General features: G+C 44.7%; 1 protein-coding gene across 2 annotated transcripts; it reads right to left on the reverse strand.

Moving 5' to 3' along the window:
• Nucleotides 1-31,878: 31,878 nt before the first annotated feature.
• LOC140471000 (Fc receptor-like protein 3) lies at nucleotides 31,879-58,301 on the reverse strand. 2 transcript variants are annotated; one of them, XM_072566909.1, is made up of 14 exons: nucleotides 58,188-58,301; nucleotides 55,609-55,732; nucleotides 54,138-54,167; nucleotides 50,350-50,592; nucleotides 46,861-47,127; nucleotides 46,260-46,538; nucleotides 45,047-45,331; nucleotides 43,408-43,710; nucleotides 42,058-42,159; nucleotides 41,257-41,287; nucleotides 38,381-38,472; nucleotides 35,590-35,646; nucleotides 34,469-34,534; nucleotides 31,879-31,909 (listed from the first exon to the last, which is right to left on the reverse strand). In XM_072566909.1, the coding sequence occupies exons 2-11, from the start codon at nucleotides 55,646-55,648 to the stop codon at nucleotides 38,409-38,411; spliced, it is 1,644 nt and encodes a 547-aa protein (XP_072423010.1). In that variant the 5' UTR covers nucleotides 55,649-55,732; nucleotides 58,188-58,301; the 3' UTR covers nucleotides 31,879-31,909; nucleotides 34,469-34,534; nucleotides 35,590-35,646; nucleotides 38,381-38,408. The 2 variants fall into 2 exon arrangements, with proteins under 2 accessions (XP_072423010.1, XP_072423011.1); XM_072566910.1 differs by lacking the exon at nucleotides 58,188-58,301 and adding an exon at nucleotides 55,903-55,970.
• Between the last annotated feature and the right edge of the window lie 13,788 nt (nucleotides 58,302-72,089).

Here is a 72,089-nt window from a genome sequence, read left to right on the forward strand (position 1 = left end):
TGAATCTCTCACAGTTAATTATAATGCTTTCTTAAGTAAGGCGACTGATATGATACACAGTACTGTTTTTGGTCTTCCTTTGGTGCCAAGCATGATTTCAGTGATAATCCTGGAGGTGATTGATAACATTCTATTATAGACAATAGACAATAGGTGCAGGAGTAGGCCATTCTGCCCTTCGAGCTAGCACCACCATTCATTATGATCATGGCTAGTCATCCTCAATGAGCATCCTGTTCCTGCCTTATCCCCATAATCCTTTATTCCACTATCCTGAAGAGCTCTATCCAACTCTTTCTCGAAAGTATCCAGAGACTTGCCCTCCACAGCCGCCTGGGACAGAGCATTCCATACTCCCATCACTCTCTGTGTGAAGAAGTTTCGCCTTAACTCAGTTCTAAGTGGCCTACCCCTTATTTTTAAACTGTGCCCTCTGTTTCGGGACTCACCCATCAGCGGAAACATGCTTCCTGCCTCCAGAGCGTCCAATCATAATCTTAACCGTTGTTAGATCTCTGTGTTTACTGGCACATTCACTGAACAGAGAGATGAATGCAAGCTCAGGGAGAGAGAGAGAGAGAGAAATGAAACAAGATCCAATCGAAACATGGGGAGAATAAACAGTTGGTATTTGGGTTATTCCCATCACGGTATCCCTCAAAAATAAAAAAAAATTGTGTTATAGGACGAGGCTGAATAGGCTCGAGCATAGGCGGCTGAGAGGTGAATTTATATAAGTGTATAGAGTCGTGAATAGCAGAAATAAGGTGAATCACCAAGGTCTTTTCCCGAGGGTATGGTTGTCCAAAACGACGGCATAGGTTTAAAGTGAAAGGGGAAAGATTTGAAAGGGACCTGAAAGGCAATTTTTTCACACAGAGTGTGGTGCGTGTGTATGGAAATAGCTGCCAGAGGAAGTGGTGGGGACTGGGACAATTGCAGCATTAAAAAGACTTTTGATCTGCACGTGGATAGGAAGGGTTTAGCGGGATATGGGCAAAATGCAGGCAAATGGCATTATGTCAGTTTGCGAAATTTGGTAGGCATGGACGGGTTGGGCTGAAGGGTCAGTTTCCGCACACCATGGCTCTATGATTCCAAAATTCAGGTGGCGTTGAAAGACAATTTGAAATTTGCTAAGTAAGAGAAAGTTGAAGTTTCACCCTCTTCCCTGTCCTTTGTCAGTAAATGCTCATAGACTTTGACCTGTGTCACCATTGTGCCTTTTGCTCTGTGATGACAACAGTTGATTGACGAGCTCGATTGTGTGGTACATTCCAGAACGCTTTGCCAAGACCGTGCCGACGGTGGAGCAGGCGGCTGAAGTATTCCAGGGGCTCCAGTTCACGCTGACGTGCACTGTCCAGGCGGCACGGCCCTCTGTCTCGTTTCACTACTCGTTTTACAGAGACAGCGCCGCCCTGTAGGCCGTGCCTGATCATGGCAGCGTGGACATCAACAACGCAGCGGCTGCAAACATTTCCGGGAATTACGCCTGTGAACTGATCGAGACAGTTTCCAGTCGGAGGAAGAGAAGCGACAGCATTCACATTTTCGTTAACCGTAACTATCTGTCCCTGTTGCAGAGTCCCCAGTGTAGGGTAAAGGCCCTTCAACCCACTGAATCAGAACCAACCTCCTGACTATTCTCTAATTCCCATTTCCTCAGCTTGGCATTGCAAGTGCGCATCTAAACACTCTTCTCTGTGATAACGGGTTCTGGCTCTCCCACAGTTACAAAAAATGTGTTCCAGATCGTCTGGGTGAAAATGCTTTTCTTCATGCCCCCACTCAACGGGGTGACTCAGTGGTTAGTATTACAGCCTCACTGCACCAAGGTCCTAGATTTGATTGCAGCCTCGCGTTGATGTCTGTGTGGAGTTTGCAAATTTTCCCTGCAGGTTTCCTCCCACAGTGCAAAGATGTGCAGGTCGGATGAATTGGCCATGCTATTGTGCCATAGTGTTGGGTGCATTAGTCAGAGGGAAATGGATTTGGGTGGGTTACTCTTCGGAGGTTTGGTGTGGACTGGTTGTGCCGAAGAGCTTGTTTCCACACTGTAACGAATCTCATCTAAACCTTTCCGCCCCTTACCCTCAGTCTATGTCCAACCCCCTCTGTCTATTTATCTCACCAAGGGGAAATGTTTTTCCTGTCAACTCTGTTTATGTGCCCTCATTATGCTATACATCTCAATCATGACTCTCACACTCTTGTCAAATAACTTCAGTCTGTCGAATCTCTCTCTATCACTGAAACTCTCCAACCTCCAAGGCAAGTCTTCCTCTGCACGCTCTCCCAGTGCTATCCCATCTCTCCTAGAATGGGAATTCCAGAGTCCAGTGCAATACTCTCTCTGCAATTGTACATATTCATTCCAAATGTGATCGTGGTTATCACCAAATCTGACCTCGAGCTAAAATGACGCTACCAGCCTTGAATGGCTTGAAGGATTGTTAGAAGTCTCCCGCACTGAGCGGGTGTCGGGATTTACTTGCTCTCGTTCTGCTCACTAAGTTTTCCCAAGCCCGGACACTCTACAGAAAGAAACAGAAACATGTCCTTCTGCTTTCCAGAGGCGTTCGCCATTCCTAAGTTGACCGTGCATCCCGAGGAACAAGTGTTTGATGGCCAATTGGTTAAATTGGTGTGCTTGGTTGAAGCAAATCCCTCTCAATCATCCTTGTAGTACAGCTTTTTAGAAATGGAGGTCCTCTCCAGTCTTCATCCGAACACAGCGATTACATCTCTGAGTCAGTTCGTCCAGCAGACTAGGGCACTTACCAATGTGAAGTCACGGACGGGAAGGTGTGGAAATGCAGTAATCAGCTCCCTTTGTCCAAAAGATGTGAGTACCATTTCTTATTGTTCCTTTCTTAACGGTTAAAGATTCACAATAGAGACAAATTCTCATCCTTCCCCACATCTCAGAGTCGTGCATTGCAGAGCTAGAGACAAGCAGCACAGAGTAATGGACGGACCATTTAGGACTGAGATGAGGAGAAACGTCTTCTCCCAGAGAGTGGAGAGCCTGTAGGATTAACTGTCCCAGAAAATTATGGATCAAATAAATGTCAACAGGCCATTCGGTCCGTCCAGCTTTCTGTGCCCATTCACAAGGATTGTGGCTGATTATCCACCTCAGTCTCCTGACCCCTTGCTCTCTTCCTTTGGGCCCTGATAACTCTATCCAACTCCTTTTTGAACAACATTCAATGTCTCAGCTCTGACCAATTTCTGTGACAGAGAATTCCATAGGCTTCCAACTCACTGGGTGATGGCATTTCTACCCGTCTGTGTCCTACTCCATCTCTTTTGGGCTGTGAGCCCGGATGTCTCTCGATTATCAATCATATCTTTCCTGCATTTGCCACGTCTAATTAGCAAGTTTTCAGATTACATAAAAATTGGTGATTTTGTCGATAGCAAGGAAGATAGCCAAATAATGTAGATCTGCCTGAAAGTTGTGAACAGAAATGGCAAATGCAGTTTAATCCGCACTAGTGGAAAGTGTAAAAATATATAGGTCCGCTGGGCCGGAAGGGATTTATCCTAGAATTCTCTTGAAAGCCAGTGAGGAGATTCCCAAGCCATTAGCTTTGATGCTTTTGTTGTCATTACCCACAGGAATAGCGCAGAAGACTGGACGATAGCAAATGTTGATCCCTTGTTCAAGAAGTGAATTAGAGACCACCCTGGTAATTATAGGTCCATGAGCCTTACCTCGGTGGTGGGTGAAGTGTTGGAAAGGTTTAGAAGAGACAGGGTTTATAATCATCTCGAGACGAATAAGCTGATTAGGGCTGGTCAACATGGTTTTGTTAAGGATAGGTCGTGCCTCACAAACCTTTCTGAGTACTTTGAGAATGTAACCAAATAGGTGAATGAGGGTAAAGTGGTTAATGTGGTGTATATGGATTTCAGTAAGGAGTTTGATAAGGTTCCCCACGGGAGGCTATTGCATAAGATACAAAGGCATGGGATTGAGAGTGATTTAGCGGTTTGGATCAGAAATCGTCAAGCTGCAAGAAGATAGAGGATGGTGGTTGATGGGAAATATTCATCCTGAAGTTCAGTTACTATTGCATACGGCAAGAATCTGTTTAGGGGTCACTACTGTTTGTCGTCGAAACAAAGACTTGGATGAGGGTATAGAAGGATGAGTTAATAAATTTGCAGATGATGCTAATGACGGTAGTGATGTAGATAGTGACGAAGAGTGTTACAGAGAGACATAGATAAGCTGCAGAGCTGGGCTGAGAGGTGGCCAATGGAGTTTAATGCAGAAGCTTGTGAGGTGATTCACTTTGGAAGGATTAGCATGAACGCAGAGTACTGGGCTTACCGTAAGGTTCTTGGCACTGTAGATGAGCAGAGAGATCTCGGTGTTCGTATCCATTGATCCATGAAAGTTGCCACACAGTTTGGTAGGGTCGCTAAGAAGACATATGGTGTGTTAGCTTGTATTGGTAGAGGGAAAGCGTTTCAGAATCATGAAGTCATGCTGCAATTCTCCAAATCTCAGGTGTGGCCACATTTGGAGTATTACGTACACTTCTGTCACCGCATTCGCGGAAGGGTGTAGAAGCTTTGGAAAGGGTTTAGAGAAGGTTTACTAGGATGTTGCCTGGTATGGAGGGAAGGTCTTATGAGGGAAGACTTGAAGTTGTGTTTGTCAGAGAGAAAATGGTTGAGAGGTAACTTAATTTCGACATATAAGATAATCAGAGGGTTAGATAGGTTGGACAGTGAAATCATTTTCACCTGTATAGCGATGGCTCACATACGGGGCATATCCTTAAATTGAGGATTATTAGATATAAGACAGATGTTTGAGGTAGTTTTGATATTCAGACATAGTAAGTGGAATGCATTGCCTGCAACAATAGTGCACTAGCCAATTTTAAGGGCATTTCAATGGACATTGGATAGGCATATGGGCGAGAATGGAATAGCGCAAGTTCAATGGGCTTCAAACTGATTCTACAGGTTGGTGCAACATTGAGGGCCAAAGGGCCTGTACTGCGCTGTAATTTTCTATGTTCTATGTTCGAGTGTAAGGTGATGCATTTTTGGGAAGTGAAATGTTACAGGAAAATATACAGTAAATGGCAGGATCCTTAAAAGCACTGATATACATAGGGATATTGGGATGCAAGTCAATTGTTCCCTGAAAGTGGAAACACAAACGGATAAGAAGTTTAAGAAGGCAGATTGCAAGTTTGTTGTCATCGGTCTGTCAATTAGTATAATATTTGGCAAAAAGTCATACTGAGCTGTATAAGACTTTAGTTCCAACACATTTCATGGATTGTTCTCCAAACAATCGGAAAGATGTGGAGGATTTCGAGAGGTTGCAAAACAGGTTTATCTGGATGTTGCCTAGACTGGAGTATGTGAGCTATGAGGAAAGTTTGGACAAACTTGATTTGTTTTCACGAGAGCATTGCAGAGTGTGAGGGGAGCCAGCTGGCATATATAAAATTATAAGTTGTAAGAATGCTCGCTGAGTTGGAAGGTCGGTTTTCAAACGATTCGTCACCATACTCAGTATCATCATCCGTGAGTCTCCAGTTAGGCACTGGTGTTATGTCTGCTTTCCCATTATGTGTTTTGTTTTCTTCGGTTGAGTGAACTTAGAACATTGAACATTATAGCGCGGTACAGGCTCTTTGGCCCTTGGTGTTGCACCAATCTGTGGAAACAATCTGAAGGCAATCGAACCTACACTGTTCCATTTTCAGCTATATGTCTATCCAATGACCATTTAAATGCCCTTAAATTTACCGAGTCTACTACCATTGCAGACAGGTCGTTCTGTGCCTCTACTGCTCTCTGAGTAAAGAACCTACCTCTGATATCTGTCCTATATCTAGTATCCCTCAATTTAAAGTTGGAAAAAGGCTCTCACTGTCCACCCTATCCAACCCACTGATTATCTTATAAGTCTGAAGTAAGTCACTGCTCAACCTTCTTCTCTTTAATGAAACAGCCTCACATCACTCAGCTTTTCCACTTAAGACCTTCCCTCCATACCAGGCAAAACCTAGTAAATCTCCTTTGAACATTTTCCAAATCTTCCACATTCTTCCTGTAATATGATAACCAGAATTGTATGCAATGCTCAAAGTCCGTCCCCACCAGAGTTTTGTACAGTTGCAGCATGACCTCATGGCTCTGAAACTCAATCCCTCTACAAACACACCATACACCTTCTTAACAACCTTATCAACCATGGTGAAAACTTTCATGGATCAATGTATATGGGCACTGAGATCTCTCTGCCCATCTGCACTTCCAAGAGTCTTACCATTAGTCCAAGACTCTTCACTTATGTTGCTCCTTACAAAATCAACAAATCTCTTTTCTAAATGGCTATGGCTGTTAATATTCTGTGATTGGACCTCCATTAGGGTGTTTGGTCTGACTCAGTAATGCTTATTTAATCTTGAGTAACACAGGAAACTCAGGGTGCAGTTCTCTGGCGTTGAGAAATCCAACCGACGTTGGTTACAACGAGCGATTATGTGCTTAGATCGGATTCCTCAGACAGGCGAACGCCTCGAGCAAACAAAAATTAACTGGATCACGTTTCCAGTATAGTTGTCTTTCGAGACGACTTGGCTAACTTGATGATCCCGAATGAAATGTTTGTCTATATATCTATTAAGATAAGATTATAGAACTATAAGCTATATGAGCAGAATTAGGCCGTTCAGCCTATCAATACAGCTCACCTCTCGACCATGTTCCTCAACCTCACTCCTGCCTTTTTCCCATTAACATTCATCTCCCTTACTAATCACGGTCTGTTGATCTCGGTCTACAAGGTATTTGTCTATGCTTCTCTCTCTCATCACCTCTCTATCTAATTCATTTAATCTATGGATCATTAGCCCATTATAATAAAACTTTCGGATTCATGCGTATTTTTTTGTGTGCACTTATTTTCTTTGTAGAAATCACCACTGTGGATCTGGTTTATTCAGAGGTCACCATCAAGAAGAGAACAAAGCCCAGTAAAGATCTCATTTCTTCAATACTACGATTGTGAGAAAGGGGATGAGGAAGGTTGGGGTTGGGATCATTGAAGCTCCAGCAATAACACGATTCCAGTTGCTGAGCAAACGTCTGTTTGTGTGACCAGTGCTGAACATGGACGTGCCAAAGTACTTTGAGAGACGGACTGTGAGGGAATGCAGCGTGTGCAAATCTAAAGAAATCACCAGCGTCAACGGAGTGGACAGTAAGCCAGCCAATCAGAAACAAGCCTCAATCTGATCTGTTCTGTTCCTTTATTCTCCTGCATATAGGGTAAAGGTAAACAATTTGGAGATGGTTTATATGTTGTCAGTGACCCATAACAATCACGCAGTGCGATTAGAGAGAGATATATCTATGTGTGTTGGGTGGGTGAGTTATGATGGTGGTTGCTTTGCAATTACTTTTTTTGCACATGTATATATATATATTCTCTGTGTGAGAATGGCAGAGGGACATGCACTTTATTCTTAGCTGAGGCCGATAGAGATCATTTCCACATCAAATTAAGAACTGTAGATGCTGCAGATCTGAAACAAATTCGGACATTTCTGGAGAAACTCAACAGGTCTGGCAGCGTCTGTGGAGATAAAGGGAGAGAGACTGAGCTAACTTTGCAGAACATAAATGCAGAAAGTGGTTGGAGAAACTCAGCAGATACTGCACCATCTGTGGAGAGAGAGAAAGAAAGTCCTCTTTTTTGTTATATAATGCTCAAGGCCGATTTGCCTCATACTGCCACTCAACGATTTGAGATAACTCAGAAAATAAAAGCATCGCTAGGCATATTGTTGCTCAGAAAGTTGAGCTTACAATTATCATGCTTGTCAACACACATAAGGGGCATTTGAACCGAAATTGGCCTTATCTTCAATGAAATCTGTCTCTCAGAACACATTCTAGTCACCGTTTCAGGGGATGAGCTGTAATAGTCATTTTCAGCCAGACCGTTATCCTGTTCTCTCCTTGGACAATGAGAGAGAGTGGTGGGCGTAAGCTGAGAGGTGGTTTAATTTGACTATCATTATGCCTCATGAGAGGGGATAGATTCAGAAGGAGAGCCCTTCAGGGTATTTTTCAGCTGGTGTGGGAATTGTACTCATGCTGACAAAGATTAGCGTATAATGCATTGCAAAAACGAACCATGCAGCCAGCTGAACCACACGGAACTAGCAGCTTACAGCAGTTAAAACTCAAATGTATTTAACGTGAATAGTTCAATCATGTCTTTTATGTTCAACAACTGGGCAAGTGACGCAAAGGCTGAGGACATTAAGATGGCCTGCCGCAGATGTTACACTAAACAGCATTGTAAAAGCTGATACACCATCTTAATGATCAGAAAACCAATTACAGGATTTAAAGGGAGCCAAGTTTTCTAAGTGCGATACTCTGAAGTGTCTGAATTGATTGAGAGGGACACAATGCAAAATGTTGCATTGATTTTTGTTTCTTTTTCACAAGTTGACAAAAGCACAGCTACACTTTTGCAAAATGCAGCTCCGTCTTCAGTGTTGATCAGCCACCAATGTGTCCAGATCCAATCGTTAATACCTGCAAAGAGATTTTTCTCATCTTAGTCTGTTTTATTTTCAGGCAACAGTATTGCTTTCTCCTCCAATGTGAAGAAGGTATATCACATTTTATGTCTATATAGACAACATATATTGCCACAGAAATTGTCGGTAGATTAATACCTTGCATCCACAGTGTAAGTGGTCAACTGTTGGTTATTGTAAGATTAATTGAAGGATACACCATAGAAATTAGGGGCCGGTGTAGGCCATTTAGCCCTTCCAATCTACTCTCCCCATTCAATCGGATCATCCAAATCTCTCTTCTCTTCCCCCATTTTCTCCTTTTAGCCCCCAAGAACTCTATCAAACTTCTCCCTGAACAATATTCCGTGTTGTGGACCTGTGGTAAAGAATTCCACAGGGTCCCACACTCTCTGTGTGAAGACATTATGCCCTATCTCGATCCTACTCTGTCTCCTTTCGACTGTGACCCCGTCCCCCCACCCCCGGTTCTGTATTCCCACCTGTTCATCGGGAACCTCCTCCCTGTGTTTACCCTGTTTAGTCCTCGAAACATTCTATAGGATTTCCCATCATTCTTCTAAACTACTGAGAATCTAATCCTAATTAATCCAGTCTCTCTCCATCCATCAGTCCTGTCATCCCAGGAATCACATTGGAAAATCTCCCCTGCAGTCCCTCCGTAGCTAGAATGTCATTCCTCAGATAAGGAGACCCCAAACTGCATCCACAGTCCAGCAGAATATCGTCTCACCCTGTGTCATTACAGAAAGACATCCCTGCTCCAGGACACGAATCCTGTCACTATGCAGGCCACCATTCCATTTACCTTCTTCCCCGCCCGCTGCTCCTGCAATGCTCACTTTCAGTGACTGGTGTATGAGGGACCTTTCCCAATCCATCACCACACAGTTAATAATTCACCGTCCTGTTTTTGCTCTCAACTGGATAATCTCACGCTGATCCACAATACACCGCATCTGCTGTACATTGGCCTACTGCCTCAACGTGTCGAAATCACACCAATGCATCTCTGCATCCTCTTTCACAGCTCCCCGTCCCTCTCAGATTTGTGTCTGTCTTTAAAAACAGACAAATACACAGCAATGGTTTCTCAATGGAATAGATCACTCTCTGTATTGCATTCCACTTCCAATTCTCCCGGGCAAGTGAGTTTCAAAATTGGGGCAAAACTGTTGGTGGTGTTTCAGTTCCCTTTCCTGCATTATGAAAACATTCCTGGTTTAGTAGTTGGCAGTCCGTTTTCATTTGCACCGTTTGGTAGCAGCAGTGTGGACTATCTTCAAGGTGCACTGTACAAAGTCACCAAAGATCACCAGACAGCACCTTCTAAATCCACAGCTACTTCCATCTAGAAGGACCAGGACAGCAAATGGGAACACCAACCCTTGCGAGTTCCCCTCTGACCCACTCACCATCTTTCAGAAATACATTGGCCGTTCCTTCAGTGTTGCTGGGTCTAACTGCTGCAATTCCCTCCCTAAGTGAATTGCGCGTATACCTACAACATGTGGAAGCACAGTGGCTCAGGAAGGCAGCTCACAGTCACATTCTGACAAGAGCACTTGGAGACAGGGCAACAAATGAAATTGGAATCTGTGGGCGGCAGAGTGGCACAGCGGTTAGCACTGCTGCCTCACAGCGCCAGAGACCCGCGTTCAATTCTCTGCCTCAGGTCTGTGTGGAGTTTGCACATTCTCCCCGTGGATTTCCTCCGGGTGTTCCGGTTTCCTCCCATAGTCCAAAAATGTGCAGGTTAGGTGACTTGTTCATGCTAAATTGCCTGTAGTGTTAGGTGTAGGGGAATGGGTCTGGGTGGGCTGTGCTGCGGCGGGTCGGTGTGGACTTGTTGGGCAGAAGGGCCTGTTTCCACACAGTAAGTAATCTGAAAAAAAAGCTGGGCCCAGGCAGCGATGCTGCCATCCCGTAAGTAAATGGAAACAAAATCAAAATCCCCTCCACCTACTCTGTTCCAAAGAAAACAAGATGAATTATCCAGCTTTTCTTCATTGCTGAAATTTTCCATCCCGGACAACATCTTGAGGAATCTCCTCTGCACTCCTTCACTGCAATCTCATTCTTCCGAAAGTGCAGAGATTGAAACTGCTCGCAATGGCCTCACCAAAACTCTGTCCCGCTCAAACATCGCCATTCCACTTCTGTAATCCAAATGGCACACCAGAGGAGCATTCAAGCCTGCCTTCCTGGCTCAGAGTTAGAGACCTTCCCACTGTGCCACCAGATTTCAAACTCGCAGACCCTGAACTGCTTGCTGGTGATTCCCATTTTCTCCTGATATTCCGTGCTACCTGTACCCCAACTGACCTCTCCTTCCCCTTCAGCTTCCTGCTCTCACTCGATTCCAATTTTGATATCAGTTAATTGCAGGATGCCAAGACTGACGCCGATGAGTATTGTATCACATACTCTGCATTGAACCTCAGCGAGCCCTTGCAGGAAGAAGATGGAACAGATGGAAACGTCTATGAGAGTACACCGCCCAAGTAAGAAGCAAGAAGACAGACTAGGAAGGAGGGGTGGGGTTCGTTCGACTCTATCGATCGTTTGGTGAAGTGTTATAATGCAACTCCTGCGTACAAAAAACCAACATGTGAACGTTATGATGGAAACTGTGTTTCACAAAGCATTTGACTCCAATCGTTTTCTTCCATGGAAGTTGTTTTCACGTCGCTGTGTCTGTCAATCTATTCTGAGCCTCACAGACCACTGAGTTTTACATTTGTCATTTATTTCGGTTGCCAGTGGTCTTTGTAAATTTAATGCCTGCCTTCCCTTTGTTCTCATGTACGGATCTGAGGATTGAGCTTTTTCAGTTGGCCCATGTTTAAGGGGAGGAATACTGTGAATGGACGATTAGGAATCTCTCCCATTTTGACTATCTTTGAACAGGAATCGTCAGACTGATCTAACAGGTGGGAAATACTACACCAGAATCCAAGCAGCTACAATGGCTACTGTTCAGGGTGAAAGTGTCCTGGGACGTGGGGCTTCAACTCGCAACTTCTGGCAGCACAGGCAGAACAGACACTGAGCGACAAGTCACTGACGATCCAGATAGAGGAGACACGGCTGACAGGGAGTCTCTACAGAAAAGACTAAATCTCCTAAAGATCCGACAACCTGCTGGAAGCCTCAGCCTGGCTTTCTGAGTTTCTGAACACCATTGTGGGAATGTATGGGCTTACTCATGCTGCAGATGTTTTGGAAACTCCACGATGATGGGGGTGGGCGTATCACACACCTCCAGAGCAGGAGATTTGAATTTTGAAAGGGGAAGCGATGGCCTGGTGCTATTATGGGTGGACTGTTAATCCAGAGACCCCAGTAATATTCTGGGGAACGGGGTGTGAATCACATCACGGCAAATGGTGGAATTTGATTCCAACAAAATTCTGGAATTAAGAGGCTGATGGTGACCATGAATCGATTATCAGTAAAACCCATCTGATTCACTGATGTCTTTTAAGAAAGGAAGCTGCTGTCAGGCCGACATGTGACTCCAGACCCACAGCAATATGGCTGGCATTTAACTGTCCTCTTGGCAACTAGGAATGGGCAATAAATACTGGCCTGTCCAGTGATGCCCTCCGCCCATGTGTAATAAAAATGTTGGTTTCTCAGTCCGGTGGTAGGGACACTACTATGGCACCACTTAAGGGATCGGACTGATGTAAATGAAGGCTTTGTTGAAGATGTTAATACTTTAACACCGCCCACGTGCGGATCTGATAACTGCAGCACATCAAGAAAGGAGCAGTGCACGTCTGATTACAAACTGGTAAACAACATCAGGGACAACGCCAGCGTGAGGGCCAAAGCTCCTACTCAATAGGTGCCATGTGTCTATAGAAAGAACAGCAGGATGAATTGTTAAAGATTAGAGCAATCACAGACTGTGATTGAGTTATCGGTTTTTAAACACCACAGTCCCTCATTCAGGCAAACGATGTAGGGTATTATTGGCAAGGATAGCATGTGTGTCTCTAATCATAGAAACACAGTCATATTGCATGGATGCAGACGTTTCAGTCCAACTCCTCCTCTGACCAGGCTCCCTAAACTGAACTACCCCCATTTGCCTGTTGTTACCCATATCTATTTAAACATTTCCCATCAATGTATCTGTCCAAATGTTTCTTAAATGTTGTAACTGTACCAGCCTCGATAATATTCTCTAGCTGTTCGTTCCATATATGCACCACCCAGGTCCCTTTTAAAACTTTCATCTCTCACCTTTAACATATGCCCTCAATTTTGGACTCCCCTTCCCCGGAGGTAAAGACCTTCGTTATTCATCTTATCATTGCACATCATGATTTTATAAACCTCGACAAGATCTACCCCTTAACCTCTGACATTCCAGGGAAAGAAAGCGCCAGCCTATCCAACCTCTCCTAATTACTCAATACCTCCAGTCTTAATAACATCCTTGTAGATCTTTCCTGCATCATTTCCAGTTTAATAATAGCCTTCTTACAGCAGGGCGACCAGAATTGCATGCAGTACTCCAAATGTGGTGTCATTAATTTCTGGTACAGCTTTATCATAACATCCCATTGTCCTCAGTGTTCGTTTAACAATCCATCGTTTTTGCATAATAGTCCACTTCCTGTTCTTCTTCCCAGATTGGATAACCTTATGTCGACTCACTTTAAACTGCATCTGCCAAGCATTGGCCCACTCACTCAACTTATCCAAATCACAACGAAGCACCTCTGCATCCCCTTTCACAGCTTCCCTCCCTCCAAATTCTGTGTTGAGATGGATAATGAAAGAAAAATACGATGGGCGTGGTATTTATTCAGCAGTGGGAAGTTTTATTCCTCCACAACCCTATATGATGGAACAGTGTTCCGAAAGCTGGTGCGCTTCCAATTAAACCTGTTGGACGATAACCTGCTGTTGTGTGATTTTTTAACTTTGCACACCCTATTCCAACACCGGCATCTCCAAATCATGACTATCCACGGATGGTGTACTTTGGGATGGGTCTAATCTATCACTGAGTTGCTGGAAATGTAATTTCTTGTGGGCTTTGCTTTTGTACACCATAATTCTATATTTGAAAATGAGCAAATTTCCAGTACATAACATCTTGATAGTTAATAAAAATTAAGTAGAGGTAAGCTACCGGAATCCTATTGATCTGATGTGAGATGATTATCAGAGAATGAAAATCGAAATAACTCTTTATGCAGTAATCAGAAGAAAAAATAAACGTAGCAATTGCTAGAAATGCTCAGCAGGTCTGGCAGCATCTGTGGAGAGAAATCAGAGTTAATGTTTCAGGTCATTTCACCTTTCCTCAGAACTGTGTGGATATGGGGGTTAGAATGAGGAGTTTTGGGGAAGAGGAAATGAGGGAGAGGGCTAGAGTGCCGTGGCAGGGGAAGCAGTGGAGGAGGGAAATACAGGAAGGGACTAGAGAGAGGGCCAGTGGAAACAGGGTAGGGGCATAGCGGGAGACCGGGGAAACGGGGAGGGGAATAGAGTGGGGCATGGGCAAATAAGGGAGGGGCTTAAAGTGGGGAGTAGGGATGACAGAGGGTTGGGATAATGGGGGCATGGTAAACGGGGCGGTGTTTAGAGTTAGAGGACAGAAAAACAAGGAAAGGGCACAGAGTGGGTACAGGGGAAACATAGGAGGGCGAATCGAGTGGAGAGGGTAGGGGAAACGGGATGGATATAGAGTGGGGTGTGGCGAGATTGAGAGGACATGGGCGGAGGCAATATTGAGGGGAAAAGGGGGTTAGAGTGGGAGTGCAGCGGAATAGAGTGGTGGGAATCGAAACGGAAGAGAAAGGGAAGGATGATAGAGTGGGGGAAGGGAAACAGGAGAAGAGGAAGGACGACAAAGTAGGGGAAGTGAAATTGAAAAGGAGGCAAGTGGGATGGAGTGGGGGAATGTCAAAGGGTTGGGGGAGAAGATCGTTTGACTTGCGGAGTCGTGTGTGAGTGTGTGTGTGTCTGTGTGTGTTTGTGTTTGTCGCTTTAACCTCCTTTTCTGTGGAGAGATATTACTGCCACAGAGAGAGAGTGCGCATGTGCGTGTGTGTGAGAGAGAGAGTGCATGCGAGAGAGGGATTATGTGTGAGAGAGAGGCAATGTGTGCATGTGTGTGAGAAAGACTACGTGTGTGTTGGTGACAGTGCGGATCAGCAAGAGAAAACTGTGTGTCTGTGAGAGTGTGTGTGTTTGTCTGTGTGTGTGAAAGAGGGGAAGTGCTTGTGTTCATGTGTGTGTTTCCGTGAGATAGAGCGTGTGTATGGAGAGAGCGTGTGTGTTTGTGTGAGTGAGATGGAATGAGTGTGTGAGAGAGAAGAAGTACGTATGCGTGTGTGAGAGAGGGAGTGCATGTTTGTGTGAGAGAAGGAGTGACTGCGAGACAGAGAGATGGCGTATGATAGAGCAAGTGTGTTTGTGTGTAAGAGTGTGTATGTGCGAGAGAGAGTGCGCATATGTGCAAGAGTGCATGTGTATGAGAGAGGAAGTGTATGTGAGAGAGAGTGCACGTGAGAGAGGCTGCTTGTTTGTGAGAGATAATGTATGCATATGCATGGGAGAGTGCGTGTGTGAGAGAGAGTGAGAGAGTGTGCACGTCAGAGAGGGAGAGCATGTGTGTGTGAGAGAGAGTGTGCATGTGTGAGACAGAGCGTGTTCATGGTAGTGTGTGTGAGAGAGGGTGAGTGTCAAAGAGGGTGCGTGTGTGTGACAGAGAGTGTGTATGCGAGAGAGTGTGCATGTGTGAGACAGTGCATGTTTGTGAGAGTGCGTGTCAGAGAGAGACAAAGCATGTGTGTGCAAAAGAGTGGATGTGTGTGAGAGAGGGGATGCATGTGCGTGTATGTGTTGAGAGAGAGTGCGTGTACGTGTGAGTGAGTGGGCCTGTGAGAGAGAAAGTTGTGAGTGAGTGTGTATGAGAGAGAGTGTGTATGCCAGAGTGTGCGTGTGAGAGAGAGAGGTAGAGTATATATCTATAGGAGAGAGAGAGCATGTGTATGTGTGAGGGAGAGGATTTGTGTGTGAGACAGAGAGAATATGTGTGTGTGAGAGCGTGCATGTGTGTGCATGTGTGAGGGACAGAGAAATAGACTGTGACTGTGAGAGAGGGAGGGATTGCATGTGTGAGAGAGACAGTACGTGTTCATGACAGAGAGTGTTCGTGTGAGAGGGAGTGTTTGTGAGGGAGTGTGTCTGTATGAGTGTGTGTGTGTGTGTGTGTGTACATGAGACAGAGAGAACGTGTGTGTGAGAGCGAATGTGTGTGTGCGAGAGACAGAATCTGAATGTATGAGAGGAAGTGCATGCGTGTGAGAGAGAGAGGGTGCGTGTGTGCATCTATGAGACAGAGAGTGCGGGTGAGAGAAAGAGTGCATGTGAATGTGCGACGGAGACTGTGTGTGCGTGTGTGAGAGAGAAGTAAAGTGCGTGCGTATGAGAGAAAGGGAGAAAATGTGTGTATGTAGTGCCCGCGAGTGTCTGTGCCCGCGTGTGTGAAAGAGAGAGTGTGTGTGCGAGAGGAAGTTAGAAGGCATGTATGTGTGAGTGAGGGTATGTGTTTGTGTGCGTGTGAGAAAGAGAGAGTGAATGTGTTTGTGTGAGGGAGACGGAGAGAGTGAATGTGTGTGAGAGAGACAGTGCATGTGTGTGGGAGAGAGAGGCTGTGTGTGTGTGAGAGAGAGTGCATGTGTGTGTGAGGGAGGTGAATAGAGTGAAGGTGTGTGAGAGAGACAGTGCATGTGTGTGGAACAGAGACAGAGTGTGTGTGTTTTAAAATAGAGAGAGAGAGAGAATGTATATGTGTGTGTGTATGTGTTTGTGTGAGAGAGAGAGACCGAATGTGTGTATGTGTGTGTGTGTGTGTGAGTGTGTGTGTGTGTGTGTGTGCGAGAAAGAGAGAGGGCATGTGTGTGAGAGAGAGAGACAGCATGTATGTGTGAGAGAGAGCATGTGTGTATGTGAGGGGATTGAGAGATTGCATGTGTGTGGGAGTGTGTGTGTGTGTGCATGTGTGTGTGTGTGAGAGAGAGAGAGGGTGTGTGCTTGCATAGGGAGAGAGCACATTTGTATGTGGGAGAGACTGCATGTGTGAGACAGAGGACGAGAGAGAGTGTGTATGTGAGAGAGAGATCAAGTGCGTGTGTGTGTGAAAATTAGTGTGTGTGTAAGAAAGAGAGAGAGAGAAGGTCTGTGAGTGCATGAGAGAGAGAGGATGTGTGTGCGTGTGGGAGAGAGCATGTGTGTATGTGAGAGGATTGAGAAATTGCATGTGTATGGGAGAGAGTGTGTGTGCTTGTGTAGGTGTAGAGAGCACAGGTGTATGTTAGAGAGACTACGTGTGTGTGAGAGAGGGAGAGAGATTGTGTGCTTGTCAGAGAGAGAGGTAAGAGAGAAAGTACCTGCTCGTACGTGAGTGTGTGTGTGTGTGAGAGAGAGAGAGAGATAGAGGACGTGAGATGGTGGAATTGTCTGCCACGGAAAGACGTTGAGTTCAAAACACTGAATGTTATTCATGAAGGAGCTGTATAGAGTTTAACGAAAACCAGAATGTGCTGGATAAATTCGGGCAGCATCTGTGAAAGAGAGAGTATAAACACATTTCAGTCGAGTGACACTTTTTCGGAATTGAGAAACAAAGTTCAAATTATACAATTCTGAAGTGGTCCTTCGGCCCATCGTGTTCTCGGGACTAAAGGATCAAAGGGTATGTGGGAGGAGAGGAAGATAGTGGGGGCAAGGGACTGAGTTAGATGATTAGCCAAGATCTTGGTGAATCACAAGGAGCTGGGAAGCAGGCTTGAAGGGGATACTCTGGCTCCTACTTGTGGTGGGTCTATAATTTGTTGCGACCAGGCGAGGTAACTTTACACAGAAGCACCATTTCTGTTACCTGCCACCTCAGCGTTGTGGCTGTGATGGAGAGAATGTGACATTTTCTGCCCTATATTCCACAGACTTCTTAGCTTGCACACACCCCCAACACTGTCGGGTTAACTCGTGGCTGGGGACCACGTTGATGACATTGCCCTTTGCCATTTCCTCACGGAGCTGCCTCACAGCACATGGTGACTTCTGAGCTGAGCTTAGCCCGGCTGTCAATCACATGTTTCACAGCAGGCTGGTTGCTGTCGCGGGGTTGTTGTTGGTGGTGGGGGGGGTGGGGGGGGGATCTCACCCAGATGGATTGAAGCAGAGATTGATCAGTCAAAGTTGAACTGGTCACTAGCACAGAGGAAATGGGCTGAAGGTCCTCTGCCTGTGCTCTCCCGTCTCCATCACTCCAAAATTAAATCCTTAACAATCCCAAGAATGTGGTCACCAACTCAACTCTCTTCATGTTAAAGGAAGGTGACAATTTATTTTACATTAATTCATGGGACGGGGGCGCCACTGGCTGGGACATTGTTTATTGCACCCATCCCTAATTGTCCTAGCGGGCTTTTCAGATAAATGGCACAGAATTATCGAGATCTGCAGTCCAGAAAAAAGGCCCATCAGCCCATTGAGTCCGTGCTGGTCATAGCAGCTACCTCACTATTTCCTGATCCCAATTGCCCAGCTCTTGTCTCATAGCCTTGGCAACGGGAGTGCACCTGTACATCCTTTTTCAATGTGATGATGGTTTCTGCCTCTCCCACCCTTACAAGCAGCGAGTTCCCGATTCCCCACTACCCTCTGAGTGAACAAGACAGCGAAGGAGGTTCTCTGTGAATGCAGTAAGATGAGGAAGTGCTCCAGTCGGCTGAGGAATAGCAGAAAGACTTCAATTTGTAAAATCTTAAGGTGCTGCATTTTGCTAAGTCAAAACAGGGCACCACTTACACAGTCTGGAGAATGCTGTAGAACAAAGAGATCTATGGGTACAGGTTCACTGCTCCTTGAAAATAGAGTCAAAAGATAAACAAGTTGGTGAAGAAGGCTTTCGATATGTGTGCGTTTTTCGGCCAGAGCATTGAATATAGGATTTTAGATGTATTTTTGAAGCTGTACAAGACATTGGTCAGTCAACTTTTGGGGTACTGTGTGCAATTCCGGCTACCCTCCTATAGAAAAGATATTTTTTTAAAACTAGAAAGAGCTCAGAAAAGATTTATTACGATGCTACCTGGACTGGAAGGCTTGAGTTATAAGGAGTGGTTGGATAGGCTGGCACTTCTTTGCCTGGAGTGTAGGAGATTGAAGGGTGACCTTGTAGAGTTCTATAAAGTCATGACAGGCATAGATAAGTTGGATAGCTGGCAGGTAAAAACAATGACTGCAGATGCTGGAAACCAGATTCTGGATTAGTGGTGCTGGAAGAGCACAGCAGTTCAGGCAGCATCGAAGGAGCTTCGAAATCGACGTTTCGGGCAAAAGCCCTTCATCAGGAATACAGGCAGAGTGTCTGAAGCGTGGAGAGATAAGCTGGAGGAGGATGGGGGTGGGGAGAAAGTAGCATAGAGTACAATGGGTGAGTGGGGGAGGGGATGAAGGTGATAGTTCAGGGAGGAGAGGGTGGAGTGGATAGGTGGAAAAGGAGATAGGTAGGTTGGACAAGTCCGGACAAGTCATGGGGACAGTTACTGAGCTGGAAGTTTAGAACTAGGGTGAGGTGGAGGAAGAGTAAATGAGGAAACTGTTGAAGTCCACATTGATGCCCTGGGGTTGAAGTGTTCCGAGGTGGAAGATGAGGCGTTCTTCGTCCAGGCGTCTGGTGGTGAGGGAGTGACGGTGAACGAGGCCCAGGACCTCCATGTCCTCAGCAGAGTGGGAGGAGGAGTTGAAATGTTGGGCCGCGGGGTGGTGTGGTTGATTGGTGCGGGTCTCTCGATTTCAGGAAATCTAAAATTAGAGTGCATATGTTTAATGTAAGAGGGAAGAGATACCAAAGAGTTAAGAGGTGAAATTTTTTAACGCAGAGTGTGAATGTCTGGAACAGGATGCCCGTAAGAGTGGTCGGAGAGGGTACAGTTTTGTTATTTCAGAAACGCTTAAGCAGGTGTATGGATTGGATAGGTATGGAAGGGTATGGAAGGTTGTGGACCAAGCATGAGCACATTGGATTATTTAAACTTGTGGAAGCTGGGTGGAACGGGCAAGTTGGCCTGGCGGGTCTGTTTCCATGCTGTCGATATTTATGACTCTCTGTCTGAACTCTCTCCCACACTCTGTTTTGCGCACAATCTCTGTCTCTCTCTCTCTCTCTCTCTCTTTCTGTCTCTGTCTCTGTCTCTCTCTCTAACACACACAGCCTCACCCAAACTCTCACACGCTCTTACACACACACACACTCTGTCTCACCCACACTCTATCTCTCTCTCACACACACTCTCTCAAACACACAGAAGCAGTCTCACGCAAACACTGTCTCACACACACTCTGTCTCACACAATCCCTTTCTCTCAAACACACTCATGCTCTCTCTATCACACACATGCCTTATTCACGTGAAGCCATCCCCTGCATTTTATCTGAAACAAACCAGTTAAAGATACAGCCACTGTAAAGAAGAGGAAATCTGGGGATTCTGTGACAAATTGACTCGCTGTGCAGCCAAAAAAATAAACTGCCCATGTACAGAAAACAGTGGGCTAAAGTAACATGCAAATGGATAAGTTGCAAAGAGAGAGTCGTGAGCAGATTAGCAAAACTTGCATAAGTCAATAGAAAGCAGAACACAAATGTTTGTTTTACACGTAAATAAGAAAGGTGATTTGAATCCAGGCTGAGACAGATTAAGGACAGGAAGAGGGGGCAATTAATGCAGATTCGTGGTGAATGCTGATTTTATAGAGGGATACGAACTAGATTACTTGTTCCTCAGGGAATGCATATCACCCACGGAGTAAGATTAACATAAGATCTGCCGATCTCCAATCATACCATGACACTCTGAAATTCTCTCTGATGTTGTGGTACATGAGGAACCCTTCAAAAGCACCAGCTACAAATCCAGGAGATTGTTTGAAGACCTCAAGCAGTTGAGCAAACTAATTGTTAGTATCTAGGTGTTGTTTGGATTCCAGAGGTAGAAACAACTTTTTTTATAAAAAGATGAAAAACACTCCCATAGAGAAATTCCATATCAGAGGAATCTGGAAGTCATCGTCAGTGAGTCACAAAAATCGCATCAATGTTTAGCAGTTCGTAGGGCAGCCTTCATTTCAAAGAAAATGGTGGATAAAAGTTCAGAAGTTTTACAAAAAAAAATGCAAGGCACTAGTCGTACCACAGTTGGGAGACTGTGAATATAATGTGGATTCATATCTAAAAGGTAGGTTGGGCATTAGAGACAGTCCAGAGAAGGTTCACTCAGCTGATCCCGGTTATGGAAGGACTTTCTGAGGAGGGAGAGGTTAGATAGTTCGGGCTTGTTCTTATTGGAGTTACGAAGAAAGAGAGGCGACCTTATTGAGGACTATTAGATGGATTTGACAGAGGAGATGTGGGTAGAGGTTGGTTTCTTCTATGTGGGAGACTCTCGAACTAGAGGGGCATCGTCTCAGAATAAGGAGTAGCCGCTCGTTAAATATGGAGACAGGAGGAATTGCTTCTCTATGAGGGGAGTGAATCTGTGGAATTTTTTTCGACAGAGGGCTGTCGAGACTGGGCCTTTCAGAATGTTCAAGGCTAACAGAGAGACTTTAATCAGGAAAGGGAATGGAGAATTAGCAAAATGGAGTTGAGAATGATCTTATCATCTACAGTCTGTTTAAATAACGGAACAGACGCTATGGGCTGATTGGCCTACACCTAGTCCTTTAGTCATATGGACCCCATTCCCATAAATCGTAGTCTGTGTTTCCTTTCTAACAGAGCGATGCAGAGTTTATTGAAATGTGTCACCCCCCCCCCCCCCCCCCCCCCGTCTTTCCTCTTCACTTGTGCAGCAGTGGACATACTTGCACCAGGAGTGGAGCAATTAGCACCTGATGCAAAGAATACGCTTTGTCAGGTTCCAAAAGCAACATAGTGCTGGATTCAGGAAATCTGAAACAAACGCAGAGAGCACTGGAGAAATTCAGCAAGTCTGGCGGCATCTCTGGAGAGCGGCAAAATGAAAAGAGTTAACATTTCAGTATATAAGCACAGAAAGTGCTGCAGAAACTCGGCAGGTCTGGAAAGATCTGTTGACAGACAGAGAAAAACAGAGGTAACGATACAGTTTATACACACAGAAAATGTTCGAGAAAATCAGTAGGTCTGGCAATATATGTGGAGAGAGAGAGGAAGAGAGTTAGCGTTTTGAGTATGTAGATTTTAATCAGTCCTTTTCCTTTGCTGGGTAAGTGTTTCTATCAGATAAGGAGCTCACTGTGTCAACTGATGCAGCTTAGTTCCTCTTTTTATGTTTCAGTTGCAGGCAGTCCATCAGAGTTGTTTCTGGGTTCATAGTAACATATCCTGTTCTCGCAAACCCAACGTTGCCCCAGAGACGCCACTAGATTATCTCTGTGACCCTACAGAGCAGCAGGCCGATCTGCAAATCCCAGCCCTGACCCCATCCCCCTTGGGTTGTCTCTCTGGACCCTGGATTTGGGGAGGGGGGGGGAGGGGGAGGCGTTGTTGGGGTCCGTACCTCAAGGGTACAGCATTTGGAAAGGCTGTGCATTGGTCGGTCATATTTTTCTGGCATATTGATGGAAGAGAAAGGGAAGGGAAAACTAGAAGCAATCCTTTCCCTTTGAAGAATCTACTGTAGAAATTGATGCTGATGCAAAGTCCTCTAATGACTGAAATAGAAATGCCTGAGATGCTTCGGGGAGAATGCTATTAAACTGGAAAGTGTGCAGAAAGATTTGAAAAGGATGCTACCAGGACTGAAAGGTTTGAGTTGTAGAGAGAGACTGGATAGCCTGGGACTTCTTTCCCTGGACCATCTGAGGCTGAGGGGTGACCTTCAAATCATGTGTGAGATCATGAGGGGCATAGATTGGGTGAATAGCCAAGGTTGTTTCTCCTGATAAAGGAGCCAACACTGTAGGGCAATGGTTTAAGGTAAGCGGGAAAACATTTAAAATGGAGCGAAGGGGCAACTTCCTCACACAGAGGGCGGTGCATGTATGGAGTAAGCCTCCAGAGGAAGTGGTAAAGGTAGGTACAATTTTAACATTTAAAACATATTTGTACAGGTTCATGAAAAGGTAAGGATTAGCAGGATATGGACCATTTGCAGGTAATTGGGGCTAGTTCACTTTGGGAAACCTGGTCACCATGGATGAGTTGGTCGGGAGGGCCTATTTCCATGCTGTATGATTATATGTCTGCTGAACTCCCTTTACTTCTCGCAGTTAAAGTGATAAAATTGGGGGAAATGAAGAGGTTGGGAGAAACCAGGTTGTAACACACTCGGGGAGATAGATCATCTTAGGCTGCAACTATCTTGTTGGAAATAGAATGGGTGGCATCTTTCCCAGCTCACCTTCACCACACACTCATTGATTTTGTTTTTAAGGAAGGCCAAAGGAGAAATTAATTGACTCCTTGAAGTGCTTACTCTCCCAGAGAGGGAAATGTCGATTTAATGTTTGGATTCCATGCGATCAAGCATACGATGGCATTTTGCCTGCTCGTTTTCTGTAAGAGATCGTTACTGACTTATATATAAATGAAATAGTGTGTCTGTTTGTCTATCAGATCAATCACAACGAAATTAGATGTCAGAGCCATGCTGTTCAGAAGAGCTAAAAGAATTCAAATAGATTTGCGTGTTCGAACCTGAAATTAAAATTTATGGAAGTAAGAAGAATGGGTCGAGAGAGATAGAAAGAGAGACGTGGCAGAATTGAGGGACAGAGAGAGAGAGTGAGATGTGGGCTCGTTTGAAGGAAGGGAAAGAGAGAGATGGCGGCAGGATTGAAGAAGGGAGATGAGGAAGTTTTAATGGAGAGGAAGAGAGAGAGAGATAGGGGCATGATTGAGAGAGAGAATGGGGCATGATTAAGAGAGAGATGAGGCAGGATTGAGGGAGAGAGATGGGGACAGGTTTGAGGGAAAGACAGAGAGCTGGGCCTAGGATTGAGGGAGAGAGATGACGGTAGAATTGAAGGTGACAGAGATGGAGAGGGTTGAGGGAGAGAGATGGGGACAGCATTGACGAAGCAGGAGAGAGATCCGGACAGTATTGAGGGAGCAAGACTGAGGGAGATGGACCGACTTAGGGTCACAATCGAGGGAGTGAAATGGCAATAAAACTGAGAGAGAGATGGAGGCAGGATTGAGTTAGAGGAAGAGAGGTGGGGTTAGGATTGAGAGAGAGAAAAAGAGAGATGGAGTAGGATAGAAGGAGAGAAATGTGGGCATGATTGAGGGAGAGAGATGGGTGCAGGACTGAGGGAGCGTGATGGGGGCAGGAATGTGGGAGTGAGATCTGGCAGGATTTAGGAAGATGTGGAGAAATAGGGGCAATATTGATGGAGACAAAGAGAGAGAGATGCGAGCAGAATCGAGGGCCAGAGAATGGGCTAGAATTGAGACACACACACACACACACACACACACACACACACACACACACACACACACACACACACACACACACACACACACACACACACACACACACACACACACACACACACACACACACACACACACACACACACACACACACACACACACACACACACACAGTGGTACAGTGGTTAGCACTGCTGCCTCACAGCGCCGGAGACCCGGGTTCAATTCCCGCCTCAGGCAACTGACAGTGTGGAGTTTGCACGTTCTCCCCGTGTCTGCGTGGGTTTCCTCCGGGTGCTCCGGTTTCCTCCCACACTCCAAAGATGTGCAGGTCAGGTGAATTGGCCATGTTAAATTGCCCATAGTGTTAGGTAAGGGGTAAATGTAGGGGTATGGGTGGGTTGCGCTTCGGCGGGTCGGTGTGGACTTGTTGGGCTGAAGGGCCTGCTTCCATACTGTAATATAATGTAATCTAATCTAATCTAATGGTGGCAACATGGAGGCAAAGAGATTATAGATGCGGCCTGAGTGTGAGTGAGAGTACGAGAGAGAGAGGATTGAGGGAGAGGGAGAGAAATGAGGATAGGATTGAGGGAGAGATATAGTGGCAGGATTGAGAGAGAGTTGGAGAGAGATATAGCCAGGATTTAGGTAAGAAGAAGAGAAAGATTGGGGCATGATTATCAGAGAGAGAGAGAGATGGGGCAGAATTGAGGGAGTGAGAGATAGATGGGGCATGATTGAGGGAGAGAGGTGGAGGTAGAATTGACAGAGAGAGATAAGGCAGAATTCATGGAGTGAAAGATAGATTGGGGAAGGAATGGGGAGAAAGAGAGAGATGGGAGCAGAATTGAGGGAGAGAGGGAGAGAGATGAGGCAGGTTTGAGAGGTAGAGTGAGGGAAATCGAGATCAGAGAAGGGTTGATAGAAGGAGATATGGGTTCAGGATTGAAATAGAGTGTGAGAGACAGCGAGAGAGAAAGATGGTCAGAGTATTGAGAGAGAGAAACCACTTGAGGCAGAGAGATCGAGACAAGGAGAGAGAGATGTGGTAGGCTTTGAAAAAAGAGACAGAGGTGGATGGGGTTGTAAAGAAGGCACATGCAATTCTCTCCTTCATTGGCAGAGGGAAGGACATAATTACTCTGGAGAGAGTGCAGAGGAAATTTACTAGAATGTTGCAAAACTAGAGAATTGTAGCTATCAGGAGGGGTTGCCATTGTATTCCTTGGAACAGAGGTGCCATGGTGAAGCAATACCAAATAATGAATACTAAATTGTGTGTTGCTAATGAAGGTGCAGAACTCTGAAAGCTAGTACTTTCAAATACATCTGTTGAACTAAAACCCATTGTTCTGTGATTTTTCACTAAACAGTGAGAGGGAGAGAGTCAAGATGAGAGTGGTGCTGGAAAAGCACAGTCGGTCAGGCAGCATCTGAGAAGCAGGAAATTTGACGTTTCGGGCAGAAGCCCTTCATCAGGAACGAGGGCTGACTTAAGTTTGCTCCGAGCAGAAACAACCACTAACAATTCTCATCCTGATCATCCAGAATTTCATTTACATTAATGGATCATGGTAGCAGAGAGGTCGTTATCCCCATCTTTTTAACCACATCACTCTCCATTTCTTCATGTTGCAGGAGTAGTCTTTGTTTTACCTTCTTCAGTCCAGCAAGAAACTGTTTTTTTTTATTTACTTGTATACTCTTTCAGAATTGTTTTTAATTTTCTATAAAAAAGCCCTACATTTTCCTGATACTCCCTGGAATGCATTACAAAAAAAAGAAAGAAATTTGGCTGCAATTCTCACATTGTGTCAATGGAATCCAATGGTCATCCTTCAATGCTGTGATGAAAGGAAAGAAAAAAAGCCAAAATTGGTTGTTTGTAAAACTGTTCATTGTGATTTCAAGCAGAGTTATCTGTGTTGATTATTCTATTATTAAATTTGACTTATTAAATATTCTGCACTGCATGACGGAAAATAAAATTCAGTTTGCATTCCTCGTCCCTACCCTGCAGCAACACAAGGGCATTTCAGATAATGCATCAGGGTAATGTCCTGTCTAAATCAGAAAATAGAAGTGAATTAGCCAATTGTATTTTCTGTACAAGGAACATTATGATCAGTCCGATGCAATGCAGTTGAATTGCTCATTGCACTTTCACTCAGTTGTAAATGGATTCGGTTTACACTGATTGTTACTTCAGCAGCATTCAGAAAAGTACATCAATAAGCACTGAAACAAAAAAGAACTGATGGCATCCTGAACACCAATAATTTATATCATTACTCTGTTATATTCTGCACGATACAAATGTGGAGTTCCATTGTGCTTCCTACCTCACTTGACTCTGAAGAACAGGATAGTCTCCTTTCAGTGGCAATGCGTTACATTTTTACTTGTATACGATTCTTACAGACAGCAACAATTAAAGCACTTCAGCCGTTTCCCATTCATTACAGGAGGCATGTACTGCGATACAGACTGGCAGCACAAGAGAAAACTCACTGTCATACAGCCAGTGAATGCTGCAAGGAAAATGATGAAATTTAGCCTCATTTATTTCCAATATGAATTGATGCTCAAACCATTGATTATGGCTGAGGTTATGAAATTATTGCAGTGCCCAGTAGTGAAACATAAAGTCCACTACACACACACACACACACACACACACACACACACACACGCGCACACACACACACGCATACACACACACAGTGAAAATAAACTGAGACTGAAATGCAACACAATTAAATGTCATTGAAAAGAGTTTATTTACAGAGTTTATGCTGCATGTAGACGCAAAACCGCAACTGAATAGCAGAGAATAGAGCGATACTCATCAGAACCGGCACTATACATATTAAAAGTCAGGAGACTGCAGAACTGATGTCAAATTGTCCTTTCAACAGTGACAATGAGCAGATCAAGTTCACATTTCCAAAATGTTCTGCAGAATTGATGCATAATACAATGTCGCAGTACAGACATAATGGGATGAATGGTCTTCTCCTGTGCTGTACCATGTCAGTTTTTCTGATGTAGATTTCAAAGGAGATGACATGCTGTTGTGTTGTGTCTCGATATTTAAACGTCATGCAGAAATGGACCTACATGCAGAATTAAACAGTCTCTCCCGCACAAAAACACAACAATGTCTGTGTCCAAAATGAAAGCAGATGTCTCAGTGTGAACTGACTCTCAAACCAAACAGGAAATGTGTCACTCTGATTCGAAATGGTTCTCAGGATAAAGCAGTCCAACTTCCGCCGTCGCCCTATCTATTCTCTCCCCTCCCCACCCCCACAGACTGACAGTCAACCCATAAATCGCAAAATGCTGAAGATATTAAGACCTCTTCTCAGCACCCTAATAATAAATCTCGCAGAATGAATCACACAGTCGCAGCGAATATCAGAGAACTAAGCCACTTATACACACACGAGTAGAAACTGATAAGTACAGACTGATAGCTACACTCACTCTACAACGTGGCAGAAGCAAACAAATGATGGGATACAGTTACTGCGGTGGAAATGTGTGGCTATCATTCACCATCCGTTCGTTTCTGTTCACTCAAGTCACATATTCGCATTACAGTAACTGTCAGCGATAGATTAATAACGATGTTCTCATTCACAAAGCTAAAACTGGCAGGAACAGGATGATAACTACGTTCCCAGTTTCACAGAGCAGAAACGGACAAGCACAGACTGATAACAACACTCTCACATTCACAGGGCAAAATCTCACAGATACTTATTGGTACGTGCACTGTTCGCGTTCACCAAACAGGAATTGACAGGTAGAAATCGATAAGTAAATTCACAAGGCAGGAAATGGGAGGCATAGCTTATTAACTGCATTCACATATCATACAGGATAACCTGAGAGATACGGATTAATATTGATACTCTCAAGTCACAGCAGGAACAGACTCGTAAATGCACTCATATCCACATAGAATAAACTGACAGGAACAAAATGTTAACTACATTGCTTATACAAATTATTAGGAGTTGGGTGTTGAGGATCTAATCGCTAAATTTGCAGATGATACTAATCCAGGCAGAAGAGTGAATTGTGAGAGTGATGCTGAGAGACTTCACAGGGATATTAACAAGTTGGCTAAATGGGCAGAAACCTGGCAGGTGAATTGCAATGCGGAGAAGTGTAAGGTAACGCGTTTTGCTACTAGAAACACACGGTAATATTGCAGGTTCAATGAAACGCCTTTGAGGGGAATAGTGGAGTAGGTGGACATCATAGTTCAGAGATTGCTCTGAAGGTGGCCAGGCAAGCTGAAATCGTTGTGAAGATGGCTCAAAGAATCCTTGTGTTTAGAAATAGAGGCATTGAGTATAAAGCTGAGGAAGTGAAGCCACACCTCTACAAAGTTTTGGTCAGATCACATTTACATTATTTCTGGACATCTTATTTAAAGAAAGATGCGCAGGGTCTAGAAATGGTTCTTTGGAGATATACTAAAATGGTAAGAGTAACGAAGGATTTTAAATAGAAGGAAAGATTAGTGGCATCGGGCTTATGCCCCTTTGACCAGAAAAAAAGTAAAAGTGGAAGTTATGAAGGTGTTCAAAAATATGAAGAATTTTGATGGGAAAGAAGAATGTTGTCTTTCTACTGGTTGGTATATCAGTACCTAGGGTTCACAATTTCAAGATTTTCTGAAAGAGAGCTAGGAGTGAGGTGAGGTGAGGAGAAATTTCTTTACCCAGAGAGTTGTTCGGATTGGAATGTGCAGCCTGGGGTCGTTATAGAGGTAGATTCCATGTGACGTATGTTAAAGAGAGCTGGTGATATGTATTGAATGCGATGAAGTTAGAGGGCAATAAAGATACGGCTGGAGAATGATCCTGTCTTGAGTTAATTGCAGCTCACCATAGTTTTAAAGAAAGATCTAGAGTACATTCAATTCATTGGCTCATTTTCTTCGACCAGTTGACCAGGAGATCAAACGAACATGCAAGATAGGAATGGACAGCACAAAATTTCAAAACCTAGTTGCACAACAGTGGGATAAATTGAAACACTGAGGGTTGTGCGATGGACAATTATTTAAGTGGCTTCTCAAAGACAAGTCCATCTTTGGGACTGACATCTTGCTGAGTGAATTGAGACAAAGCGTAGCCTAGTCGCAGAAACGTGACAGTGTTATGCCTTCTCTTGCTTGTCCTCCTTATTTGCTGGAAGTTTAGGATTGCTACTGATCGATTTGTGAAGCTTCGAACGCTTTCTTTTGTGGTGTCTCACAATTTCCGTGTAAGGTTGGCGTAAACGTTTCTTTCTTGGTCTTGATCAACTTCCTCATCCCCTCCTGTGTCTGTGTGTCTCAGGGCGGCGTATATGATGCAGGATTGTTGCTGCTCCGCTTGGTCAGCCTGAGGAAAGGTCAACACATAAATGCAGTAGATAGGAGCAGGACCAAAACTGGTGGTATTGTGCACAGAGAAAAAGGTTATCTAAGAGTACAATGAAAATTTGATCAGCTGTGCCAGTGGGCGAAGGAATGGCAGATGAAGTTTAATTTGGATAGATCTGAGGCGTTACATTTTAGTGAGGCAAAATATGGATAGGACCTGTGCGGTTAATAGTACAACTCTGAGGAGTGTTGCCGAGCAAAGAGCCCTAGGAGTTCCCATGCATTGTTCCTTGAATGTGGCGTTGCAGCTCAACACAGTGGCGAAGACGCCTTTTGGTACGCTTGCTTTCATCAATCAGAACATTGACAACAGGAGTTGGAGACATAATGATACAACCGTACAGGATGTTGGTGAGGCCACATTTAGAATACTGTTTATAGTTCTGGTCAGCGCGCTGTCGAAAGCCTGTTGTTAAACGAGAAAACATTTTCAAAAATGTTACGAAAACTGGAGAGTTTCAGCTCGAAGGAGAAGCTGCATGAGCTGGGAGCGAGAGGGATGGATTAGAAAGGGACTTGAGAGGAAAGTATGAAATGAGCTGCAAGAGGAAGTAGTAGAGACAGGTACAATTACAACATTTCAAAGACATTTGGAAAGGTTCATGGATAAGAAAGGATTAAAGAGGTATGGGACAAATGCAAACAAATGGGACTAGTTGAGTTTGGGAAACCTGGTCAGCGTCGGAGAGTTAGGCTGAAGGGCTTGTTTCCGAGCTGTGTGACTCTATGAAAATGGATGAGAATAACAAACTTTGCCTGTGAGGCAATTGGAGTGTACAGGAGGACCTCTGAATATTTGGGGTCACTACACCAATCATTTCTCTTGGCAAGGCGCGTCACTGGAACAAGACTCAACCTGACTCCAGCGAAAATATTTCTCTGTACTCTGAACAGGGCACGGTCATCTCTGTTGGGATGGGAAGTGAATGCCAATTATGAAATGTCCTTGAACTGATCGACTTGCTCAACCAGAAAGCAGTGAGGAGTTTGCAAAGAATTAGGAGTCGTGTACAGAGCAGACCGGATAAGGACGGCAGATTTCAATCTCTTAAGGACAATCATAGAGGGGAACAAGTCCCACCAGCCTAATCAGCCATTCAATAGCATTGTGACTGATCCCCCATTCCTCACTTTCATTATCCTGCACTTAACCCGTAACACTCGGTTCCCCGACTCGATCTACTCCAGCCTTAAACTTTCTCCCTATCTCCACACAAGGAGTCCTAAAGAATCACAACTTTGCGAGAGAAGAAATGCCTCTACATCTTAGTCTTCAACTTTGAACCAGATAGTTCTTTGTTCCTGGCAACAGTCGTCATTCGAGTCTTCTGATCTGTTTTTGTTTAAAATCGAATTCCAAATTCAGCACCTGCCACATCAAGATTGAAATTCACATCTGCGGGGCATACTCTAATAAGCTGAAAACATCGGGTTTTGCTTCCCTATTATTTCAGAAATTGGAAGAAATCTCATCAAAATGCAATATTGAGATCAGGAAAAATTGCATCACATCGCTCAATTAAACATTGATATTCTTAGCATCCCTACAGTGTGGAAAGTGTCCATTCAACATATCTATTCTGCAAAAAGACTCCGGAGAGCATGCTGTCCAAACACTGATCTTATCTCCATATTAATCATGGCCAATCCCCTTAACTTGCACATCATACAAACCTAGAGTATGGAAGAAGGCTTTTTGTATCATCGAGTCTACTGTGATCCACTGAGCAGCATCCGACCCAGACCCATCCCTTTCATCATGTATTTCTCTGGCTAGCCCTCCTCGCCTGCCTATCGCTCACGATATGGGCAACTTAGCACGGCCAATCCATTTCACCTGCACATCTTTGCACTGTGGGAGGAAACCGGAACATCCAAACGCAGACACGGGGAGAATGCAAAAGCTACACATGGAAGGACAGTCACTCGAGGTTGGAAATGTACCTGTGTCCCTGATGCTGGGAGGCAGCAGTGCTAACCATTAAGCCACTGTGCTGCCCAATGTGTTTGCCATGGGCCAAGTTAGGTTTGGTTAGCTCAGTTGTGTCTATAGTTGGTTGTTAATGTATCGTCACACTGACAATATGCAGTTCAATTGCTGCTCTGGTTGAGATTGCTGTCCCTGAGATGTGGTGACCATCAGAATAAACATTTCTTGCTCTGTCTCCCTCCCTCTCTCTCTCTCTCTCTCTCTCTCTCTCTCTCTCACACACACACACACACACACACACACACACACACACACACACACACACACACACACGCACACGCACACACACACACCTCCCTCTCTCTAATGAGATAATGGTGACTTTACATTAAAAATATAACTTTGCTGATTAAATATTCAATGCAAAAAAAAACTTACATGTTTCTTTCCTGATGAACCATCAGAGTGTGCTGCAAATAAAAAAAAAATGCATTTTACCGACGGTATATATCTCAATGAACTGTGAGAGAGGGAGTACAGGAAGATTTATTCGCAAATCGCCTTGGGGGCTGGAGAGTTACAGTGATTGAGTGAGACTGGATGAACTGTGGTCGTTGTCTTTACAGCAGAATGGATTGAAAGAGAGGGAAGTATAAAACGATGAGGGGCGCGGATAGCGTGGCAGGAATAAACATACGCCCCTGGATGGAGGGATCAATGATTGAGGGAGAGGCATGGATTGAAGTTAAAAGGCAGGAGGTTTCGATGGGATATAAGGAAAGCCTTGTTCACCCAAATGCCTGTGGGCCTCCGGAACTCACTGCCTGTAAGGTTGGGAGAGGAAGAAAATATTATCACATTGAAGGAGGATTTAGATGTGCATTCGTGACGCCAAGGCTTTGGGCCAAGTGTTGGGAAATGGGATTTAGAGAATATTGAGGTGGATGTTTCAGACCATCACAAACTCGATGGACCGATGGACATTTTACTCTGACACTATGACTGAGCAAATTGCGATGTGTATTCTACATCCAAGATATGATCAAAATGTAACGTGATTTAGGGTTTGTTTTCAAAAGAAAGATTGAACAGTTCAGGCCGATACTCTCTGGAGTTTCAAGGAAAAGACGAATTCTCACTGAGGGATGTAAGAGGATTGAGAAAGTGGGATTGACAAAGGAAATGGGCCCAGGAATTGGAGATGAGGCTAAGATGATATCAGCCACTGCCGTATAGAATGGGGGAAGTAGCCTCCGGAGGGCTCCTATCCTGTATGTTGTGTTGGTCGTCCAGCTGCCTGAGCAAGTTTTCATGTGGGTGGCTCATAGCACGTGCTCAGAAGCTCTAAATTGGATTGGCCAACCTGTGCGAGGCATCACATACTTTACTCACTTAGTAACCAAGCCCATAAGATTTAACAGACATTCGGCCATCAAGTCTACTTTGCCATTTCATCATGGCTGTTATGTTTCTCAATCCCATTCTCCTGCCGTCTCTCTGGAACACGTCATACCCTTACTGACGAAGAACCTATCTATAAATGTTGCCATTAACATCATTTAATGGCAGCCCTCTGTGGTAATGAGTTCCACAGATTCCCCACTCGCTGGCTCAAGAAATTCCTCCTCATCTCAATTCTAAAGGGTCGTTCCTTCACTCTGAAGTGGCACGGTGCCTCAGTGGTTATGGACCCTGGTTCAATTCTACCTCGGGCAACTGTCTGTGTGGAGTTTGCACAGTCTCCCCGTGTCTGCATGAGATTCCTCTGGGTGCTCCAGTTTCCTCCCACAGTCCAAAGATGTGCAAGTCAGGTGAATTGGCCATGTTAAACTGCCCATAGTGTGAGGTGGATTAGTCAGGAGTAAATGTAGGGAAATGGGTCTGGGTTGCTCTTCGAAAGGTCGATGTGGACCGGGTTGGCCGGAAGGTCCTGTTTCCACACTGTAGGGAATCTAGACTCTTCCACTCATGGAAACATCTTCTCTATGACCACTCTCTCCAGACCTCTCTATTCTGTATGTTTCAAACAGATTCTCCCACATCTTTCTAAACTCCATTGAGTCCAGACCCAGAGTCCTCAACGTTTCCTCATGTGACAAGTTCCTCACTCCGAGGATCTTTCTTGTAAATCCCCTCTGGACTCCCTCCAAGTTCGGCACATCTTTCCTTAGATAAGGGGCTCAAACCTGCACCCAATATTCCAAATACAGTCTCAGCAGTACATTCTTGGTCTTGCATTCAAACACTCTTTATTAATTCCAACATTACGCTTGCCTTCCTAACTGCCAGTCAAATCTACCTGTTAACATGGAGAAAATCTTGAACTCGGACTCTGAAGTACCGTTGTGCTTCCGATTTCCCAAACCTTTCGCCATTTAGAAAACAGTCTCTGTCTGTATTCTTCCTACGAAAGTGCATGACCTCCTACGTTCCCACATGCTAGTCCACTCCCCAAGCCTGTCCAAGGCCTTCTGCAGCCTTCTGCTTCATTGACATTACCTGTCCTTGCATCTACCTTCTTGGCGCCTAAGAAACACTGGCGACAATGAGATGGTAATGCTCCCCGTGAGAATGATGCGAGGCCAAGAGCAAATGGCTCCTTGCCCCAGAGACCAATGCCAGAAGGTGCTACTGTCAGACATTAAGCTGTTGTATTGGAGCAATAAACAGCTTGACACCCCAAGGCTGAAAGATTCGGCATCCCTCAAAACAAGATAAACAATATAGCAATTAGCCATCATTGTAACTTTCAAGCTCCAATTCACATTGACCTGTTGTCAATTTAGTTGACTTGAAGGGAATATGACTATGATTTAGATGATTAAAAAATATGATCGGTTATTAATAAATTCAAGATGTAAAAAGATTTGATAACCCTGGGAAGATCTTCACTCCATTGCTATAGGCAAAAGAAACATCAGCGATGTTTAAAATTGGCTTAGGTTTTGTGGGTTTGAGATAGACCAGAGAAAATCTCCATGATCACTGCGCCAGAAATGTGATAGAAGTATGCTTATTGTATCCTTTACCAGCGTTTCTTGGCTTTGAGATCGTCACGACCGAGTACAGCAAACTGTCATCCATTTTGGAGTCATCTAATAATCGAGAAACAATAGCAAAGTGAATCGAAGGTTCAGAGAACAGAATTTTAAAAGAACAGCAAAGGACTCCTTAATTTAAATAGGGAGTGATAATTAAGGTCAGACATCCAATCAAGCAGGAACGTAAACTTAAGCTATTGGCTCTATATCTTGGTTCGATAACATTGAATGGATATTTTCCATCAACGTTCACTACAACTTTTGCACCCACTCTCCCAAAACAAGCGGACAATGGGGAAAGTGGTAAATTTCACTATTTAAAAAAAAGTCACTCATGGCACGTGTTCATCATCCTCTGGGCCCAGCATTTATCTCCCAATTCATCACTAGTTGCCGACTTCAGAAGGTGAGCTGATTTATTGAACTGCTGCAGTCCATGTTCTGTAGATAGACACACATTACCCTGAGGGAAGAAATTCCAAGATTTTGATCCAATGATATTGAACGAATGGCGTTATATTTCCGAGTCAGGACACTGAGCGGCCCGAAGGGGAACTTTTAGAGGGTGGGTGTTCCCATGTATCTGCTGCACTTGACTTTCTCGATGGAAATTGTTGCGGGTTCGGAAAGTGTTGTCTGAGAATCTTTGGTGAACTTGTGCAGTGCATCTTATAGATGGTACACAATGCTGCTACTGAGCTTTGGTTGTGGAGGGAATGGATAGTTTTGGATGTTGTGTCAATAACCAGGCCTGCTTTGTCTCTTGGGTGGTGTCAAGCTTCTCGAATGTTGTTGGAACTGCCACCATACTGGCATTCCCTCACACTCCTAGCCTGAAGTGAGGTATTTGGAATGGCTCAATCAGGACAACTTCTGATCATATATATCCTGCTGAAGAATAAAGGAATGATATCACAAAGACTCAATATTGTTCTGTCTTCCTCCAATGGAGCCCAGGGTCTATCCTACAAATTACTAGTTAAGCCATACCCTTCACACACAGCCTTCCTCAGATATACACCTTTGATTTTCCACCGTTTATTAATAATTCTCAGAGTACGCCCCCTTGCTCGAGAATCTCGAGGTATGCAAGCAAAATGAATAGTTACCATTGTGTGTGTCTGTGTTCTTTACTGAACAGTACACGGCTCCAGCACAGCTCGAAACTAAAGAGTCAAAAGAAAAGATAGAAATTTGTCTTCAACAGCAAACAGTCAGTCCCCAGATGGTAAATAATATCTGCCCCTGCTGAGTTTCTCCAAAAATTTCTGTGTTTCTTCTTATTTCTGACATGCGTTGCCTGAAGAAAGATAATGGAATGCTGGTCTTTACATCGAGAGGGCTGGAGTACAAGGATACAAAGAGATGCTGCAGTTATACTAAACCCCGGTTAGACCCCACTTGGAACAAACTGGGCACCACACCTGATAGATTGTCCTGGGCGGGAGTACAGTATAGGTTTGCAAGAGTGATACCTGGACTTCAAGTTATGAGTTGAGATTAGACAAATGAGGCCTGTTTTCTCCACTGTTTTGAGATTTAAGGGCTGATCTGAGGGACGATGTTGAAAGGAAAAGGCAGGGTGGGTAAATAGAAACGATTTCCACTGTTTAGAGATTCTAGAACTAGTGAGGGTATAGTCTGCGAATTAGTGCCAGACCGTTCAGGAGAGATGTTAGTGAGCATTTTTACCCACATAGGGTTGGAGAGGATTGGACGTCTCGTCCACAAACAGTAAGGAATGCTAGATCAGTTGTTAGTTTTCAATCTGCAAGAGAGAGGCTTTTTTGTTGAGCAAATGCATTGGATATGTTCTTCTAAACATGTTCCCAAACTAAACGAGTCACACTTGGCAGAGTTTGGTGCATATCACTCCAAACGTTTCCATTTCATGTACTTCCTCAGATGTCCTTTAAACATTATAACTGTACCCACATTCATCACTTCCCCAGCAAGCTCATTCCACACACGAACCTCTCTCTGTGCAAAAAAGTAACTCCTCATGTTTTTTTTAAACTTTCTCCTCTGAAGTGAAAATTAACCCCAATTTTGAAGTCCCACACCATAGAGAAAAGACACCTGCCATTCACTTTATCTATACCTTTCGTGATTTCATAAACGTCTATAAAGTGACCCTTCGAACTTCTATGCTCCAGTGAAAGCAGTTCCAGTCCATCCAGCCTCTTAAATAACTCAAACTCTCCATTCCCACCAATATTCTTCTACAAACTTTCTGAACACTCTCCAGTGTAATAACGTCTGCTTCTCACAGGGCAATTAGAATTGGGCACAGTACACCAGAACAGGCTTCAACAATGTCCTGTACAACCACAGCATGGTGTTCGAACTTCAACACTCAATGGTCTACGTAATGATGGCAGGTGTTCTAACTGCCTTCTCAAAGACCCTGTCTACCTGTGACTCAAACTTCAAAAAAATTATTTACCCGGACCCCTAGGTCTGTCTGCTCTACAATGCTGTTCACCGTACACACCTCTATCATAACCCCCTCCTCCAGCAACCTTCTGTGTTGTAAAGAAGATAGACTGAGTTTCTCTCCAGCGCTTGCAGAAAGAGAATTAGTTTTGTTGATCTTCTCAGCTAGATGAATACCAGCATGAACGCAACTCAATGCCGGACGTTGTTGAATTATAGTCATAGAAACGTACAGCATGGAAACAGAACGTTCGGTCGAACCCTTGCATGCCGACCAGCTATCCCAACCAAATCTATGCCCACCTGCAAGCACCTGGCCCATATCCCTCCAAAGCCTTCCTATTCATATAACCATCCAAATGCCTCTTAAATGTTGCAATTGAACCAGCCTCCACCATATCCTCTGGCAGCTCATTCCACATACGTACTACCCTCTGAGTGAAAAAGTTGTCCCTTAGGTCTCTTTTATATCTTTCACCTCTCACTCTAAACCTATGCCCTCTAGTTCTGGACTCCCCGACTTCAGGGAAAATACTTTATCTATTTATCCTATTCATGACCCTCATAATTTTTTAAACCTCTATAAGGTTACCACTCAGCCTCCGATGCTCCAGGGAAAACAGCCACAGCCTGTTCAGCCTCTCCCTGTAGCTTAGATCCTCCAACCCTGGCAACATCCTTGTACATCTTTTCTGAACCCATTCAAGTTTCACAACATCTTTCCGATAGGAAGGAGACCAGAATTACACGCAATATTCCAATAGTGGCCTAATCAATGTCCTGCACAGCCGCAACATGACCTCCCAACCCCTGTACTCAATACTCTGACCATTAAAGGAAATCATATCAAATACCTTCTTCACTAACTTATCTACCTGCGACTCCACTTTCAAGGAGCTATGTACCTGCACTCCAAGGTCTCTTTGTTCAGCAACGTTCTCTAGGACCTTTCCATAAAGTGTATGATTCCTGTAAGATTTGCTTTCCCAAAATGCAGCACCTCACATTTATCTGAATAAACTCCATCTGCTACTTCTCAGCCCATTAGCCGATCTCGTCCAAATCCTGTGTAATCTGAGGTAACCCTCTTCGCTGTCCACTACACCCCCAATTTTGGTGTCATCTGCAATCTTACGAACTGTACCTCTTATGCTCGCGTCCAAATCATATGTGTACATGACAAAAAGTAGAGGGCCCAGCACCGATCCTTGTGGCACTCCACTGGTCACAGGTCTCCAGTCTGAAAAACAATCCTCCACCACCACCCTCTGTCTTCTACCTTTGAGCCAGTTCTGTATCCAAATGGTTAGTTCTCCCTGTACTACATGAGTTCTAAGCTTGCTAATCTCTCTCCTATGAGGAACCTTACCGAACGCCTTACTGAAGTCCATATAGATCACATCTACATGCTCTGCCCTCATCAATCTTCTTTGCTACTTCTTCAGGTCACAGATTCACACTCACCATTTAATTGACTTGACTCAATTTCCGCTTAATCGAAATTTCTTGCAGGTCTGTCCTCACTCTTGCTCTCAGCACGATTTCCCATCGCCTCCCTCAGAAAGAAATATTTCAGAATTATTACCCAACCAAGTTCCAACTCACTCGCGACATCAATTTACTGCTGTTCGCATACGAAACTCCCTGATAATGAGTTCACTGAGCCATGGTCCCAAGGAATGACTTCTCAGAATTGTCCGGAATGTTGCTCAGAACTTCTACGTTCATAGAATTATAACATTTCATGTGCAGAAGGAGGCCATTCCTGTGTGTTCTAGCTCCTGATAGAGCTACACAGTTGGTCCCAGTCTCCAGTCTATCTCCGTGGCTCTCTAAAATCATCCCTTTGAAATTCATATCCAGCTCTCTTTTGAAACCTCACATGGAATCCACCTCCACTAATCTCCCAGGCAGCACATTCTCAACCCAACAACTCACTGAAAAAACTTTTCTCCTCATCTAACTCGCTTACTGATAATCTTGTAATTCTGAGCAGCCCGTTACTAACAAAGCAAAGAGTGGGAAACAATAGCTTTCTTTCCCCTGTCAGAATTGTTCATAACGTTCAATATCTCAATAACGTCACCATTTCACCTCCTCTGCTTGAAAGGGAATAAGCTCAATCTCTTGAAACTTTCTCTGGATCTAAAATCTCTCTTTGTTGTCATTCTTGTAAATCTGCTTCACACTTCCTCCAGAGTTTGAACATTCTTCCTCGAATAAGGTGCCCAGAATTGAACAAAACCTGGCTGGGTAATAAAAGGCCAAATCTGTTCTTCAACTGTATTTCTAAGTTCATCTTCTGTTGTCTCCAAAGGTAAGGTGTCAAATAATTATCCGTCAGATGAACAATGTATTCCCCCACGTTTCAACTAATCGTCATGACCTAGTATTCCCCATTCACTACGTGTGCTCTCAGTGGAATGAATTTCTTTTCAGCGCTCTGCTTTATGTTGGGTGTTGGGTTGGCTCAGTTGGCTGAATGGCTGATTTGGATTATAGAGTAATATCGACAGCATGGTGTTGAATCTCTCACTGGCTGAAGTTACATTGATGGAGTCTACTTCTTCACCTCTCCCATTGTTTGAGGTTTGGCAACCAACAGGTTAAACCACCACCTACCAGTTATCTTTCTCTCTGACACTTTAGCTGAGATCCAACAAGTGTCTGGTAGAAGTTCAACTCTTCACCCCTATTACTAAGACCGAGGACTCTGTGAGCTTTATTATCTGCACTGCTCCTGTCCTGCCACCTTCACCGATATTTGCACATATACTCCCAGCTCCCCCTTTAGAATTGTACCCCCACTTTAAAATGCCTTTCTGTTCCTTCCAAACAACATCCATCACCAAATTTGTGTTGATTCATTTTTGTCTTTATTTTCTGATTTTCCCGAATTAAAACCTTGTTTTGTTGAATCAAAGTTCATTTTCTACCTCCCAGGAGTTTTGATTCATTTATTCATTAATAACTAACACTATACGTCCAGGTTGAGTATACGCAGCTCATAAGGACCCTGCTCCGAAGTTCGATACAATGCTGGCTGATCCCACCCCGACCTCAACTCCATTTTGCTGCCACCGTTTCCCTTTCATCTGTCACAGATTAATAATTTGTCTGTCACCTCCTTTAGTTTAGTCAGCGTCCCGTGGGGATATGGGGGTTGGGCGGGGGGGGGGGGGGGGGGGGAGGGGTGGGGGGGGGGAGGGGGGGTTGCATCTCCACAGATTCGCAAACCTCTCCTCATTTGAGAGTTTTCATTCCTCCTTATCACTGTCTTTGATTTGCCTCCCTCCATTCAGCTGAAATGATCACTCTCATTCAAAATTGTCCCACATGAGGAAGCATCCTCTCTCCCTCTCCTTTGTCAATCCCCTTTTGGGATTTTCTGTCTCTCAGTCAGATCTCCTCTAGTCCAAACTCCTCAGAACCTGCCCTTACCTCAGACACCCTTCGTCTCGGAAATGATAGAGAGAATCTTCTCTCAACCGCCTACAGCATAATTACATCCGTCCTCAAGTACAGAGATCCAATTTGTACCAGCCTCTCCTCCTCAGACTAATCTTTCAGCTTGGTATGCAATTTAATGATTCTCCCCTTAACTCCCCCCAATTCAACTACATCCCCCTTTAATAAGGGGATCCAAACTCTGTGTACACGGAAACTCCAATCTCTTGTACAGTTGCAGTAGCACCTCAATACTTTCATACTCCGTCCCTTTTGCAATTAATATCTTCCTTATTACTTGCTGTAGCTGTATACTACTTTCTGCGATTCATGCACAAAGACAGCCAGATCCCTCTGCACAAACACATTTTGAACTTTCTCGCCTATTCCAATGATAACTGAGCTTTTTGTATTCTTCCACCAACAATGGACATCCTCACCACTGAGGGGACTGACCATTCAGTGTCAACCAGATATTGAGAGGGTGTCCTCGATTTGAACTGTTGTGCTTTAAATTCTAAAGATTCAGATACAAAAGTTCGTTTCGAAAGTGTGGTGCAGCAAAAGTACACCAGGCTCAAGGAGCATCCGAAGAGCAGGAGAACCAACATTTCGGACAGAAACATGAGACCAATTCACGATGAAGGGCCTATGCACGGAATATCGATTCTCCTGCTCCTCGGATGCTGCCTGACCTGCTGCGCTTTGCCAGCACCACACTCTCGACTCTGATCTCCAGCATCTGCAGTGCTCATTTTCTCCTACTGAAGTGCTTTTTCACCCAATTTGTCTAACAAATGTGAAATGCCTGGGTTTGCACCACAGAGTGATTTTAGTCCATTCAGAATGTGTTTGAAGGCTGTTAGAAGTTGCAAATCACGTCACTGACCTACCTGTGCTGCCGGGACCTGCTGGAAGAATCAGCTGGAGAAAATAAGAGAGAGGAAAAATGGGAACGTTTTACTGTAAGTGTTCCGTGTCACAAGTTGCAAATGAATCTAGTTTCTCTGACTGATGCGCAAGCAACAATTATTCTAATGATCATATTTCATTTATATTTGTACTGACCAATCCTCTGACCGCAACACATTACTTTGTACGTCGGCCCTTTTAATTCCATCTGCCAGTCATTCAGCCTGCCCACATTTGCACAAAGTACTTTCACCCACAATGTTTTATGAACTGTCATTTCTAATTTACACAAGGGGCCTATTTGTTGCCCGCATCCCTCATTGCCCCTTTGAGAAGTCAATGGGGAGCCGCCTTCCTAAACTGCTTCAGTTTGTGTGCTGAAGGTAGATTATCTCAATACCCGTAGGGATGGAATTGCAACATTTTAACCACAGGAAAAGCTGATAGATTTCCACGTCATGATACTGAGTTGTTCAGAAGGTTGGTGTCCCATATATCTGCTGCCCTTATACGCCTAGATGGCAGTGGTTGTGGGTTTGGTAGCTGCTGTCTAAGGATCTTTGGTGACTTTCTGCAGTGCATCATCTTGATAGTACACACTGCTGCGACTGTGTGTCAGTGATGGAGAGAGTGGATGTGTGTAGATGTGGCTCTACACACACGCACACACACAAACATTGCATGCAAAACTGAGATTACGTGAGCAGTGTTAGTTTGAAACCCACGTCGAGTCCTGACTGGAGAACTATCGCCCGCATTACCTGCTGGAGTGTCTCACCCACCTTTTTTCCTGTTCCGGAGTTTAACGGAAAGCAATGTGAGGAGAGAAAGGATCAGAAACAGTGGGACAATGAGTGCTGCCATCTCAGCGCTGTGGTGCTGTGCTGGATTCAGAGAGAGATTTCTTGTTAAGAACATCATTCCTTCAGCAAGCATCAGCCCCAGTATTCCCCATTCTATGTTGCCCTGACTCCCTGCCAACACCTATCCATTTGGGGGAAACCCTCGTGTCTGTCAAGTCCCCTCCAAACCATTGCCATCGCAGTGACATCACTGTTCATGTGTAGCCTTTCTCATCACTAACATCCCATCAATCCAACCTATTCAGTGCTCAACTCAAAAGATCGCTCTGCAGCCACCCTCCCCAAATTGCCCACGAGAAATTATTACCCCTCATTTTCACTGCCGTCATATCTCGAGGCAAACTTCACGTTGTCCTCAACCTGTCAGCGGCAAATGTGCCATTCACAGAGAAAAATCGAAAAGATCATCGGGAGGAGGCAAACTGCCAACTGGCCTGTCCCGCCTCCTTTACCCAGTCAATGCGATCATGGTTGATCATCCAACTTCGTCCTGTGTCTCCTCGCAATCTGTGTTTAGCTACTAAGAATTATACCCAACTCTTTGCTAATCAACTTTCAGTGTTCTGGCCCAGATTCATTTCTATGGCAGAGAATTCCAGAGGCGCCCCAGTCGCTGGATGGAGACATTAGTCTCCACCTCTTTCCCAATCTGTCTCCGTTATATTGTCACCCCCTGGTTCTGGAGTCTCCACCCAGTCATCAGGAATGCCCTCCTTGTGTTTAGTCTGTCTAATCCTTGTTGGAATTCTTTACGTTTCTAGAAGATTTCCCTCCTCGTTCTTCTAAACCCCAATGGATGCAATCTTAGTCCTAACCAATTCAGTGTCTCTCCAAATGTCACTCCTGCCATCCCAGGATTCACTCTGGGATATGTTTGCTGTCCTCCGTCATTAACCAAAACATCTTTCCTCAGATGCGAAGACCCCAAACTGCACACACAGTTCTGCAGAGTGCGTTCTCATCCTGCCCAAATGCAGCGAGACATCGCTGCTCCTGGGATTGAATCATCTAACTACTCAATCAGAAAAAAAACATGTTGCTGTCTCTTTCTCTCTCTTGAAATATGCAGCCCGACGTGATGACTTTCTCCAGCACGTTGTGTTAATAAGCTGCAATGGTAACACTAATTTTCTCTCGTTCTATCCCTCTCCCCATAGATGTTGCAAGCCCTGCCGAGTTTGTCTAGCAATGTTTTAGAGTGTTCCTGTCACGTCTTCCACTGGAGCCTGGTGAAGAATTGGCACAGTTCTAAAATGAAGAATGGATTACCTGGCAGTGTGAGATCGATGGGATTACTGGTTACATTAAATATCATTCCACTGGGACCCCTGTTGATCGCACCGCATTGGTATTGGCCTATGTGCTGGGACTGGAACGATTCAATGGCCAGCTCTCTCCAGTCTGAGCTAAAGTTGTAATTCATGCTGACATTGTTTAAGGCTTTCTGTTGGAAGTACCACTGAAAGTAAGGTCTTGTACCTCGGCTCAGTACACATTCTAGAACGGGACTACTCCCAATCAGAATCTCCGTTTTATTGGTTCTGAGTTTGAGGAAAACACCAGCAACAGGAACTGGAACAAAACAAGACAAAGAGGAAATAAAAGATCAAGTGTTGCATTTCTCATTTTTCTGACAGTTATCTCTGTCTCATGTAAAATTTAAACTTTGAAAGATTTGTGTTAACTACGGCTGGCTAAATGGTACATCAATCAACCATCGCCCTCTTGACCTTGTGTTCTTATCATCACTGTCCCCATTCCCAAATGAGTGTCAACATCCTGGTTGTTAGTGACACAGTCCCCACCCTCACCCCACTACCAACATCCTGGGGGTTAACTTCACTGTCTCCAATCCCACCCCAACATCTACATCCTGGAGATTACAGACCCTGTCCCCACCTCCACCCTACTATCAACATTCTCGGGGTTACAATCAACCTTCTGCTTCTCCTAAGCTTCCGTCATTCTCTGATGGATTACCGAACATGGAATCATAGAGTCAGAGCTCTACACCACAGAAAAAAAAAATCCCTCAGCTAATTGAGTCCATGCCGCTCACAAGCGCCTGACTATTCTCGCATCCATTTTTTCCCCTGTACTTACAGGTACATAAGGTCTTACAAGTCATTTGGCCCAGTGCATTCAGGTTGACCAGGTCTCACAAACTGACTGAGTCCCACTTGCCTGCGTTTGGCCCATATGCCTACAAACATTTCCTATCCCTGTACCTATCCAAATATCATTTAAATATTGTAATTGTATCTGCCTTAACCACTTCCTCTCGCATCTCCTTCTATATACACACCACCCACTATGTAAGAAAATTTGTCCTCCCATCCATATTAAACCTTTCACCTCTCTCCTTAAACCAATATCCCCTAGTTGTGGACGCCCCTGCCTACGGAAATAACTTGGCTATTCACCTTATCCAAGCACATATTTCTGCATGAACATACAAGTGAAATTTCCACGACCATTTAATCTGACTCCAGCCTTTGCATCACAAGTGCATTGTGATGAGGATTTCTGCCTCTCTCACCCTTACAGGGAATTCGCGATTCCCCACCACCGTCTTGATGGAAATGTTTTCCTAAACGTCCCCCTCTAAACTTCCTCCCCATTACTTTCAAACTCTGCCTCTACCCCCGCCATTGATTTCCTCCATCAAGGGGGAAAAGGTTTTCTTCCTGTCTATCCTATTTACACTCCTCCCATCACAAACATGTCTTCGCACTCGCAATCTCCTCTGTTGTAAGGAAAACGACCGTAGTCTGTCCAATCACTGTCCATCAATAGAACGCTCCAGCCCCCAAGACAACATCGTGGTAAATATTCCACTGCACCCTCCCCCAGTGCTATCACATTGCTCTGATAATGCGGATTTGTAGAGAGTTGCTTAGAAACTCACCAATCACTGAAACGGCGAGTAATTTGCTGGAGAGGAGAGGCTCTCCCTCCTGGTTAGAAACAGCACAGTGATAATTGCCCTCTTGACTTTTGCTGATGTTGACGATTGTATGTACGGTTGTGCTGTGGTTGGAATACTCCCAGTAAATCTCCTGACTACCCTTGTAGAAAATATATTGAATTGGGGTCGAACCGCGGGATACAGAGCAATTTAACCAGGTGCTGTCTCCTTCCATGACTTCGTTTCCAGGCTTTGCACTCAGATCTGGGACAGACACAGGGATTCCTGTGATTGAATCAAAATGTTATGCACTTTTCCAAGTCAGGAACTGTTGTCTTCAGTAACAACCTGCATTTCTAACATACAGATGGAGATTGTGAGAGATAGTTAGAGAGAGGTGGACACTCTTAGAGTGTTAGAGAGACACAGAGGGTCATAGAGAGACAAGGAGAAATATAGAGAGTCACAGACATAACAGAGATATAGAGACACAGAGGTTCGTAAGGAGTTATAAAGAAACATAGTGCCATTAAGAGTCAGAGTGATACATAGAGAGACACAAAATCACAGAGCCATCGAGATTAACAGACATCGAGTCATAGACAATCAATGTAAGTCATTGAGAGTCAAACAACTGTTAACAGATATGGAAACATAGAGAGTCTTAGAAATACATAGAGACATAGAGAGTCAGAGAGCGGCAAAGATAGAGGGTGATGATGAGAGAGATATCAAGGTTTGTGCCGTTCTGACATGTCTCTCAATGCATTATAATATCTGCCATGACTTAAAAAGGCAAGTGTCTCATCAGCCTTCTTAATCTCCCTTTTAACCTATCCTGTCTCCTTCAAGGTTCTGTAGACTCGCTCACCAAGATTCCAGTGTTCCTCTAAACCTGCAAAGGTCTGTAGCTAATTCAACACAAAAAAAAATCAATCTTCAGATGAAATTCAGACTCAGGAAGCAGAAACACTGGAAATAGCAAAATAAAATTACAAAGCGGGCAGAATGGGATAGATTTGTGAGGCATGGAGAGGGACTGGTGACCGTAATAAATAGGTGTTCACAAATTCAATAATGAGAGAGAGTGTAAACGTTGAAGACAAAAAAAAATCTCAGTTGTTGGGAATGACAGGATGAGCTGACAAACCCTTACATTTCCAAAGGCTTGAATAACAGTAAAAAAAATTAAATAAATGAAGATGTAGCTCACTTTTGATTGAAATGAGAACTATGTTGCTCTTTTTCCTCAAATTACTATCGCGAGTCGTGACCTCACATTGGTAGGACCCTGAATGGTGCACTGTTGCTTCTTCTTTTGCATAACTGCCCTTCTCTGAAGGGAAGTTAAGAGAATCCCTGTTTTTATAAAATGTGTATAAAAGGGGGTGATTTTCGTGAAAGGGTTCAGTCAAACAGACGAGGTTAAAGCCTTCACCAATGAATACTTCCACGTCGGGGTCAGCTTGCAACGTTGGCTTAGAGCAGAGATCTACAACAGAACAAAATTAAACAATATAAACACAACGGGTGCTGGAGATCTGAGATAAAACACAAAAATTGCTAGAGGTCTAGTAGTATTCTTGGAGAGAGAAACAGAAGTAACATTTGGAGTTCTTTGTACTGTTTTCAGCATAGCCATACTGACAAAATATATAAAATAGGGGACTCTATCTGTTGCAACACATCACATTTTGATACCACCACAAAGTTCCTACTGCACGATCGCAAGTCACGGTGGCTTTATCCAACACGGACATCTTTACCTGTGAATCATTTAAATCAGGACAGAACAACTAAAACGAAATGCCTACCTTTTACAATGAGGCTTACATTTTGTGAGATCCATTTCCTGAAACCCAGTTTCTGTTCACATCGATAAGTTGCTCCATCTGAAAATCTCGCCATCGCTATCGTGTACTCTGGTTCATGCTCTTCTTCAATTAAGAAATTGTTTCGATACCAGAGGAAGGAGTAATCTCTGCCAAATCCCCAGGAATAACTGGAGCATTTCAGAACAGAGGTTTCACCAAGCAGCAGGGTCGTTGAATGGACTTGCACAGTCAATGTCATATCTGAAGCTTAAAGAAGAAAATATAGCATGTAAGATCTGAAAGACCTTAGTAGCCCATATTACAATATAAGGGTAGGGAAGTCTTACTACAACAGTAAAAGGTGCTGGAGGGAACCACATCTGGAGCACTGCAGCGTCTTCAATCCACCTATTTAAGGAAAGATTGAATTTAATTGGTTCAGATAATGTTCACAGAGGTGACCCTCGTAATGGAGGGGTCATCTTATGAGCAAATGCTACACAAGTTGGCATGATGGCTCATTGTTTGGAAATGTTGCTTCACAGTTCCAGGGACCCGGTCTCGATTTCAGCCTCAGGCAACTGCCTGTGGGGAGTTTTTACATTCTCCCAGCGTCTGCATGGGTTTCCTCGGGGTGTTCCAGTTTCCTCCCACAATCCAGAGATGTGCAGGTTAGGTGAATTAGCCATGATAAATTTCCCCAGTCGAGTTCAGGAATGTATGTTAGATGTATTGGTCAAGGGTATGGGATTGTTATTCTTCGAAGGGATGGTGTTGACTTGTTTGGCCGAAGGGACTGTTTCCACACTGCAGACATGCTATAAAAATAGTTGGGATTCTGCGCACTGGAGTGGAGAAGAATGAGAGGTGTTTCATTTAAATATATAGGGGCTTGACAGGGTGAATGCTGAGAGGATGTTTCCCCCTCATGAGAGACTCTAGGACGAGTGGTCACAGTCTCAGAATAAAGAGGTAGTGATTGAAGACTGAGATGAGGAGGCAGGTCTCTTAGAGAGTTGGGAGTCTTTGGAACTCCTTGCCACAGACAGCTGTGTGGGGTGCAGAGTCCTTGTGTACATTGAAGGGTGAGACAGATATATTCTTGATCAGTCGAGGAATCGGGGGAAAGGAAAGGAAAGGGGATCTGAAGAATGTTAGATCAGTAATGATCTCATTGGTAGAGACATACATGTGAACAATCTCGGGATTATCAGCACGTCAAGATTCTATCATCTAAATTCTGATCCGAGAATGCATCGTGTAAGGGGAGGTGCTGGCCTAGTGGTATAATGGACTATTAACTATTAATCCAGTGACCCAGGTTCAAATACTACCATGGTAGGCGGGGGAGTTTAAAATCAGTTAATAACAATCCGAGTGTAATGATGACAGTAAGTTAACTGCTGATTGCTGTGGGAAAATAAATCTGTTTCACTAATGTCGTTTAGGCAGGGAATCTGACAACAGTACCCAGGCTGACATACACGTGAATACAGCCACACACAACGTGGTTGAATCTCAACTGCCCTCTGGGCAATTAGGGATCGGCAATAGGTGCTGCCTAACTACCATCAATGCACTGCCCAAAAACTCCTAAAAAGCTAAAGGGGTGGAATATTAAGTTAATCATCCATTTTACTTAAAATGTAAACGATACATGGACGGTATGAAGACTGGCGAGGTGGTTCACAGTAAGGGGGAAGGCGTTAGGTTTCTCGGTGGATCAGTCAACAGGGCAGGTCATTGACAGATGGAGTTGAAAACTGTTCAATGAGAAGTAATGCATTTTGGGAAAAAAGCGCATTAAATGAATGGCAGGCCACGAGGAAGCTTAGGAGGGACAAAGGGATCTTGCGGTGTTTGTTCACAGATCCCTGGAGGTGGCAGGGACTGGTTAATATGGTTGTGAAGAAGATATAAGGGACGCTTGCCATTCTCATGAAGGTGTAGATTAGAAGAGCTGAGAGGTGATTTTGCAGTTGGACAGGACTTCGGTGCGGCCGCAGCTGGAGCACTGTGTGCAGTTCCAGTCTCTGCACGATTGGAAGGGTGTGATTGTCTGAAGAGTCAATAAGAAGGAGGGAGATATCATTTTAGAGTGAAAGGCAGAAGGTTTAGAGAGGGAATTGTGGATAGTTTCACCCAGAGGGTGGGAGAGTCTGGAATGCACTACCTGCGAGGCTGATTGATGAGGGAATCCCATCAATGTTTGAAATGCTCTCAATCGCCCACTTGACATGTCATAACATTCAAGTTTATTGGTCTAGTGCAGGATAGTTGGAATAGTGTAGATACATCAGTGCAGAGTTGATGGGCCGAAAGTAGTGTACATGAGCAGAACTCTATGACTCACTCACTAAAATAAATGAGAAGCTAAATTAACTTGCGAGTGAAAAGGGATGATTGATGCAATTCAATGCCATTCCCCTCACTGTACTGTAACTGGGAACAGAGAGCAGAACGTAGGAGACTGCGAAGCTGCTTTGACACTTCTTCCATAGTCAGTTGGACCCTCAGCAGTGTTAAGGATGTGGCAGAGCGTACGATGCAGGGTGTTAAGGACAGAATGTGACACAGCACGGGATGGAAAAGATATGCCCCAGTGAAGGATGTGAGCCCAGTGTAAGGTGATGCCGAGTGTAGTGTGAGGCCTAGTATAGAGTGAGACCCAGTGTAGGATTTCATCCAGTTTAGGTCGAGGCCCAGGTTAGGATACGGCTCACTTTAGAATTTATTTTCCCAGTTTATAATGGCAACCAATGTAGGATGTTTCTCAGATTCGAATGGGGCCTGGTTTAGGATGAGACCTAGTTTACAATAAGGCCCATGCAAAAATGTTTCCAAATTTACATCATGCCTCAGTGTAACGTGTGGCCTAGTTTAGGATGTGTCAATGTGTAGGAAATAGCCCAGTGTGGGATGTTTCCCAGTTTAGTATTAGTCTCAGTTTAGGATGAACTACACTTTGGATGATGCCTAGTGTAGGATGAAGTTTAGTTTGAGGTGTGGAAAGGTTTAGTACGAGGCCCAGTTTAGGATGTGACCCAGTGAACAATGCACCTCGTTTAGGTGCAGGAGTAGGCACGGTGAGGGCAGCACGATGGCACAGTGGTTAGCACTGCTGCCTCACAGCGCCAGAGACCTGGGTTCAATTCCTGCCTCAGGCGACTGACTGTGTGGAGTTTGCACATTCTCCCCGTGTCTGCGTGGGTTTCCTCCGGGTGCTCCGGTTTCCTCCCACAGTCCAAAGATCTGCAGGTCAGGTGAATTGGCCATGCTAAGTTGCCCGTAGTGTTAGGTAAGGGGTAGATTGTAGGGGTATGGGTGGGTTGCGCTTCGGCGGGGCGGTGTGGACTTGTTGGGCCGAAGGGCCTGTTTCCACACTGTAAGTAATCTAATCTAGCATGCAGTATGATATATTGTGTGGTCTCTCCGAGAAGATATGGGTTCGACACAGAGTATGTACATCAAAACTCAACGTTTCCGTACCAATGGTCACCACTTTCAAAGTTTCACCTCGTGAAGAGGAGCTCCAATTTTGACACTGGTAAGAGCCTCCAGTTTTACTGTCAGCTTTTCTTCGAAGTTGATAAGCAATATCCTCGTAAATGTTGTTCTTATACCAGCAAGCTGTTACAAATCCATTGTTATACCGACACATCAGAGTGAACCACTCCCCTTCTTTGATGACACCATCCCTGGGCTGAGATATGACGACCTCTGCGGATTGGCCTGCAGAACAACAATAACAGTCATTTCTAATGAGTAAAGCAACAATCGAAACCTTTCACTCTTCATCACAGTTAATGCACTTGCTGTTTCTGCCCAATGCAAAACTGCAATCGGTCGATTAATCAATGTTAATTGATTAATTAATCCAAATACTAGCCACCATTACTAGGAACAAGTCAGGAATGTGATTCAATAATCTCCATTTGTTTGGATGGGTTCAGCTCCAACAACACTCAAGAAGGTCGAAACCATCCGAGGACAAAGCAGCCCCTGCTTGTTAGGAACCACATTCCTGAACATCGATTTCCTCCAAAGTCGATGCTCAGTAGCAGCAGTTTGTGCCACCTAGGAGATGCACTGCAGAAATTCACCACAGGTCCACAGACAGCACCTTCCAAAGCCACAACCAATTCCATTCAGAAGGATAACATGCGAACACCAACGCTTGCAAGTTCCCCTCTGACGCACTCACAACCCTAACTTGGAAATACATCAGCCATTGTTTAGTGTTGCTGGGTCAAATTCCTGGAATTACCTTCTTTAGGGTTTTGTGGGTCTTCCGCTACATGTGGACTCCTCTGGTTAATGAAGGCAGCTCACCACTTGCTTCTCATTTGGGCAACTAGGGACAGGGACAATAAATGATGGGCTCAGCCAGCCACTCCCAGGTCCATAAGCAGAAATGATCTTCAATGGGACTCCATCTGCACAAGGACTGTGCAGGGGTCATTCTTATTGATACGGTCATGGACAGATGCATCTGCAGCTGGCATGTTGGTATGGATGAAGTCGGGTTGTTTTTTTCCCAAATTGTTTGGTTCCCACGCCACCTGCTGCAGACACCATCTAGCAGCTACGTCCTTTAGGACCCAACCAGCTTGGACAGTAGTGCTGCTGCCGAGTCACTGCTGATGTTGGACACTGACATCTCCCACTAAGGTTAGATTTTATGCCCTTGTCATCTTCAGTGCATCCTCTAAAGGTTGCTTAACACGGAGGAATACCGATTCATCACCTGCGGGAGGATGGTACATGGTATTCAGCAGGGGGTTTCCATTACACCTCATATTGTCCAGAGTCAATGTTGATGACTCGCAGGGTAACTCCCTCCGGACTGTATCCCCATGTTCAGCTTCCTCTGCTGGGTCTGTCCTGCTGTGGGACAAATCATATTCAGGGATGGTAATATCGGTTTATGGGAAATTGTCTGAGAGGTATGATTCAGTGTATCCGAAGATGACTCTCCCAATTTTCGCACTAGCCTCCATATGTTAATGCGGAGGTCTCTGCAGGGTCGACAGGGCTGTTTCCTCCATTGTCTTTGCTGGTTTCTGGTTTGATACTGGGTGATGGGTATGGTTTCATTTCATTGTTGAGACTTCGCAGGGATGGATAAAACTGAATGGTTTGCTTGGCCATTTCAAAGGACAGTGATAAACTGTTTCTAGTTTCGCCATGTTAATGTTACTTCTCTCTCCCTGTAGATGCTGCTAGTCCTGCCGAGTTTCTCCAGTATTTTCTGTGTTTATAATTTGTAATGTTAATTCTGTTTCTCTCTCACTCCACAGGTGCTGCTAGACCTGCTGAGTTCCTCCAGTACTTTCTGTATTTATACCGTTAAGTCTGTCTCTCTTTCCCGTAGATGCTGCTAGACCTGCTGGGTTTCTGCAGCACTCGCCATGTTTGTAAGCTGTAACGTTAATTTTGTTTTTTTCTCTCTCTCTCTTTCACACACACACACACACACACACTCTCTCTCTCTCTCTCGTAGCCCCCCACTGCCCCCATCTTTTTCCCAACAGATCTGCTGGAATGTTGAAACATGGCATTTTTACTTTCCTGTCCTGATTAATTCGAGACAAGAAACCTCAAACAGAATCGGTTCATTCACCAAGAACAGTGCTGCCAAGTGTAGATCGGCAAAGAGTCCCCATTTCCTAAAGTGACGAGGATCTATTAAATGAATTATTGTACCAGGGCAAAGGGTATGAATGTCAATGAGATCAACCTTCGCAGTATTGGCTGCTACAAAATACAGCTTTCTGTCAACTTTGAATGTTTATAAAGGAACATGTGATTGGAACACTGCTGTCAGTTACACATCATGGCAAATTCACCACAGTCTTACAGATCATTGGGCTGCTCTCTCAATACTGGTTTAACTTGAGGGTCACCACACCTCAGGCGAGGGGAGAGGTTGAGAAGGAGAGTGCTTCACGGTTACCTCAGCTGTCGTGGGAACTGATCTCATGTTGTTGGCATTTCAGTGTATTACAAAGCAGCGTTCCAAGGGAGTTCTCCGCCTCCAACCCTCCATTCTGAGGCGGTAATGGGAGGAGTTCTGGAGCAGGGTGTAATTACAATTTAAATAACTTTAATCCACATCCAACCCCAACTTCACTGGAGACAAATAAATTGATTTATTCCAGAGATTTATTCTAAGAAGTGTGATTGAGCAGTTTATGCCGATATTCTCTGGAGTTTAGAGGAATGAAAGGAGATCTAACTTAGGGATATAGGAAAGTAAAGGTGGGGGGGGGGGGGTTGACAAAGAAGATGGATAGAGGATGTTTCCTCATGTGGGGCTATATAGAAAGGGACATTATCAATTCAGTAAAAGAGGATGGTGCAGATTGAGAACAGAGATGGGAAGAAATGGCTTCTGTCAAAGGGCGAGTGTGAATCTGTGGGACTATCGCAACCACCCCCGTCCCCACGGTCCCATGGAGAGGGGCTTTCGGGATACTGGCTAAACTGAAGGAGGAATTGGACAGACATTTAATCCCTGGCGGGTTAAAGGAAGCGAGGGCAGAAAAACGGCATTGATGTCCAGATGGCATCAGCTGCGATTGTATGGAATGGGAGAACAAGCTCCAAAGGGGCTGAACATAACCTCCTGCTTCTAGCCCTAATGTACTTATGACGTACAATGCACAACAGAGTAGAATTTGCACACTGCGTAAGTACCGAGGGACAATGCCAATAGCAAACCCAATCAATCCTTAACACTAAGGATCCGTACAGTGCAGAAACAAGCCATTCGGCCCATCAAGTCAACACCAACCTTCTGAAAAGTATCCCACTCAGACCAATCTCCCTACCCTATCCCTGTAACTCTGCATTTCCCACAGCTAATTCACCTAATCTACACATCCCTGGACATAACGACAATTCCCCACGGCCAATCCGCCTAGCCAGCACATTTTAGACTGTTGGAGGAAACTCAGTTAGACACGGGGAGAATTCCACACAGACCACCATCCGAGGCTGGAATTGAACCCGGGTCCCTGGCACTGTGAATCAGCAGTTTTAACCACTGAAGAACCGTGCCACACCCTGAGCCTGATCTGCCATTCAATAGCTGATCTGCAGCCTAACTCCACAAACCTACCGTTGGACCCTACCCCGTTAATACCTGAGGAAGCACAATCCCTCAGATTGAAAACTAACACCTGGTCCCAGCCTCCACTGTGGCTTGTGAGTGAGAGTTTAAACATCTCCTGCCCTTTGTGTGCAAACCGTGAAATGTAACATTATCAACATACCGTATGCCACCAGATACGAAATGTTCCTTACTGTGAAAAGAAAAGAGAGAGAATTCAGTGTCACGTCTACAAAAGTTCTTATTTTCAATTGTAAACTCTGTGAGATGATGCACATGCCCATGCAATCAAGTCATTTGCTTTAAGAGGAAACGGCTGTTAGCCACAGGATTTGAGCAAGATTTATGTTTTGTTGAAGGGGTAAACCGTTTTTTTTTAACTCTGAGTTTGTACCTTTGCGTGAGAAGCACTGTAGCCTGTGAGAAAATAATGAGTTATATTTCAGGGACACGAAATATCGAATGGAAATGTCTATTAAATCTGCTCAGATCGATAACTCAGGGCATGCCACAGTAGACTCATAGTCATTCAGCACAGATACAAGCCCTTCGACCCAACTCGACCATTGTCAACAGTTTTTTTTCACAATAAAATAAACTAGTCCCACTTGTCTTCAATTTAGCCCATATTCCTCTAAATCTTTCCAATCCAAATGTCTTGTAAATGTTTTAATTGTGCCTATTTCCTATTTCTACCACTTCCTCTGGCATTTTGTTCGAAATACGTATCACTTCCTGTTTGAAAAAGACCCCCCTCAGGTCCCTTTTAAATCATTCCCTTCTCACCTTAAAGCTCTGCCCTCTAGTTTTGGATAATGACAAGATAGAAGTCTGGGTAATAGTGCGTAATAAGGAATGCCCACTGTAATACGATAGTGTCTCAGAGTACATGAAAAGCCCTTTGAACCAAGCAAACTGTACCCACCAATACTAAAGAATGTTCCCATTCAACGAGTGAGGGTGTACTGAAACAGGGGTAACAGTCTAAAGGAGACTGAGAATGGGAGAAATGTCCTCACCCGGGATTCCCTGCCACAGAAAACAGTCAGGGGCATAACACAGAAGTGCCCCCATCTCTCTACCTCACTTGTCATCATCCGTTTCTCTCCTTCAATGCTGCCCCTCAATTCTCTCTCTCCCTCATTTACATCCCTATTTCTCTCACTCTCTCTCCTTCAATTCTACCATGATCTCTCTCTCACTCCTTGAATTCTATGCAAGCAATGTTCCCTCACTCTCCCCTTTAACCTTGCCCCACCTTGACTCTTCCTCAGTTCTATCCCATCTCTCTGTCGCTGTCTTGTTCAATTCTACATCATCCCTCACTCTCTCTTCCTCAAATCTACCCCATCTCTCTCTTTCTCCCACAATCCTGTCCTATCTCTCTCCCCTCTTTCAATCCTACCCCATTTCTCTTTCTCTCCCTTTCCCTCAATCCTGCCTTCCCTTTATTTCTGTCTATCTCATTCAACCCACCCTCCTCTCTGACAGGAATTATAACTGCAAGCTCAAATACACAAAATAATTTGAATAATTTTAGCTCCTCCAAACAGCATGGCTCTGACATCTCACTAATCCTAGAGGAAAATTCACATGATGTTTCATTTACGTATAAAGCTGTAACAACCACTTACAAAAAATGAGCAGGCAAAATTCCTTCACATACGTCATCATGCAGAATCCAAACACAGAGGCCTTCCCTGTTTCAGTTGGAGGGTAAATACTTCAGGGGGTTAATTAATTTCTCCACCAGCCTTCCTAAGAAAGGAAAATAAATAGGTTTTTGGCTTAATTGAGAAGGGAATGAGATCGCTCAGTCTATCCACCAGCGGTGGATACTTGTAATCTGTGACTACCCGTCTCCCTGAGTGTGTTACAAACTGTTACTCCACACTGTCCCTCTTATTTCCACAATTTTCTCTCTTTACCTGTGGTAAGGAAACGGAGCTCAGCAAACACAGAATTATGCGGCATGGGAACAGGCTCTTCTTCCCATATCATCCATGCCAACCAGCAACCAGGGAGACAACCCTAAGGGGGAGATCTGGTTCTGGCTTCCGCAGATCGGTCTGCAGCTCTGAATCTTCAGCTAGAGGCTGAAAGGACAACTCTAGCGGTATCTGTGGGATCACGTTGGGTTTGAGAGAACAAGAAAATATATTAACCAGAAGTAGACAAGTATAATGGACTGTCTACAACTGAAACACACAAAAAAGGAACTAAGCTTCACCAGTTAACACAGCGCGCTTATTATCTGATAGAAACACTTGCCAGCAACGCAAAAGGTTTGATGTGAAACCTATATACTCAAAAATTTAATTATCTTTCTCTCTCTCTTCACAGAGACTGCCGAGTCTGTTGAATTTCTGCGGCATTTTCTGTGTTTATAAACTGTCATATTAACTCTCTCCCGCTCTCTCTCCGCACAGATGCTGCCACATTTGCTGACTTCCTCCAGCATTTTGTGTTTATAACCTGTAATATTAACTCTGTTTCCCTCTCCCTCTCTCTCTTGCTCTTTCTTTCTCTCTCTCTCTCTGTCTCTCACTTTACAGATGCTACCAGATCTGCTGATAGCCTCCAGCATTTTGTGTTTATAATCTGTAATATTAACTCTGTTTTCCGCGCTCTCCCTCTCTCTCGTTCTCTCTCTCTCTCTCACTCTACAGATGCTGCCAGATCTGCTGACAGCTTCCAGCATTTTTTAGGAAAGATGTGGAAGCTTTGGAGAGGGTGCAGAGAAGATTTACCAGGATGTTGCCTGGAATGGAGAGTAGGTCGTACGAGGATAGGTTGAGAGTTCTCGGCCTTTTCTCCTTGGAACGGCGAAGGATGAGGGGTGACTTGATAGAGGTTTATAAGATGATCAGAGGAATAGATAGAGTAGACAGTCAGAAACTTTTTCCCCGGGTACAACAGAGTGTTACAAGGGGACATAAATTTAAGGTGAAGGGTGGAAGGTATAGGGGAGATGTCGGGGTGGGTTCTTTACCCAGAGAGTGGTGGGGGCATGGAATGCGCTGCCCATGGGAGTGGTAGAGTCAGAATCATTGGCGACCTTTAAGCGGCATTTGGATAGGTACATGGTTGGGTGCTTAACCTAGGTTATAAGTTCGGCACAACATCATGGGCCGAAGGGCCTGTTCTGTGCTGTATTGTTCTATGGTCTATGTTCTATGTTCTAAACTTTAAAATTAACTCTGTTGCTCTGTCTCTGTCTCTCTTTTTCTCTCTCGCTCGCTCTTTCTCTCGCTGTCTCTCTCTCTCTCTGCACATGCTGCCAGACCTGCTGAGTTTATCTGGTACTCTCTGTGTTATTTTCAGATCCCCAGAGTCTTGCACTATGTCGCTTTTGGAACCGGAAAAAAAATGTATGATTTGTATCAGATGACAGTGACACCATTCCTCATGAAAGGGTGCCTGTGGCTGTTCAAGCTAAGAGGAAAGACGGGGGCTGACACACTTCAAAATAACTTTGCAACGCTCTGTCAGAAACATGAGATTATGTGTCTGGATCGTATGTGAAAGAGGTCCACATGACCATAGGATTAGGAGTAGACCGTTCAGCCCATCGAGTCTGTTTTGCCATTCAAAGAGACTGTGGCTGATCTGATCATCCTCAAATCCATTTTGTTTACCTCTCCTCTACAACCTTCTGTTTCCTTTCCGATTTAAAAAAATCTCTCTAACTCAGCCTTGACTATCCTAAAAGACCCAGCGTTGACAACACTCTATGGTAAAGAATTCTACAGATTCACCCCCACCAGAGAGACAAAATTCCTCCTCATCTCCGTCTTCCATGATTCTAACATGACATATCTCTGGGCCCATGCTCTCCCACACAAGGGGAACCAACATCTGTCCACATCTCCCCTGGCAAAGCCCTCGAAGAATCTTCAATAAGGTCATCTCTCGTTCATCTGAACTCCAATAAGGACAGGCCCTACCTACCCAGCCTTTCCCTCGTCAGGCAGTCCCTCCATACCAGGGATCAGCTGAGTAACCTTCTCTGTACTGCGTCTAATGTCCAGTCTATCTTTTAGATAAGGATCCCCAAAACTATTCACAATCTACCAGCTGTAGTCTGACTAGTTCCTTGTATAGCTTTTTTTCAGGAAAACGTTCGAAGTTTTATAGACCATTTCTTTTTAAATAAAGGCTGTTTGCCTGCCCGATGAACTGATCAACTCTGATGCTAATTTTTGTGACTCACCAACAATGAATTCCCGATCCCTCTAATAAGGAAATTCTCCGTGGGAATATTTTTTTCAACTTTCTCAGAAGTGGCTTCAGCCTCTGGAATCCAAGCAACACCTCGATCGCAAGAACTATTTTTCTCAACAGCTGGAAGAGTTCAGAGAATTTCTGTATCTTGCGAATTGTAGTTGGTGTTATTGAAGTGGTTTCTCATGTAGCACAACATCGGAAAGAGTTGCAGAACGTCATGGCGTGATTGGAGATCCCCAGTAGGTCGATTTTATGTTGATCCTACTCAGTGATTGACCTGCACTCCCTTAAGAACAAGATAATCTAATTGTCTCCCTCTGTAAAATTAGCTGTCACTACAAATCTGCATTATTTTACCCTTCTTTCTGTCCCTAATCTGTCCCAGCCTCAATCTAATTCTGTTTTTATATTTATGTTTAAAACAAACATTTGTTCTTCCTCTTTCTTTTGGCTTTTTAAAAATTTTGCTAATCTGTTCTCTAACTGTATTTGCAACTTATCAATTTGGCTGTTACTTTAGCTGTCTGTTTTCCTGTCCTGGGCAGTTTAACTATTGACTGCACAGCGAGTTAATTTTTCACAAAGAGAGAAAATGTAGATGAGAGGGAGGGTGCGTGTGTGTGCCTGTGTGTGTGAGAGAGAGAGTTACAGAGTGATTTTGTGGCAGAGTGTGTGTGAGACAGAACGTGTGTGCGAGACAGTGTGTGTGTAAGAGAGTGTGTGTGTAACTGTGTGTGTGAGTGAGTGAGATACAATATGTGTTTCAAAGTGTCTGTGTGCATGTGGCTGTGAGACAGTGTGTGAGATAGAGAGGGTATATGTGTGAGAGAGTGTATGAGACAGAGTGTGTATGTAAAAGGTGTGTGTGAGACAGAACGAGTGTGGGAGAGAATTATTGTGAGACTTTGTGTGTGAGTGTGTGTGAGAGAGTGAGAGACAACTTGTGAGACAACTTGAGTCTGTGTGAGAGTGTGTTTGCGATAGAGAGTCTGTGTGTGACACAGAGTGTGTGTCAGAGTAGAGACATAGAATTGTAGATGTCTATAGCATGCAAACAGGCTGACTGGCCCTACTCACCAATGCTGTCCAGTTATCACAAGTTAAACTAGCCCCATGTGACTTTGCTTGGTTCACATCCTTCCATACCAATCCCATTCTTGTACCTGCTTAAATGTTTCTGAAATGACAAAACCGAATTCGCTTTCAGCATTACCTCGGAGGGCCATTTCCAGACTCTCAGTACCCTTCGTGTGAAAAAATTGCAGTATTATATTCTTTTGTATTTCTCCCCTCTCACCTTGAATAAAACCCTAATCATATTGAAGAAGGATTTAGATGTGAATTGTGATGCCAAGGCTATGGGCCACGTGCTGGGAAAAGAGGAGAAGAGAATAACGACGTGGCTGCTTTTGATCATCACAGACTCAATGGGCCAATGGGACTTTTTTCTATGGCTCACTGTATTGACTCTTATCTGTCATCTGGGGCAATTAGGGATGCGGGTGATAAATGCTAACCCAGTCAGTGATGCCCACGTCCCATGAGTGAATGTAAAAAATGTTCATCTTCCTTTAATATGCAGCGAGTTGAGTTGATGTCCATATTCTCGGGATTGCGAAGGATTTGGCCTTTGAAGTAATGGAGACGGAAGGGCACAGAAAGAGGAACTTCAGCCCATTGCGTCTGAGCTGGATAATTTTGAGTGACAGTTCAATTTTGACTGATTGATCGCTGCTTCAATCCATCCGAGTGAGCTCCAATTGTAATCAATGACCTTCTATGAAATATGTGACTGATCGCCGGGCAAATCTGAACTCGAAAAGCCACGTGTGATATGAGGCAGCTTGGTGTGGAAATGTTGGGTGGGTCTTTTCACCAATGTGCTCCCCAGTCACGGGTTAACCCTGTGGGTGTTGGGTGGGTGTGCACACTAACCAATCTGTGTTGCATGGGGCTTCACAACGGATATCCCACATTCTCTCCATCACAGTCACAATGCTGTAGTGAAGCGTAACAGGAGTGTTGCTTCTGTGTAAATTTATCTTGCCTGGCCGCAACAAACTATAGACGCATCACAAATAGGAGCAGGGATAAGTTCTTACAGCCTGCTCCCCCATTCAACAGGATCGTGGCTGATCATTCAATTGCGTCGCCTGTGTCTCCCACAATCTCCCCTATACCCTTTATCCACATCTCCAGTAACACGATGGGCCGAATGGTCACTTCTATGTTGTGCCATTCTATGATTCGAAAATGTTCTTTCAGTTCTGAAGAAGGGTCACTGGACTGATTCTTTTTCTCTTTCTATCTTTCCCCACAGATGATGCCTGAGTTTCTTCAGCATGTTCTGTTTTGTCTGAACTCTAAGCAACCCCGTCCTGAGCAACCTTTTTTCAATGTTTTGGCCTCAATCCCTATCCGTGGCAGAGAATTCATCCCTCCATGCACTCCTTTTCTTTCACACACACATGCAGTCGCTCTGTCTCACATACATTCACTCTCTCTCTCTTACATACACACACATCCTCTCTCACCACACACATGCACTCTCTGTTACACGTGCACTTTCTCACTCTAACACTCACGCACTCGCTCTCTCTCTCACACACACACACTCTCATACCCACTCTCTCTCACACAGACATTCTCTCTCCCTCTCACACATTCACTCTCTCACAAACTGTCTCTCACACACACACCCTCTCACACACATGTATTCTCCCTCTCACACACCAGCACTCTCTCTCATACATGCACATGCACTCTCACACACATGCACTCTTTCTCTCACGCACATTCAGTCTTCGCTCATGCACACACGCACTCTCTCTTTCACACATACACACACTCTTCCTCATACACACAAATACACATGCACTCACTCTTTCACACACTCGCTCTCACACACATGCACTCTCTCACACATATGGGCACCCTTTCTCACACACGCACTACCCCCTCTCTCACATGCACAGTCTGTCTCTCTCACACATGCACTCTATCTGTCTCACACATGCACTGTCTCACACACATTCTCTCTCTTACACGCACTCATTCTGTGGCAATAATATCTCTCTACTGATAAGGTTGAAAAAACACACACACACCACACGCACACACAAGCACGCACACATGACACATGCCCCCACTCTATCGCCACCTCTCCCCATTTTACCTGAATTCCTCCATTTCCCTCCCCTCACAATCCCCCTGTTTTCCTTCAATTTCCCCCACTATATCCACATCTCTTGTTTCCCCTCAATCCTCCCACACGCAGTTTCCTCCCCCATTCAATCCACCTTTTCCCCCTAATCTCAACTCAAATCTGCTCACATTCTCCCCATTTTCCTTGTCCCTCAATTCTAAACCCTCCCTGTTTCATTTCAACCTCACCCCCAATTCTATTTCCCTTCACACCTTTTCCTTTTCTGCCCACTATGTCTATCCCCCCCCCCCCCACCGAACCTATCCATCTGCCCTGGTTCCCTTATACCTGTCACTCTAATCTAATCTCTTTCCCTCCTTTTCCTTCAAACTCTCCCTACTCTATCCCCCATTTTGTCTCCAAACTTTCCTTTCAATCATCCCATTCTATCTCCCCCATTTTCGCTCAATCACCCCAATAATTCTATGCACTCCGAAACATCTGCTGTCTCCGCAGCACTCTACCCTCACTATCTCCCACACTTCACCTTAATCTTGCCTCACTTAGTCCCCCTTCCCCCAGCATGTCCCATCACTCTATTCCATTTCCTGCATTTCTGTAAATCCCCTCCACTCCATCCTCCTTCCCCAGAGTCACCCCACTCTACCATCCCTCCCCATTTCACCTCAATCTCCCCACACTCTGTCCCTTTCCCCTTTTTTGCCATCATTCTCCCTTTTACACTATCCCACTTCCTGATTTTCCCTCAATCTCCATCCAGTCTATCCCACTTTCCCTTGTGTCCCTTTCTCCCTATCTATGGCATTTCTCCCCCATCACTCTATCCCACTTTGTGAATCACCTCAATTTCGCTCTCCCACTCTGTGTCCATCCCACGTTTCCCCTCAATCTCCTTCCACAGTCTATCCTCTTTCTCCCATTTCCCTCCCCAGTCTATAACCCTCACTCTCATTCTCCACACTATGGCCCTCTTTGTCTGTCCCAATACACCATTTACCCTGCCCACCACTCCATCCAGTCCGCTGTTACCCCTGATCCCCACTCTATACCCCTCCCTGTTTCCTACCAATGTTCACCCAGTCTACCCTCCTCCCTTCATATCCTTTCAATCTCTGTCCACTCTATACTTCACCCCTTATTCCCCCTCAATCTCGGCCACCACAGTCTATCCTCCTTCCCTATTTCCCTTCACCCCACTGTTTGCCCCTTCCCTCCTCCTTCTACTCTATCGCATCATATTTCCCCTCAATCTCACCCCCAATCTATCCCCACCTCCCTGTTTCCCTCCCCCGCAGTCTATCCCCCTCACCTGTTTCATCTGTCCCCAAACCCTCTTCCCCTCCAGTGTTTCCCTGCGTCCTCTCTATCCCACTCCCCTTTGCCCCACTCTATCGCCCTCCATGTTCCCTCTGTACCCCATTCTATCCCCATCACCTGTTTCCCCTTCTCTCTTCATTTATACCCCTCTCCCAACTCTATCACAGTCCCTGCCCCCAATCCATCTCGCTTCCATCCCCTGCACTCCAATCAGTCTCGTTCTCCATAATCCTCCAACGCTGAATCCCCTTCCCCATTTTCCGTCAATGCCTTCGAATCTATTCCCCTGCTCCCATATTCCCGCAATCTCTTCCCACTCTATCCCCTACCCCCATTTCCCTATCTACCCCTTTCAGTCCTACTCTATCTTCCTCCACCATTTCCCCTCTCTATCCCCTTTCACCCCCACTCGTTCGAATTCACCATCCCCCCACTCTACACCCCACCCTGTTTTACCTCATTTTCCCTCCACTCTGCCCCCTTCCCGTTTCCCCTCAATCTTCCCTAATCTGCCTTCTCCCCATTTCGCCTAAATCTCCTCTCACTCTGTCACCTTTCCCCTCAACGTCCCCCCACTCTATTTCCCAGTCCCAGTTCCCCTCAATATCCTCTCTGCTAATTCCTCCTCAATCTTGTCACACTGCCACTCTATCTCCATCCCATTTTCCTTTCCCTCTAACACTATTCTCCGACCCCTGTTTTACCTGGCCGACTTTATCTCCTCCTGTTTTTTCCCTACCCTCTCAATCTAACCTTCCACTCTATCCCTGCTCCACCACTCTATCCCTCTCCACTGTTTCCCTGAATCTCCTCATCTATTCTCTCCACGGTTTCCCTTGTCCCCCAACTCTACACCTCTCCCTAGATCCCCCTCTCTCCCTTCCCCTGTTTCCCTCCAATGTCTTTCCTCCCCACTCTGTCGTCCTCCCCTCACTTCCTCTCAAGTTCTCTCCATTTTAGAGACTTCAAAATTGAGGGCATAAGATGGGTGGTGCATAGATGGAACGAACCGCCAGAGGAAGTTATGCAGGCGTGTATGGTTAGAACGTTTAAGGGACATTTTGACAAGTACACGCATAGGAAAGGTTTAGGGGGATATGGGTCAACTGCAGACAAATGGACCTGGTTCAGTTGAGGAGGTCTGGTCAACATGGATGAGTTGGGCTGAAGTGTCTATTTCAGTGATGTTTGACTCGTTGACTCGTTGATCAGGGAACTCATGCTGTCCTTGCCAGCAATGCCCTACAGCTCAGTCACAGCCTTTGTTTGCTCCAACCTTCAACAATTCATCGGCTCATCCTGCTGTTCCGTTCAAATATACATGGCACCTGTTGACCAAAACCTTCAGTATTCACGCTGTTGTTGTCCCTGATGATGTTTATTGGTTTGTAATTAGAGCTGCACTTATCATTTCTTGGTAGGCAAGAGTTTACAGATCAGTACGAGGCGTTGTTCAAATATTAGAATCTTCAACAATGCCCGCATTTTCATAAGCCTATCCCTTCAATGTTGCCGTGGTATTTTAACTACCTCCGGACTGAGTGGCCACCTTTTCTTTTATTCAGTGGAGGAGGGCATCACCGGATAGGCCAGCATTTATTGCCCATTCCTAATTTCCCAGAGGACCGTTAAGAGTCAACCACATTGCTGTGGGTCTGGAGACACATGTAGACCTGACCATGGTAAGGATGGCAGTTTCCTTCCCTCAAGGACATTGGTGAACCAGATGGGTTTAATGGACAATCGAGTCACGTTCAGTATCAGCGGTGTAATTCCAGAATGTTGTTGAATTTAAATTCCACCATCTATCGCGATGGGATTCACACCGGGTCCCCAGAATATTACCAAGGTCTTTGGGTTAACAGTCCACTGATAAAACCACCAGGTAATCTATTCCCTTTTTTCTAAATTGACGTCTGCTGTTTTAGAAGTGTTTGACATCCCAACCCGTTTTTTTGTGGCGTTTCCAAAGCATCTACAGTGAGAGAAAACTCAGGCATTCCCACAATGGTGTTCGAAATCTCAGAAAGATAGGGAAGGCTTCTAGCAGGTTGTCACATCTACGCTCTTCCATAGAGAATCCCTGTCAGTCGTGTCTCCTCCATCCGGGACGTCTATGGCTTGTGGCTTCGTGTCCATTCCGTCTGTGGGGTCAGAAGTTGCGAATTGAAGACTCACGCATCAAGGACACTTCCACTCTGAAAAGTAAACATTGAAATTGCCTGGTTTCTGTTAAAGCAGCTCCTGCTCGTCAGATCTGTCCTGTTCAAAGTTAGTCAGAATGGGAGAGATTGCTTATCGTCCATTCATTGAAAGGGGCAAGGGATGCATTCCTTCCCTTAAACGTGGACCTACGGAAACGCTCAATTTTCAGGTAAGTACATGAGAGCGAAGGAGAGGCAGCATTAATGTTCTAAAAAGCACTAGCAGCCGAAAGCGTTTGGTAAATTCAAAACCAAGCAAGTGCGAGGTCCAGAAAAGATTGACAATCGCAGTCACGTGAAAATAGCTTCCCCAGAAGAAAATGAGTGGCATCAAATGCCTTGTGAAACAAGGTTTCTTTCATAACGTTCACAAGTTTGTTAACTATCCACAAGAGTTATATTGTACCTCTTCACCGCACAGTTGATTATCATTTGTACCCAAAAGGTAGCAGCAGTAGCACCACTTCAGTTTGGACGCACAAGAGCTGCAGATGGGAATACTACCCTTGTGAGATCCGCTCTGAGCCAATCACCATCCTTTGGAAAAACATCAGCCATTCCTTCAGTGTCACAGTGTCGAAATGCTGGAATTCCCTCCCTAAGTGAGTTGTGAGTCCACCTACAACACGGGGACTACAGTGGTTCAGGAATAGAACATAGAACATAGAACAATACAGTGCAGAACAGGCCCTTTGGCCCACAATGTTGTGCCGAACATTTCTCCTAGCTTACACACCTATCCATGTACCTATCCAATTGCTGCTTAAAGGTCACCAATGATTCTTACTCTGCCACTCCCACAGGCAGTGTTGAACGAAGCCCACCCCTCCTCCCCGTCTGTCTTATTGCATTTTACTTGCGTGGATTATTCTCGCAAACGTTTTCATCTTCTCCGTCTTCTTCCTGCGATGGCTCGCTGAGGTTCAGCGTGCCGTATGTGACAAAACAATCATCGGGGTCAGCTTTGGGATCTTTTAATTGAACGATATCCTTATAAAACTGGAATGGAGTGGGAGCAGGAACCTGAAGGGAGGGAGAGATCTCTTGGGAAGCAGTTAGCATCGCGTATCTGGGGAAAATGGGAATGAACAGCAGACCTTTCAGGTATTGAGAGTTCGAAATCTGGTGAGACTGTGTTAATGTCCCAGTAGGCCAGGTTCAAGTCCCACACGCTCCTGCGGTGTGCCATATAGACTCAAAAAGCAGGAAGGTGATGTTGAGTGGGGCAGGACTTTGTTGAGGTCACAGCTGGAGCACTGCCTGCAATTCCACACTCCACACTATAGGAAGGATATGATTGCACTGGACGGGTGCAGAGGAGGTTCATCAAGATACTCCCTGGGATGGAGCATTTCAGCGATTAAGAGGAGCTGGATAAGATCGGCTTTTTTTACTTTAGAGCAGAGAAGTCGAATGGAATTTTGATTTTGTTGCCATCCACTTATGGGACGGCAGTATCCCTGGCTGGGCCAGACTTTTGTTGCCCACTTTCTAGTTGCTCCCTTGAAAATGCGATGGTGAGCTGAAGGACAAATAAGAATGCAGAATACAGGGTTAACGGTAGCGTTCTTAGTAAGGTGGAGGAGCATAGGGATCTTGGGGTCTATGTTCATAGATCTTTGAAAGTTGCCACTCAGGTGCATAGAGCTTGTAAGAAGGCCTATGGTGTATTAGCGTTCATTAGCAGGGGGATTGAATTCAAGAGTCGTGAGGTGATGTTGCAGCTGTACAGGACCTTGGTTAGGCCACATTTGGAGTACTGTGTGCAGTTCTGGTCGCCTCACTTTAGGAAAGATGTGGAAGCTTTGGAGAGGGTGCGGAGGAGATTTACCAGGATGTTGCCTGGAATGGAGAATAGGTCGTACGAGGAGAGGTTGAGAGTGCGAGGCCTTTTCTCATTGGAACGGTAAAGGATGAGGGAAGACTTGATAGAGGTTTTATAAGATGATAAGCGGAATAGATAGAATAGACAGTCACAGGCTTTAACCCCGGGTACAACAGGGTGTTACAAGGGGACATAAATTTAGGGTGAAGGGTGGAAGGTATGGGGGGATGTCAGGGGTAGGTTCTTTACCCGGAGAGTGGTGGGGGCATGGAATGTGCTGCCTGTGGGAGTGGCAGAGTCAGAATCATTGGTGACCTTTAAGCAGCAATTGGATAGTTACATGGATAGGTGTGTAAGCTAGGAGAAATGTTCGGCACAACATTGTGGGCCGAAGGGCCTGTTCTGTGCTGTATTGTTCTATGTTCTATGTTCTATTCCTGAACCACTGTAGTCCCCGTGTTGTAGGTGGACTCACAACTCACTTAGGGAGGGAATTCCAACATTTCGACACTGTGACACTGAAGGAATGGCTGATGTTTTTCCAAAGGATGGTGATTGGCTCAGAGCGGATCTCACAAGGGTAGTATTCCCATCTGCAGCTCTTGTGCGTCCAAACTGAAGTGGTGCTACTGCTGCTACCTTTTGGGTATAAATGATAATGGACAATTGTAGGTGGAATGACATCGAGTGAATGGTCTATCGCATTGAGAAAGGATGGCTGATTATTTCCCACCATGCTTAAAGGCAGACACAGAGTTGGGAGGGAGGGGAGTTGTGAAGGAAGATTCAGAGATTTTTCAGTATGATTTAGACAAGTTGAGCAAGTGAGCCAAAGCATGGCAGATGCAGTTCAATGTGCATTAGCGTGAGGTTATTCAGTTGAGAGCAAAAACGATAAGGTGGATTATTATCTGAAGGACAATGACTGGGAAAGGGGAGAACTGCAGTCAGTTGCTGGAAGTGAACACTGGAAGATCAGCAAACGGTGTATGGGATGTTGGCCTTCATAATGAGAGGATTCTCACTATGATGTGGGATGACTTGCTGCAATTGGACGGAGTGGTAAATTACCCTAAAGTGTTGTCTGTGCAGTGTGGATTCTCCTTATTTGAGGAAGAACATTCTGGCTATGGATGGAGTTTCCTAGACTGAGTCCTGGGATGGCAGGACCAACGGAAGGAGTTTAGAAGAGTGAGGGGAAATCAAACAGAAATCTGTAAAACGCTTAGAGGACTAAAGAGGGTAAACACAAGAAGGATGTCCCCGATGAACAAAAGGGAGTACAAAACCAGGGAGTAACACTCTAAAGGAGACAGGGTAGTACTGATACGGGGAGAAACGTCTTCACCCAGAGAGTGAGGTGCCTGTGGAATACCTGCTGCAGAATGTGGTCGGCGTCAGGACACTGAATGTTTTTATCAAGGACTGCTTAGGGGTAAAGGGAGAGCGTGGGAGAAGAGGGGCAGGGGAGTGAGTTGGATGATCCTATTGAATAGGGAAAGGAGGCTGGAAAGGCTGAGAGAATTACTCCTGCTCCAACATTCTAAAGTGTATACTTCGATTGGTCTGATCAGAATCAACGGTTCACCTTTTACACTGTGGATGCAAGGTATAAATCATCCTGCACTTCGGCGGCAATAGCCGAAGTTCAGTCTATTTCGACTGAAAATGAAACATACCTTCTTCCTATCAGAGGAGAAACTAACACTGTTGCCTAAAAACTATAACAGAATGAGCTGCGAAGGAACACCTTGCAGACATTAAGAATTTGAGTGGACTCACTGAGGGCTTATCAACATCAAAGATGTAGCTAAATCTTTCAGCAGCGTTGCTGTGTTTTAGTCAACTTTTAAAAGATGTCATGCAACACTTTCTGAATTGACCCTCTCAAACAATCCAGACACTTCAGAATATCGCATTTAGAAAACTCGCTCTGATTAAATCCTTCCACCTGTACTTTTTTAGGATGCGGGTCAGTGTGACACCGTAGGCAGACCTTCTTAATCGCATCAGTCTTTACATCACTTGCCCGGTTGTTGTACATGAATTAACAGGAGTGAACCATGCAGATGACATACATTGGTGTCTTAGCCGCTGTATGCAGTTAGTTCCAAATAGTTCAACTGGCTGAAGGCCAGCTTTTGTCATGCATTGTATGCAAAACCTTGGGAATAGTGTGTGGATAGTTTCCAAATCACCTGAGTATCTGAAGGACTCTCCTTCTGATCCTCCCCCCTCTCATGGGGAATTATGGCTCTCAAGTTAAACCAGCACCCTTCTCTCTGTCTCTCTCTCTCTCTCTCTCTCTCTCTCTCTCTCTCTCTCTCTCTGTCTGTCTCTCTCTCTCTCTCTCTCTCTCTCTCTCTCTTTCTCTCTCTCTCTAATGAGGGAGCAGGATGATGGTCTGGCCGAACATTCCGATTAACTGTGCATTCATCAAGACAAAGACTAGGATGTGTTCTGAGAGACAGATTTCATTGTACAGAGCTCGAGTTGAGTTCAAATGTCCCTTGTGAGCGTTGACAAGTACACATGTGATAATTTTCAGTTCATCTTTTTGAGCAAAAAATAACATGCAGTGGTTTTACTTTCTCTGCCATCTTCACTCAGTAGATGATAGCATTTGGCAAATTGCCTTGCCTTGAGTATTAACTAACGAAAATAACACTTGCTTTCTTTCTCTCCACAGATGCTACCAGACCTGCGGAGTTTCTCGAGAATTGTCTGAACTTGTTTCAGTTCTCTAGCAAATGCAATTCTTAGTATTATATGAAAAATATTTATAGTTGCCTCAGTTAGGCGTAAAATGCACATTCCATTTCCCTTTTCACGCACGGAATTGTGAAGCAACCACCATCGTAACCCACTGAACAACATACACAACTATATCCCTCTCTATTTGATCTGCGTGTTTTTTTTTGTTCCTTGTCACTGATAACATTTAAACCATATCTGAAACGTTTGCCTTTACTCCATCTGCAGGAGATTAAAGGTACAGAGCAGTTCAGATCGGGGCTTGTTTCTGATTAGCTGGTTTACTCTCTATTCCTTGTAAATGGTGGAGAGTTATTTTGGCAGACCTTTTGTACCTTACGCTCCAGTCACTAGAAACACTGCAGTATTTATGTGTCCGGAACTGGTCACAAACAGAGACATTTCCACAGCAATCGGGATCACGCTACTGTTGGAGTTGCAATGATTTTCACTCTCTCTCTCTCTCTCGCACAATCATAGTATTGAGAAGATGAGATTTTTACCAGTCTCCATTGTCTTCTTGATGGTGACTACTGAATAAACCAGATCCGGATAAAATGCACACAAGAAGCACCCATCGATCAGAAAGCTTCATTATAATGGGCTGAATGATACATAGATTAGATAGATATACGGCGTCAATATCTATACCAGAGATAGAAGGTTGATTAGTGAGGGGGATCAAGGTTGATGGGGAGAAGACAGGAGAATGAGGTTGAGAAACATGTCTGCCGTGTTTGAGTGGCAGAGCTGACTCGATGAACTGAATGGCCGAACAAATACATAAACATGCATAACGATAGATATCATTAGTGATAACTACGTTAGCTCCGACCGCTCGAAGGCTATGGTACAAGAAACGTGCTGCTCTTCATTATCCTTAGCTCGGAGCACTTGTGTGTCTCAGGCACCGCAACTTTGCCGTATTCCCTCATTGTGTCCAATGTCTGTTGGATTTCCCAACACCAGAGTACTGCAACCTGACTTTCTAATGTAACTTAAGGTAATTCAACTCCAAATTCTTTTGCACCATCTATAAGGCACAAGTCAAGAATGTGATGGAAAGCTCCTCTCTTGCCTGAAAGAATGGAGCCCCAAATAACACTCAAGACACCATCTAGGACAAATCTGCCCACTTCGTTGGAACTCCCTCCACGAATGATATTCAGTAGCAGCAGTGTGTACTACCTTCGAGATGAACTGCAGAAATTCAGCAAAGATCCTCAGACATCATCTACGATCCCCCAAAATACTTCCACCTAAAAAGACAATGCAGGTAACAGATATATATGCAAACACCATCAACCTCAAGTCACTCACCATCCTGAATTGGAAATATATCGTCATTCATTCATAGTCGCTGGGTCAAAATCATGACTCTCCCTTCCTAAGGGCATTGTGGGTCACCCCACAGCAGGTGTACTACAGCGGTTCAAGAAATTACCTCATCATCACCTTTTCGAATGCAACTAGGCACAAGCATTAAATGCTGGGCCCAGCCAGTGCCGCCCACGAAGTGAATTTTAAAAATAAATACGTAGCTTGAGATAAAATAAACTTTGGTGAGGCAAGTAAGCCGTTCTGATGAAGATCCAACAATAGGATATTAACAGACCGAGTACTCTGGAAAAGGTAGAGGTCTACAACACAGAAAAAGGCAAATTGACCCATCGAATGTGTGCCAGTCAAAAGCAGGCACCTCACTATTCTCCAGTTCCATTTCCCCTTGATGATGGACAGTAAGTTCCAGATACCCCACCACACTCTGGGGAAAAAAAATACTTTTCTTCACATTCTCTTTACTTTCAATGTATGCCCTCCCCCGTTCATTGGTTCCGCGCTTCAAGGGAAAATAATGTTTCTTCCTGTTTGCCATATCTATGCCTCCTCATTGTTTTGTAGATCTCAACAAGGATTCATGTCTTGTGTTAAAGGGTTTGAACGGTACAAAGGAGAAAGCGGGAACTGGGGACTAAATTGGATGGTCAGCTGTGATCCTATCAAGTGGGCGGGGCAGGCTAGAAAGGTCCAATTGCCTACTCCTGCATTCCAACTACTGTATTCCCCCTCAGCCTCTGCAGTTCGAAGGACAACAGTCGCACTCCAGCCCCTCTGATGGCTCAGATGTTTATCCAGAATTTCAATGCAAGAACAGATAGATGGTAGGAAGGAGGGTGTGCTAATATTTAGAAAAACGTGGGATATATAAATCTCCTGGGTGGGAAAGCATATATCCTGTGTTACTACAAGCAGTGAGGGAAGAAATTGCTGCGCCATTGGCGATGGAATAGTACCAGATGATTGGAGGGTGGCAAATGGTTTTCCCTTGTTCAAGAACGGGAATGGAGATAATTCTGGAAATTACAGATCAGTCAATCTTTAGTCAGTGGTGGGCAATTTATTGGAGAGAATTCTGAGACACGGGACTTATGATTACGTGGAAATCCATAGTTTAATTAGAAATAGTCAGCTTGGCTTTGTGAGGGGTAGGCCATACCGCACAAACTTTATTGAATTCTTTGAGGACATGAAGAAAAATATAGATGATGGTAGAACAATGGATGTGGTGGGCAAGGACATTAGCAAGGTATTTGATAAGATTCCCCATTGTAGGCTTGTTCA

Source organism: Chiloscyllium punctatum, chromosome 52 (genome assembly GCF_047496795.1).
Source record: "Chiloscyllium punctatum isolate Juve2018m chromosome 52, sChiPun1.3, whole genome shotgun sequence".
Taxonomy (NCBI): Eukaryota; Metazoa; Chordata; class Chondrichthyes; order Orectolobiformes; family Hemiscylliidae; genus Chiloscyllium; species Chiloscyllium punctatum.

What these genes read in the sequence shown, in the direction of transcription:
- LOC140471000 (XM_072566909.1), bottom strand. Translation starts at nt 55,648, where the DNA reads ATGATGACGTATGTGAAGGAATTTTGCCTGCTCATTTTTT. An exon ending in CATCGATCTCACACTGCCAG is followed by an intron (nt 42,160 to 43,407) that starts GTAATCCATTCT and finishes CTCTGAATCCAG; the next exon opens with CACAGCACCACAGCGCTGAG. An exon ending in ACTCCGGAACAGGAAAAAAG is followed by an intron (nt 41,288 to 42,057) that starts GTGGGTGAGACA and finishes TATTTTCTCCAG; the next exon opens with CTGATTCTTCCAGCAGGTCC.